We start from the raw sequence: 72,089 nt of genomic DNA on the forward strand, positions 1-72,089 counted from the left end.
TCGCTCAGCCGGCCAAAGTGAAAAATGTATTAGTAGGCGCCTATGACGGCACTACTAACCCAGAAGACCATCTGATGGCATTCACCAACTTGATGTACCTTCAAGGGTTGGATGATCCCACTTGGTGCAAGTGTTTCCCAGCGACTCTCAAAGGAATCGCACAACAATGGTTCGACAACCTGCCGACTGGTTGTGTAAATAACTTCAAGACGCTTGCTTACTTATTCACCTCTAACTTCGCCATGAACATCCCTGCAAAGAAGACGACCCTTGATTTAGGAACAATTCAGCAGGGCGAGAAGGAGGGGCTTCGTTCTTACATCAGGCGGTTTAACCTGATGAGAATACAGATTCAAGGGTTACCGGATGAAGTAGCCTATACTGACTTTTTCAGAGGTCTCAAAGACGGGTCGACCTTCAAATTTGATTTGGTTCGAAAGAGGGTGGCGACTCTTCAAGAGGCCTTGATTGAAGCGGAAGCCTATATACAGGCGACTGATCTTTGTAGTACGGTAAAACAGTCAGACGGGAAAAGGTCCGACAAAAGAGAAGGACGACAGAAGCAGTCGTCAAACAAAGACGAGAAGAGAAAAGAGGTCTGGGCAACTGATTCCTCTAAACAGCCGTCCCAGAAGAAGAAAAAAGAATTCAAACCATACTCCCCAAAGTATGTGTTTAACAAGGATAGCCAATTTATCCTAAAGGAAATCAAGGGACGGATCTCAATTGAGAAGCCGGTCCCCATGAAGGGTTCTGCAAACAATCGGAACCAAGAAAAATTCTGTGATTATCATGAAGATGTTGGTCATCACACCAATGAACGCATCAGTCTCATGCGGTATCTGGACCGCCTGGCTGAGCAAGGTGACCTTGACACTTATGTCAAGAAATCTACGGGGAACACTTCCTCGAAAAAGCAGTCGACCAAAAAGAATCAACAGGCCGACAGCTCCGATACAGATGATGCAGTCGTCTACACCATTGCAGGCGGCTTCTCAGGAGGCGGCCCCACTATTAGGGGCATTAAAGACAATATCAGATGGTTAGATGTAAATTTCGTTCACCAAGAAGGGCCCTCCAAATATTCATTTCCTGAGATTGTCATCACTGAAGAAGATCTAGGAGGGGTAAGAGGGCCGCATGACGACCCTATCGTTATTGAATGTAAAGTGGCCAACCAGAGAGTTGGCCGAATCCTCATAGATACCGGAAGCTCCTCAGATCTCATCAGTAGGAAATGTCTGTCGAAACTAAAATATCAGACTGATTGCATACATCCGGCATCCCACCCTTTAGTAGGGTTTGGAGGAGGAGTCGTCCACCCAGTGGGACGAGTGGATTTACCCATCCGCCTGGGCGAAAAAGGGGAAGGACGACACATGGTAGTACGGTTCCTGGTAGTAGAAGAACTCTTGGCCTACAACATGATTCTAGGACGACCAACCCTGAATAATTCCAAGGCTGTTATAATCCCATCTCTTATGTTGCTCAAGTTTGAGAGGGATAATGGAACAGTCGGGTCCCTAAGGGGAGATCAGAGGATGTCCCGAGAGTGCTATCTCTCGGATGTCAAGCCCACTGTTATGGCCACTATGTCGAGCGGTGGAAAAATAGACCTTGACAATGTCAAGGAGAGCGCGCCTGTTGAAGAAGCAGGCGACAAGAAGAGAAAGGCATCCTAGACAGGGGCCGCAAGAAAAGACAGATTATAGCAATCATTGGCAGAGGAGCGGTCGGATGAATTCCGCCCTCAGCCAGCTGGTGAGCAAACGGACCTGATGTTAGATGACTCGCGTCCTGACAGAACAATCAAGGTTGGGACGACTGCTCTAAGGGACCTGGGTGACGACTTTCACAAACTATTGAAAGAATACAAGGACATCTTTGCATTCGAAGTCCATGAAATGCCAGGCATTAGTCCTGATCTGGCGGTACATAAACTGGCCGTGGATCCGAAAAAGAAGCCGGTACGGCAGAAGAAGCGGAACCATGGCGAAGAAAGAAGTCAAGCGGCAGCCGCCGAAGTTAAAAAATTACTTGATGCAGGGTTCATTCGGCAATGTTACTTCCCAGACTGGGTTGCAAATGTGGTGCTTGTTAAAAAGCCGAATGGCACCTGGCGAATGTGTGTAGACTACACAGACTTAAACAAGGCGTGCCCCAAAGACAGTTACCCTCTGCCTAAAATTGATAACCTGGTCGACTCAACAGCCGGCCATGCTTTGATGAGCTTTATGGACCCCTACTTTGGTTTCCATCAAATTCCTTTATGGGAGAAAGATCAGGAGAAGACGGCCTTCGTCACTGATCAGGGGTTATACTGTTACACGGTCATGTCGTTTGGTCTTAAGAATGCCCCGGCCACTTTCCAGCGAATGATAAACACTGTGTTCTTTGATCAGATTGGGAGAAATGTCGAGGCATATATTGATGATATGATTTTCAAGTCTAAACTTCAGAAAGATCATCTGTCGGACCTCCGAGAAACTTTCGCCACACTCAGGCGGCACCATGTCATGCTCAATCCCAAGAAATGTGTCTTTGGAGTTAAGTCTGGGAAATTTCTCGGATTCCTTATCAATCAGAGAGGAATAGAGGCAAACCCTGAGAAGGTGCAGGCGGTCATCGACATGCAGTCGCCTCGTACCATCCGAGAGGTTCAGAAGTTAACAGGTTGTCTGGCGGCCTTGGGAAGATTTCTAAGCCGATCAGGCGACAAATGCCTATACTTTTTCCAGGCAAATTAAGAAAAAGGCAAGGTTTTAATGGGGGCCGGATGCTGAGGCGGCCTTCCAGAAATTGAAAGTTCACTTGCATTCCTTGCCGAGGCTGGTCAGCCCTTTGCCCAAAGAAGTACTCTACATGTACCTAACCGTCTCTGATCATGCGTTAAGCGTTGTTCTCCTTGCTGAAAGAGACGGCTGTCAGCTCCCGGTCTACTTTGTCAGTCATGTACTGAAAAATGCCGAGTTGAGGTATCCCTTAGTGGAGAAATTTGGTCTTGCACTCTTCATGGCTGTTAAAACATTGAAGCCCTACTTTTTGGCACATGCAGTCGTCGTGTATACAGACCAACCTATCAAGCGGCCACTGACCATCATGGAGTCGTCAGGCCGAATGATCAAATGGGCCATAGAAATACAGAGCCTCGAAGTTACTTTCGAGCCTAGAAAAGCAGTGAAGGGGCAAGCCTTTGCTAACTTTATTGTTGAGATGACTCGTCCTCCTGACTCTCAAGTTACAGACCAAGTCTGGAAGGTATATGTGGATGGAAGTTCTACTTCAAATGGTTGTGGAGCAGGAGTCATATGTCAGTCGCCAGAGGGCGACAGGTACGAGTATGCTTTACGCTTCAGTTTTCAGGCCTCAAACAATGAGGCAGAATATGAAGCTTTACTAGCCGGAATCCGCATGTGCAAGGCGGCAGGAGCAAGAAAAATAGAGGCCTGTTCCGATTCACAATTGATAGTGACTCAGTACAATGGCGAATATGAAGCAACCCATCCGGCCATGATCAAGTATTTACAGGCGGTCCGACAAGCAGTCGGCTCCCTTGAGGATTTCCATCTGACTCAAGTGCCGAGATCAGAAAACAACCAGGCGGATGCACTTTCAAAATTAGCATCATCCGCCTCCTGTGATACTCCTCGAACTGTTTTTTGGGAAGTAATGGAGAGGAGAAGCATTGAGGAAGAACCTATTGGAATCTTAGACAGAAGCTCAACCTGGATGGATCCAATCAGGGCATATCTGACAAATGGTACCCTGCCGGATGATCATCAACAGGCGGCAACACTGAAAAAACGAGCAACCAGTTTTGAAATAATAAAGGGAGAACTTCACAAAAGGGGGTACCTTCAACCCTTCTTAAAGCGTGTTACTCCAGAAAAGGGGCGAGAGATACTAGACGATCTTCACTCTGGTTACTGTGCTTCCCATATAGGCGGTAGGACGCTTGCTCAACGGGCAAGGCGGCAGGGCTACTTTTGGCCTACTTTAGAAGTAGATGCGATGGAGATGGTGAAAAAATGTGACAAGTGCCAAAGGTTTGGCAAACTAATTCACCGTCCGGCTACTGACCTCACTACCATTCATAGCCCACTACCATTTGCTAAGTGGGGCATGGATATTCTGGGTCCATATACGCCTGCTACAGGCGGAAGGAGGTACATACTTGTTGCCGTCGACTACTTCACTAAATGGGTAGAGGCGGAGGCTGTAAAGGGAATCAAGACGAAGGATGTAATTTCATTCATTTGGAAAAATGTCATCACTCGGTTCGGGGTTCCCATGTCTATGGTTTTTGATAATGGTCCCCAATTTGAGACGCCTGTTCTCAAAAGCTGGTTGGGTGACCAAGGAATTGCACACTACTTTGCATCTGTCGGTCGTCCACAAGCAAACGGCCAGGTAGAAGCCTTTAATAAAATCATCTCAGACGGTCTAAAGAAAAAGATTGAACGAGCAGGCGGCCTATGGGCGGATGAATTACCACATGTTCTCTGGGCCATTAGGACGACTGAAAAAGGGGCGACTGGAGAAACTCCATTCCTCCTAACTTATGGTGCGGAAGCTGTTCTTCCAATAGAACACTACGAGCCGACTCTTTGAGTAATGCTATATGACGAAGAGGCAAACTGGGAAGCCATGCGCCTGGCATTAGACTCACTTCCTGAAAGGAGGGGCAATGCTGTCTTGCGCCATGAAATTTACCGCTTGAGAATGACTAGATCATACAACAAAAAAGTACACAGGCGTCCACTCAAAGTGGGGGACTTTTTACTTAGAAAAATGGAAGCAGTTGGAAGGGCTAATGAGTCTGGCAAACTAACTCCCAACTGGGAAGGACCCTACCGAATCTGTGAAGAGGTCAGGGACGGTACCTACCGTCTGGAAACACCAGACGGCTAACCGTTGCCTCGAACTTGGAATGTAGATAATCTTAAGAAATATTTCTTTTGAATGATGTAAATAGTCAAGGGCTACTTAATAAAAGTTTGCATACTTAATATTAAATTTTGTACTAAGAGGGGCACGCCTACTAACAAACAGTCGGCTACTCTCCATACTCAGTTTTCATTTTTACTTAAGAGGGGCATGCCTACTGATAAACAGTCGGCTACTCTCCATGTTTAATTTTTATTCTTACTTAAGAGGGGCAGGCCACCTATACATTTACAATCGGCTACTCTCCATTGAGTTTTTTACTCTATCTTCAGAGGGGCATGCCGTCTGTACCTTTACAGTCGACTACTCTCCATTGAGTATTTTACTCTATCTTCAGAGGGGCATGCCGCCTGTACCTTTACAGTCGGCTACTCTCCATTGAATATTTTACTCTATCACCATAGGGGCATGCCGTCCGGATATATAGTCGACTACTCTCCATAGAAGAGGGCCGACTGGTTCCAAAGCACACAGCCACCCCCCTTATACTTAGCTAAAAATGATCAGGGCCTGGCCGACCCTGTGCCTAAACAGGCGGCTATCCTCCTCTTACTTAGCACCTACGTTCACCAACAACTAACCAATTCCACAAGCCGAATGATCAGTCCAGGCGCCAAGCCAACTGATCCAATCTTTAAACTAATTCGACATGTCCCAACATCATAGCAAGCGTCCGGCGGCATCCCTCCGGATGAAATTCGTCGCAGAGAGCAGCTCCCTTTTGGGTGGAACATTGCTCTATAAACTAATTACACGGCACCTATACGACTGTCCCCAAGGGCAACCACGTAGCCGTTTTTGAGACAAGGATAACTCTATCACTAACCAAACCAGTGGTAGCAGTTGGCATCTGAGTCAGATGACCACCTGTATTACTTGGGATAAATGCAGGGGGTACCTCTTGAGTTAATAGCCAACAAACATTGGCAAATCAAAAGGTTCAGCCGGCCTCCGCCGCCTGGTACCTTTACTACTCAAGCAGGAGTGACGGCGACTGAGTAACACCAAAGTTAACTCATAGTCACTCTCTCAAACTTAGTATGGAGCCTAAAAGGTATGAGTCGTCCGCCTGTTTTTAGCAAACAGGGGCTGTCAACCACTACTCCTGCTAGGTTAACAACCTATGAGTTAAAAGCCAACAAACATTGGCGAATAAAGGGGAACAACCGGTACCCACTGCTTGATACCTCTACTACTCAGTTACTTGGCGACTAGGTAACAATCATGTTTACTTGGTCACTCCTTAAGAATTTAGTATGAAACTAAAAAGGTGTTCATACAGCACCTGTTCACACTAGATTAAATATGGCGGGAACAGTCGGCCTAGACGGCCTAAAGTCTCTAGCCTAACAGCATGACAAGTAGGAAACAATTTTCCTACTTGGTTAATTTTACAAATGACAGGACCGCCTGCCTAAAGGGGATCCAGTCTTTAAAATGGTTCGATTACCGATTGGATAAATGGCCGACTGATCGTCTAGCCTGGAAACAGACAACCAGTCGTCTAGGGGCATAGGCGGCGTGACTAACTATCCGTACCCGTCTGCAACTATCGGCCATGAAACAGTCGGTATAGTGTACAATTGGATATCAGAATATTCAATACTTAAACAAATTTGAAGCAAAACAAAAATATTCATTAAAAAGAAGCCGGTCATTAAAGACCGGCAAAATATTCAGAGCCCCGGCCCCTTGGCCGGGTAAATACAAACAAACGGCACGCAGGCCGTGGAAAGAAGACATAAAGCTTAAGAAGGGGGCTGATCTTCAATATTAGCAGCTGCCGCCTGGTCAGCACTCTTCTTGCTGGACTCGGCTTCAGCTGCATCCTTCTTTGATGCATTACCCCCAAGCGGCACAAGCGCCACTACCGGCTGCTGCTCCTCCTCCAACGCCTCTTCCTCAGCAGCCGCCAGGATCTCTTGATTATATCTATCAGAACACTGGCGGTACGTTTTTTCCCATGAGGCAAAGTCGGCATTGGGGAAGAGGCGGCCCCAAGTCATGCGCTGGATTTGAGCAGAGTCTTCCATCATCTCCTGGACCAGCTCTTTCTTTTCTTGCTCGGCCTTTTCCGAGAGCTCCTGAGTAAGACTCTTCTCCTGGGTCACCAGGCGTTCCTTTACGCTCGCCAAGGATTTCTCCAAGGTTTCGTATGAGGACATCTTTTGGCGAAGTGGTCTCAGCTCGGCCTTGAGGTTGTTGATGGTCGCCTCCAGCTCGCTATTCCTCTTCTGGGCCGCCTCTAACTGAGCCCGGATAGCGGCGGTAGCCTGCGCCTGATAATAAAGAATATCAATGGTCAGAACTTCATTTTGGGCAATTTGAAACATTGCCTTAGCACAGTCAGAGGCGGCCATAGCTTTTGCAGCCTTTACCTCTTTGTTCTTCCGGTCAAGCGGCTTGCGAAGGCCGTTCACTCGGAGCAGGGCCTAAGTAAAAAGGGGAACAAGCGTCAGTTTCCAAACAAAAAAGAAAACAGGCGTCCTGGAATTCAAATACTCAAAAATATGCCAAGTATACCTCAGCAAGGACCCCTGCAATCCCGTCTAGGTCAAGGGTGCCGACACCCCTGACCGCCTCCCTTTCAGGTGGAGGAACGGCCTTGATCATAGACTTGGCCACTTCAACCAAGTCAGGCTCCTGAGGGCCGGCTGCATCAAGCATAAACAAACGGATTAGACCTAGTAAAGGAGGGAGCAAGTCTAAAATTTACAAGGACAATTTCATACTTCTAGGTGGCCCAGCTGGAGTTTTAGAAGAAGTGGTCGGCTGTTTCTCAGCCGCCGCATGTTTCCTGGCAGAACCAGGAGAGCTCGCAACAGCCGTCCTCCGGGCCTTGGGGTCCGGCTGTTGGGAAGAAGAAGCTCTTGGAGCGCCCGTCTAAAAAAGAAGAAAAGAGTCAGTATATGCATAAACACAACTCCAAAAAGAGGGTGAAAGGTTCGAAGCCCACCAAGGGTGCCCCCTTGTTGGGGGAGTCGGTTGAAGACTGTTGCATGATGGAGGCCCGCAACATGGCCGCCGCAGTCTTGGAGGCGGTAATTTTGCTCATGGCGTCCGCTGAAAAAACAAATAGCAAAGTTAATAAAAGTCATAACAAGAAATGCATGGAACAACAGAGTATTCGACAGGCCGGCTACCTCTTGAGCACCGACTGCTGAGGCCACAGGCGGCCAAAAAGTACTCGTCGTAGAGCCATTTGAAGCTCGGGACGCAGTGTAGGGGTACTTGCTCTCGTACCCCTGAAGTAGAGTTCACCTTCGACTCTACTTTGAAGAGTCCTTTATCTAGGATCTCTTTCTTAGCCTTGGGGGGAACAGGCGGCATGCTGCGGCCGCCTACAAGAAGGGGCGGATTCCTGTTCCACTTTTTGAAGCGCTTGTTCAGCTCTGTGTATGAACTCTCAATGATAAGGAAGGTGCTCTGCCAGTCCTTCCATTTGTTTGCTTTACCTCTTGTCATGAGGTAGCTCCTGTGGCTCGTCAATTGATACCAGCCGGTACCGCCTGCCTTAGGAGTCCGGCTGAGGTAGTTCATGTGGGCGAAAGCCTTGAAGTTCGGCTCCACCCCGTGCAGTTTGCACCCGGCCACATAGCCGAGTACGTTGACCCAGGAGTTCGGGGCTAACTGCCATAACCCCAACTCATACCCATCCAAGATCCGCTGAACAGCCGGATATAGTGTGAAGCGCAGCCCAGCCTTGATCGCCGCCTCGTAGCAGCCAAAGCAGGCGCCATCATAACTGGTACCAGCCGGCCAGACGACTGTGTCTTCTGGATCCGGCACGAACACTCAAAAGCCGGGGCCCATTATGTGGTTTGCGATAAAGCTCCCCACTGTCTCTTGCATGGCCGTGATCCGGCCTCGAGTTACCGTGCAGTAGTAGGGGGTATTTTGCTCTCGGTGGGAGGCGGATGGCTCCGCCCAATCGTCCCCCTTCTCAACTGCGTGAGAAAGCCTCGCCTCTTGTAGGCGACTGTTTTTCCCTTCTGTGTCCAGAGAAACATGGCCAGAAGAGCTAGACTCGGATTCGTCCTCTGACGAGTCCAAAGAGGACGACTCCTCCCCTCTCCCGGAGGGGCCCGCCTCCTCTCCTTTAAAAGGAGCAGGAGAGAATGTAGAATTGTCAACTGTAAAATGGGAAGGGGTCACTTTGACTCCTCCCTCAGAACTGCCGGCTTTCAAGCCGCTTTGTTTCACTTCCACATCTGGCGCCTGGTCAGATGTTTCACTAATCGGCACCCTGTGGGAGGAGCCGTCTGAGTTTGAGATCCTGGCAGTCTTTTTTGTTCTGGCCATCATGCTCTGCATAGACACAGATACAGTCGGACTTTGTATAAAGGGCAAAGATGGGTCCAGAAAAGGGCAGGCGGCACTCCTAGTCCTAGATTCAGCCGTCCCTGGTGACCGGCTGATCACTAACCTAGGTCGTGTCGTGTGCTTCCGTGGTGCCATTTCAAAAAAGAATAAAGTAAAGAGAAAATTAAGAGTAAGAGAACCGACGGTTACCTGAACGAGTGACGATTGATGAAGTTCTGAAAATCCTTTGCAGTCGGCTTGTCAGAGCAGGCGGTAGGCAGAAAGGGTCCAAAATGTCAGAGCAAGTTCAGGGGTCCGAATGTTCTCTCACAAAGTTTTCAAGTGTGAAAATGACCGAAGTCAACACTCCTTTATATAGGCGAAGTGAGAAGGCGAAGGGTCTCTTCCAGAATTCAAAATTTTGGCGGGAGAATCTCTCGGCCTCTCGCCGAGTGACACCTGTAGCAGGCCGTCGCCTGTTACAGGGCGATACCTGTCACAGGTAACACGTGACCAGTCACGTGCCACCTGTGAGGGGCAAATGATTAGGGGATTTTTCCCCACCAATCACCATCTGACAAGTGGACCAATCAGGTTCCGCCATGTGTCCGTCACATGGGCCAATAGGAGCCTGCCACGTGTCAAGCAATGATCCGTCCACTATGGACCAATTACGACACGACACGTGTCCTTCCCATGACACCTGGGATAACCGGTCACCTAGGCCCAACTTCCGAGGGAAGCCCAATCAGCCCAAGGTTAACCTAAACCTAGATTGGCACGTTTCCCGAGGTTATAAATACCTCCCTTAATCCTCATAAAGGGAGATTACGCAAATCACGCATATTACACACATTAAACTCTCTCACCTAGAGAGACCCAATCACTTTAATTTGCGCATTAATTACTCCTTAATCAAGTACTAACTTGACCGTCGGAGGCGGATCTCCAATCATCCGGAGCATCCGTTTGTTTTGCAGGTACAGGCGTCCGGTTCCAGTCTCGGAATTGTAACTCTCCCGCAGGACATCAGAAAACCCCGAAACAGGCGGCATATGTCTAGTTCAATAAAAGAGAGATTTGATTAACTTGGAAAATTTGATACCTTAAATGGTATGATATTTTCTATCATAATAATGATTGCCGCCTGAACTAGATAGATGACGAATTTTATTTCTTTTAGCTCCACTATGGTGGTCATATGACTTTTGGGTGACTTAGAATATTTTTGAGACGTTTGACATCCCATAAGGCAGGAGGCAAATGGCCGCCTGACTCTTCACAAGGCAGGAGGCAAATGGCAGCCTGGGGGCAGGAGGCAAATGGCCGCCTGGCTATTCACAGAGCAGGAGGCAAATGGCCGCCTGACTCTTCATAGGGCAAGAGGCAAATGGCCGCCTGAGGGCATGAAGCAAATTCCAGCCTGACTCATCATAGGCTAGGAGGCAAATGGCCACCTGACTCTTCACAGGGCAGGAGGCAAATGGCCGCCTGGGGGCAGGAGGCAAATGGACGCCTGACTATTCACAGGGCAGGAGGAAAATGGCCGCCTGGGGGCAGGAGGCAAATGGCCGCCTGGGGGCAGGAGGCAAATGGCCGCCTAGCTATTCACAGGGCAGGAGGCAAATGGCCGCCTGACTATTCATAGGGCAGGAGGCAAATGGTCGCCTTGGGGCAGGAGGCAAATGGCCGCCTGACTCTTCACAAGGAAGGAAGCAAATGGTCGCCTATCTATTCACAGGGCAGGAGGCAAATGGCCGCCTGGGGGCAGGAGGCAAATGGCCGCCTGACTATTCACAGGGTAGGAGGCAAATGGCCACCTGGGGGAAGGAGGCAAATGGCCGCCTGGGGTGTTTTTAATCCAATCATACTTTCAATGCCTTTCTACCCCATTGGGAGGACTTTTATAATTTCGATCACCGGCTGATGTCTTTTGGACATCCGGTGTTCCGAAAACTTAGGTTCTTTAGCCTATTCTGGTCAGACGGCTATGAGTTGACCAATTTGGTCGTTCAATCTTTGTCTTCTACATAGGTACGTAGAGCAAGCAAGTAGGCTGCTCTCTGCGACGATTGCACCCGGAGGGGTGTCATCGGAAGCCATTGTCCATGTTGGGACAGACGATTTTATGAAAAAAGCAACCATCCGGCCATTGGCTTCTGGTCTAGGTTAAGACCGACTGTATAGCCACTAAGCGGTTTTGTGCCTAGTTTAGTTATCTGGCCATTGGCCGCATGTCACTCAGACGTTGAAATCGCTACTAAGTTTCAAACTTAGTTTATTATCCGGCCATTGGCCTCACGTCACTTGGACGTTAGTTTAGCTACTAAGTTTCAAACTTAGTTTATTATCCGGCCATTGGCCTCACGTCACTTGGACGTTAATTTAGTAGCTACTAAGTTTTTAACTTAGTTTATTTTAATGCATCAACATTATTTAGAGGAGAGTAAGTCAATTGTTACCTCAAATATTCAATGCTTGATGCTTAACCCATGTAATTGGGTAGCTTAGCCCTTGAAGAACCTTGGAAGGCCGGCAGCCAAGCTTAACCGAATGCGAAGGGTGGTCGACACTTATGCCGCCTACATTACAGTTGAGTAGGACTATGGATGCGTGCAACTTGAGTGCACTTATGTAAAAGATGATAGTAGCCGGCTGTATGCACTTATGTACAAGATGATGGCAGCCGGCACAAGATCCGTCTCCATTGTTGCTTTCAACACCATCATTTTCTGACTCGGAGGAGCTTAAGCTTAATCATAAGATAGCATGGGCTTTGATATGATGCCGCCTGGCTGGTGACATGCAGCTTGAGGCCAAGAACTCAAGAACTCATCCGTCTCCATTGTTACATTCAAGAGTAAAAAGTTGATATGAAATATAATGGCAGAAAAGTGATTTTTTTTTTTTTTTTTTTTTTTTTTTTGATTTTTTTTTTGAGAATCATAATAATGATTTCCAAATTTGCAAGGTAGTGAGGCTCAAGGCTAAAGCAGCTCACATTATTGAAGATAATACAACCGGTATTTGAGGAACGACTCACTATCTTGGTCTTCTTCAAATTTTTGGATAAAAATATGACCATATACAGCTCTTCAGCCGGGAATGGTAGATGAGCAAAGCAGCCCCTACAGCACATACAGCCGGCCTTGATTGAAGAACAAAGAAGCCATTGCAGCCGGCTTTGAGCTTGACCAAAATAGTCATGGCAGCCGGCTTTGAGCTTGAACAAAGCAGCCATGGCAGCCGGCTTAATCAAGGCAAGAAACAGCCCCACAACCGGGCTTAATCAAGGCACTCAACAACCCTTATGGCTGGGTTAGTTCATAAACAAAGGTGCCCTGCCGCCGGACTGAATTGATGAGAAAAGATGCCCTGCAGCTGGACTTAATTGGAGAGCCAAGCTGCTCCTACAGCCGGGATTAGTCAAGGAGCATGGGTGCCTATACAACCGGGGTAAATTGTTGAGCGTGGATGCCCATACAGCCGACTTTTGTGACAAGCAAAGCTGCCATTGCAGCCGGGGTAAATTGTAGAGACAATGTTAGTAAATTTTTTGATCAAAATAGGGGGAAGTGTTGATGAACAAAGCATCCCCTGTCATCGACCTCGAAGAATCAAAGGTACAGCCGATCCAAATTGGTTACAATGCTACAGCCGGGTTGACTTAGAGATGAAGCTCGAACCGTCTGGCCCTTACTCAGCTTGGTTGCCGCTTGACCAAGCTTTCAATCGAGCTCTCTTGCTAGCTCACTTCACAGACGGCTTTGAGGTTGAACAAAGCAACCATGGCAGCCAGCTGTGAGGTCGCACAAAGCAACCCCTACAGCCGGGTTTAGTTACCAATCAATGCTGCCCCATGCCGCCTGCATTACAACTATGTTGAGTTGACTACGGCTGTGCTTGAGAATGAACGAAGAAGCCCAAAGACGGGCTTAATAGTGGCACAAAGCAGCACTGTAGGCGGGCTTGAATGATGAGTAAGGCTTCCCTTACAGCCAGGATAGATTGAAGCGCAATGCAGCTATGGTAGCCGTTTAATTGAGGCACCGTTCATGGCTCTGACTGGCTGCAACCGTTTATAGCAGTCACCGGCTGACAAAATTGGAGCAAAATTGCCCCAAGCCGCCTAAGTACACTAATGTAAAAGATGCTAGCAGCCGGTTATATGCACTTATGATTAAATGATGATGCTTAGCCGGCACAAAATCCATCTGTGTATGTTAACACAAGAACCGCTTGTGTATGCTAATACAAGCAAATGCTTGAATTGGCCGCTTGATCAAGCTTATAATCGAGCTCTCTTGCTTGCTCACATCACAGCCATTTTTGAGGTTGAACAAAGCAACCATGCCGCCTGACTAGTTAGACATTCCAACTTTTCGACGGATAATCGGCAATGAGTAATTGACTTATTAATGCAAGAATAAGTAGTGCCGCTTGAGTGCTCTTATGTAAAATATGATGGCAGCCGGCTGGGAATACTCAAGCTCATCATCATACTCTTGAGCTTTGCTGCCTATATAGATTTCTTTTTTGAGAATTCACGCAAGCTTTGCTGAATGTATATCAGTCACTTATGAGAGTAACAAAAGAGGCTCACTATAATAATAGTGGAGTACATACGGCTGCTATAAAAATTAGTGTATACAATCTTAAAAATGATGAATCCAACAACCATTACAGCCGGTATTGAGGTGGAACAACACAACCATGGCAGCCGGCTTTGTTAAGGCAGAAAACCTTCCCTACATCCGGGGTTAATTGAGGCTGGAAATAGCCCCTACAGCCATCTTAATTGCTGAATATAGCAGCCTCTTCAGCCGGAGTTAGTTGAGGCACAAAGCAGCCCCACAACCGGGCTTAATAGAGGCAGACAGCAGCCCCTACGACTGGTAGGTACGGCTGCTCTCCCAAGGTGAGCTAGCTTGCTAAATACATGGTCATCCGGGCATCGTTGCCGGCTGACATCATTGAAAATGGTGACCGGCTGCCACCATTGATTGTGATATCCGACTGATACATTTGATGATGATAATCGGCCGACTTTTTTTGCCAAAAATTTTGCCATGTCGCTTGTATAATAATGGTGGAGCAGCTCAATGGTGCCGCTTGTGTATGCTAACACAAGAGAAAGTCTGGCCGCTTGGGTTTCATTAAGATTTAGCCTTTAACTGCCGCTTCACGCTTGTGTTCACACACGAGCTCTGAAGTGTATGTAAGCCAAGTTTGAAGGCCGTCTCACTCATGCATGCAAGCTTATCGAAAAGCATATTTGATACTATCAATTATTCTCATGAGCCGCCTATATTATTCTCTTGAGTCAATGCAAGAGTAGAATATAGAGTTTAATAAATTAAAATTGATGGCTGTCAAAAATTTTGGAGTGTGGAAATGCATGAGTACACTTGCCGCATGCATATACCCCACTAATTAGTAGAGTTTTCTCTTGAAAATCAATTGTATAATATTATGTATATAATAATACAATTGGTTACATTCATGCACATATATATATATTTGTTAATGTATATGATGTTGATAGTATCAAACTATCAATCATGAATAACACGCGGTGGACTCATTAAATGAGTCGGTTTAAAATAGTGGAGTTGGCCATTTTAGCCGTTTCTCCCCTAATAAAACTTAGATTAAACGGCATTGCCCTTTAACCTTCAAAAGTGCATGACTTAGTTTGACAGGCCTTTTTGGCCGCCTGACTCTCAATATTCAGCCTCATGACGCCTGCTGCCTCCCGAAGGAGGCCTTCCTCTAGAGTCGGTGATCCACTACCGTTGTGCCATTACAGATGTGTCTCCCCACAGACGGCGCCAAATGTTTTGGGTGTTTTTGTCCCTCGGGAGAGTTACAACACGAAAACTGATCCGGGGTGAGCTGTACCTGCAAAACAAACGGAGACACCAGATGGGTGGTGCTCCGCCTCCGACGGTCAAGTTAGTAACTTGAAACGGAATAAATAGAACGAAAATTTAGGGGGGAATCTGCTCGGATTCCAAGCTCAGGATGTCTCTATCAAAGAGTATGTGTAATAAATGATCAAAACGTGTCCCCAAAAAGAGGGTCATCTCCCTATTATAGGGTCTTTGGGATTTGTGCCCCTGATTAGGTCACTGTACCCTAATCAGTTGTGGGTTGAAGGCCGCTCTTTTTTTCCCTTATTTTCTGGAGCGACACGTGTCAAGCAGAGATTGGTCCACTTTGGGCCATCCTGAGGCTGACACATGTCGTCCTCTGATTGGACCACGTGGCGGGGTAAAATTACCCTAAACAAATGTAATTGGTGCTTTTCCTTATTTCTTGACTTCCTATTTCACCATTCATATGGACGGTGGTGCTTTCTTTCTCCATTAATCTCACTTCATTCATCTTTCCTCTTCCATACCACCATTTTCTTTCTTCTTTCTACTTTTAACATTTTTTAATGCAAAGCTCATTGCTCAAAAATGGAGTTTATTGCTTGTGCTGTCTGTTTTTTGACAAGTATTCTATTAATTATTTTTTTAAAATTCAGCAATGCATAAATTAGTACTTTTAATTTAAATCTCATTGACTGGTTCTTGAGCGAAAATTAAATGTATAAAAGTTGCATGGGTTATTTTGATCACATAGACTTAATTTGAGATTGATATTATTTTATGTGTAAAGCACTTAATTTAACATACTGATAATTTTGATTTAAACATTTAAATTGATGATTTCATATAGAAATATAGAATCTAATCTCTATAATCTTATTGCAATGTAATTATATAAATTAAAAGTTTAAAACTAACCTCAAAAAAATCGAATTTGGGGAGCCACTGCACGAGCACGACGCTAACAAACTCACAGACGGATTGACGATTTGACGGACGCCTCACTCATACCTGACGGAGAAGCACGAAAAGGCTGTCGGGCTGCCGGCGAGGCGGCGATACGGTGAACGGCGACGGGGCTTGGGTAATTGGGTGACTTTGAGACTTAGGGTTTCAATTTGGGGGAATTGGGGATTTGGGGATATTTCTGCCTTCTGACTTTTCTTAAATCGTGAAATTGTGAAAATGAGGTTGTAAAGCCCAAAAAAAAAAAAAAAGTTTGAGAGTAATGGGAGTCGAACCCGTATCTCATATGTGGTAGGATGGGGAACAAACCACCAGACTACAAGCTAAAACTCTTGATACTTAGTTGTTTTTTTTTTTATAGAAAATAATAGGTTGTCCGCGGACCCACTATGACTACACGTGGGTCCGCCACTGAATGCACTAAATTGCATATGTGTGAACTTGCTTTGATACTTCTACAATTCTATTACGTATACTTTAACCTCATTCTAAACTCAAAGGTCAAAAGTGATATATAAATTTTTTACAATTTATTTTTGACATGAAATCAACAACCTTTATTTTAGTATAGATGGCATTTATTTTTTTAGACATATCAGTATCGATTTAGCCCTTAATTTATGCTTTTTTTTTTTTTTTTTTCTGAAAATCCGTATGGAAATTGATTTGGCGACTTTGTATTTAAATCTATGGAGTCCGTATAATGACCTGATGATATTATGTGCTTTACACATAAAATGAGTCCTCACAGACTTTGTATTTATGCTTATTTTTTTTCTTCTGAAGATCCCATTTTTTTTTATATGGAGTTGTTAGCTTAGAAACACCAATCAGTGTTTTCTCTCTCCTTCAACCTTCTCTTTGCTCTCGTCTTTTAATCTCATTTGTTCTTTCATGTGTATTCTAATAATTACTTTTAAAAGTTTAGTAGTGTAGAGATTAATACTTTTAACTTAAATCTAATTTTATTGTTTCTTTAGTGAAAATTAAATGTATTAAAGTTGTGTGGGTCACCTTAACCACATGGACTTATTTAGGGATTGGTATTCTTTTATATTTAAAGCACTTTAAATGCACCATATTGCATATGTATGAATCTTGCTTAGATACTTGTAAAGTTCTATTAAATATGCCTTGATCTCATATTAAAGATAAAGGTTGAAAGTGACATATTAATTTTTTACAATCTATTTTTGACATGAAATCAACAACCTTTATTTAAGAAAAATTGACATTTTTTTTTTACACATACAAAAAAATATTATTTTAAATGCACTTAAAAAAATATTGAAAGTAAACTCAAAAAGCAAAAGTGATGTCCAATTCCCTTAGAATGACTAATTTGTAAGAAATTAATGTTTTCATGTTGCTTTGTTAATCCTGATCAATAATAGTAATTTTGTAAGGAAATTAGATTAACAAAAAAATAAAGAATAATAATGACTTTTGATGTAGTATACAATGCTATAATAATTACACTATTTAGATATAATTACTTAACGAATTTCAATCTATAAGCTACTTTGAACGAATAATATTATAGGTACCTATAATAATTGATAAGCATGTGAAAACCTTACCTAACCCAAAAGGATTATTTCAAAATAAATTGTTTTCAAATAAATTGAACCTGAAAAGATTTCATTTATATTCGGTGTAGAATCAATGTGAAGCTAATCTAATACGGATTTTATTTAAAAATTAACTATTCAATCTCAATTTAATATAGACCAATTATATATTTGAAATCAATTCAACATGACTATTGAAGACTGTGATTCAATTTAACCCAAAAATTAAATGTTTCAAAACCATTTATACCCGAAAATACTTGATCTTACTTAATGGATTTTATGTGATTCAAAAATTTTTATAGTCCTACTAACCAAATCCAAAATTTACGAGTTAATTAGTTCATAATTTTTTTTTAATATTTTAGTAAAGATGGTGGATTTAACCAAGTTCGAAATTACATGATTAGCTTAATATAAGATCTAACTAAGTTCGAAATAACTTGATTAAAATTCTTTGATCAAACCTTGAAAAAACTAAATAATAAGGAGAAGATACAAGATTAAGTTTGTGGAAGAAATTAAGTTATTATAGGATAGTAGTAAACTATTACCTTATTGTGTAATACCAATAGCAAAACAAATATAATTACTATTTCGTTATTTATAATTAATATCTCGTATTTTATCTGTTTTATTACATGGTAATTTTTCAAGTACGTTCAAATTCATATGTAGCATTTATACAAAACATCAATTAAAACATAAAATTATTTGTACAAATTTTTTTTTGTTTTAAAAAAAAAAAAATACTCAAGTACATCCTCGATCAACGTGAAATGAGTCAAGCAATGCATATCTTCATATTCTGCATGTTATTAGTGACATTGAAAAGACATTAATACAAAGTGACGGTTTGCTTTGCATAAAAATATGAAGTTTCTTTCAATTGAGAAAATATAAAAATCATTCTCTAAAAATCTATTCTGCTCCGTATTTTGATATCCTTTCTTCTTCCATTAAAATCCTATCTTCAACAATTAACTATGGCTAACAACGGTGATAAGCCTTCATTTTCTACTTGGTGCAAGAACATCTGGGTGAAAATGAAGGAAAATCTTCAAGGTCAATTTGCAGCATATGCGAATGTCCATCTAGATGCTACGCAGAAAATGGAAATGCTACAGAAAAAGATGGATGAAGCTGATAAACATGTGCAAAAGTGTGAGGAAGTTGAGCAATTAAAAAAGAACAGAAAAAGGCCTTGAGTTGGTAGCAATTCTGATACTGCTATACAAGTTGATAGCGACAGTGATGCTGATGAACCAGTTAGAATGAGAAGATTTGTGGGGTTGAGAGGCGAGTCATCTAAATGCAAGGGCGAATCAAGTAAAGGGAAAGAATTTATGGGTGTTGCGTCGCGGAAGGTGAGGCTGATATGGAAATCAGCGATGAAGATGATCATGTAAAGCACGTTATTGACGCAACAATTGTTCTTCAGGCTAAGCAGGTGTAGCAGCAAGCAGTCGTTCCTGAACAAGATGCTGGTCTGGTGCAGCAGGAGCCACATCAACCCGTGCCTAATGAAGAAAGAGAGTCGGAGGAGGAGGAAGAAGAAAGCGAGCAGGAGCAGAACGAAGAAGAAGAAGATTCATGGTACAATGATAACTCAGAGGATTTTGGTTATCCATACCACTATCACTCCCATGAAGTTTCTCACTCTGATAGTGGTGCTTATGCTTTTGATTCCGATTAATTAATGTGTTGAAGTTTTATAACATTTAAGTAGAATATATATAAATTTAAAGGCCATTTAGTTGTTAACTATTTTGGAAGATTTGGTCTTTATCTATTTGGATTGCAATTTCTGTAAGCTAACAATTAAAATTTATGGGTCAGTAGGTTTTAATTAGTATATCTTGTTTAAACTTAATTATCTCTATAACTATTGTGTATGAAATTTTACAATTTCAATTTTATATATTATATGGTGTCGATTATTGAATTACTTTATATTATGTTTTTATGCAATTGTGAATGAGTTTAATTGGCAGGGATTGTTTACAATGTTAAATGATATAAATACTCTATATGAGTAATGATGCAAAATAATAGCAATTTCATAAGGATTGAAAAATGATAATGAGAAAGTATAAATTATGAGTTACATAATTAAATCTTAGGAATTAAAGCTATGTACAGATCATGAGTAATTCTTCATGATTTCTTTTGTATCTTTATAATGGCTATATTCTTCTAATGCTTAGATTAGTCTCATGATCTCCTATATGTTGGTAGTAACTATTTGATACATATTAAGTGTAAAATGATGTTATTAAAGTATGATTAATTACATTTTATTATTGCATGTATCTTTAGTAGATTATATTATCAATATGACCTTCTTGATTATCATGTAGTGTTCTGTTGTTATATAATTAACTGCTAATGTACTATATGAATTTAAAAAAAATACAAATTGAACTAAGATAGATATGAATTTTCATATGGATGAAAAGGAAGTATCTAAACAAAGATATTGTTGTTATATACATATTAGATACATATTATGTTCTATATATTGATATTCAAAATATAAGTTTGTTTGAATATTCTTTATGGTTTGAATTGTTTCATTCACTATATGATTTAGCATCAATTTATTACATATTAAGTGATTTTTTGGGTTTAAAAGAAATAAGTTCAATGTGTAGCTTATAAAACTACCAAGGCTATAATATTGCCTTGGGTCCCTGGTTTAATAAGTTAATATGGTTTTGATTCTATGTATTCTGAAAAATGATGTGAATTTTACCTTTACCTAAATTACATCTTAGTTAGATACAAAGCAATGTGTATATACTACATTAGCTATGATTCTACATGTGGGAATTTGTGTTTTATCTCATGGATAATAAGTTGATTTCTTCAAACATACAATTAATCTATTGCAACAAGGTATACAATGGCAGAAAATCATGAATTTTTAAAGTTATATTAGTAGCATTTTTTAGTGCATTAGAATAGCATGTAAGATTAGTTTTTAGGACATCTGTTAAGAGAAGCTTATCTACAAGATTTTTATAATGCATTTCTAATTTAATTGCTCTTTAGGGGAAAAAATTCAACTAAAATATGCACCTATTAAAATTGAAAGGTAAAATATATCAAAAAAAGAGTTTTACATAAGCCAAAAGAAAATCAATTTTTTTTAAAGAGTAATCCACTACTCTGATTATTTGTGTAGGCTTAGTCAACTTTTTTTTTAGAGCCCTGTGTATCAATATTGATATCTGTTATTACTTGAGTGAGTGATGGTTTTCTTAAATATCCAATAGATAATGTAATGCTTTTTTTACATAACAAAGAGCTATTGTGTGACACAACAAATGCTTTTTTCACTTACAATCAGCTTGATTGAAGTTGTAGTGTATAAAGCTGGTGTAGTATAAATGATATTGTTTATCTTCCAGATAATAAATTGATGCACTCCTTAGATTTGAATGGCTTCAAATATAAATGCTATTATATATGCATCTAAAAATAACTTGTACTATACATATAATGCTATTTAGTCTAGAGAAACTTGTTTTTTTATCTCAACCTTATCCCTTAACATGGCAGAAAAGCATGTGTCTTCAATACACATGCAAACTTCTATTTTCCAGAAACGCAATTTAGAACCTAAACTACAAGAACTTTTATATAGAGAAGCTCATTTACAGGGTCAATTATCAGATGCAAGGATCATCTGCTTAGATGTTGGGAAAAGAATAGACAATATAGAAATGCAATTGCATGAAATTGAAAATGAGATTGCTGAAATCAGAGTGCTTAAAAAAGAGAAAAAGATTAAAGCTGAAGCAAAGGAAACTCTAATATGCAGAGCAGATGGTACTGAAGAGACTATGTTAGCCAAAGATGATGCAGCTCAGGCAACAGAAGAACCTAATGAAAAATTACCAATCAACCAGGATTAGGATAAAAATTCAAAAAACAATGAAGGAGGTAGTGTTGATTACTGGTTTTGGTAAAGCTTTTAGATTAATATTAATAATGGTATGAAAAGCTCACATGTAAGTTAATTATGATAAGTGTTGGTAGATTATGTGGAACATTGTGTTGTAATGAATGCTTATATAAGAATCCATGTAGTAAAGTATGAGATTTCTATCTTTAAATTAATGTTATTCAGCTGGTATTTATAAGATGTGCATTTGAATTCTAGCAATTTGCAAATAAATTGTTTCAAAAGCTTATAGTAAACTAATCTTTCAAGGGTGCATAATAGCAAATCATGATCCATTGAAAAATTAATACATCAGCAGAAATCATGATGAACATTCCTACAGCAGAAAATTTATAAGATAGCAAATACATCAAGAAGAAGTCAATGTCCATATGAACATAAAAGTAACCTTGCAGAATCCAAAAGACAACCAAATAGGATGATTAGAGTAGTTCTAAATCAGCAAAAGTTAGGGAATAGATAAGGACATGGAATAAATGCTGAAAATATAACATTGTTGCAAAAGGTGTCAAGTAGAACACATCCAAAATGACCAATCAGTAGATCCCAAAGAAGCATGTTCCTACCAGAAGCCCAATGTCTACCCAGCTTCAACTTCACTACAACTGAAACAGATTTCGCAACCCACTTTAGATAGCCAACCCTCTTAATTGCACCAGTTGGACCTACTTCAAGCTTAATTGGTTTTTCTCTCAAATTAGCAGCAATAGGTTCAAACTCAGGCCATTATGTCATCTGCATGTAACATCACAGTTGTTAATTAACATAAAAATATCATACATTGATATTAGGAACAACACTGCAATATAGTGATGATAATTGCAAGAACTGAATTAAAATTATGTACCTTTTTCTGTACAAGTTCTGCATCTTTAAGGCCAAACAATGCCTCGCATTGTTTTCCATATGCAGTTAAGCGAATACTACCGGTATCATCCATTGCAGTGAAGCTAACACTAACCTTGAAAAAGAACCATATTCAGTTAGTGATTTCAAGTACTTACAGCAAGTGCTTTATATATGATATTTTTACCTCTTTTCTGCAATGCATTGAACACTGCATACATCACAATAGAATTTAACAGTATCCACATTATCGCAGCGTTTTCTGCATCCACTTCATCCAATAAAGGCACTCACATCTTCCTGCTTAGCGTCTGGAATTGTAACATGGATCCAGTGGCGCTCATATGCAGTAGCTGTAGCAGAATACAAGCAATACCAATTATAGGAATGTTTGTAAACATAATTAAATTATATATATATTAAAGCAGAGAATAATTACTGTGTTTTTTATTCAAGTCCTTAACACTCATAATAACATCAGAGCTGCTTTCCTCCCCAATTGATAGGTGATGCCCCATATGATCAGAAACCCGGTCCTGGTTTTCTAATATCCTATATCACATTAAACAGAAACTAAGCAGTCATCATTTAAATCAATACTTGTTTAATCTACACATTATATGAACTCACCAAGCCTTTAACGCATTAACTTCTGGACCAGTGGGATTAATGTCAATATTAGTTGACATAAATGATGACAATGAGAACCCCGAATCACAAAATATCAATTAAGGCATATATATAGTTTATCAAACATATGCAAGATGCCGGAAGCTCACTATCATGAAAGATTCACACCAAGCTGATAGTTGAGCACAGTCTTTAGTAGCAAGTTCTCCGTACAATGAAATCACAAGCCCATCACCAACCCTACAGATGCAATAACTTATCACTGTTACAAATAATTAAACAAAAGATATATAATACATATAATTACATATAATGTTGAAAAGTAACTTTTGCACACTATCATCAACAACAATAACATCGCGCACATCAAATTCATAACCACCAGCAACTTTCTTCTTTTTTGTCTCTTCCAAGTAGACAACAACTCCAAGGATGTCTATAATAAAAATCACCAAGTTAATAAACATTTAACAATATAGATGCATTAGATAAAGCAAAGCAAAAGGCAAAGTATACCAAAGCGATCATCAGGACTACTTGTGGGTGGAACTTCAGCAATAGGAATGTAGTTTGGCAACACAGGACCAGTGTTAGGATTCAGTGATTGAATTGCAGCTGACCCTCCAAATGACAAGTAGTAGTCACCTTCTTTGTGACGATACATTGGATTAGTGTTCCTCACAGGTGCATCTGCTATGATATACTCTTTTTCATGCTCCAATATATTCTGGAAATTCTTTATTTCATCATCAAACAAAGTACCCCTGATTTTGTTGTCCTGTACAGATAGCAAAAATGAATTTAGATTGAATGCAATTTTATTTACTAACATTAAAGATGTATCATCACAGCGTTATTCCTCATCATCTTCAAATACAAGTATTTGAAAAGCTTTTTTGTTTTCAGGGTATTTTGCAGGAGACTTTTCCTTGACTTTAACTTTGATCTTGTATTTCTTAGATTTGGGAGTTAGCTTGTCCAAAGGAACATGCTGAGGCTTCATCTAGCATAAGAGCATGTTTTAAAAATAATGATAAGCTCACTATTACAATAAATCAGTAATCAAAACATTAATATTCTGATCATAAATCTAAACAATATCATTGTAGCCTAGGTAAAGTTGATGCTCAAGTCAATTGCAAATGCCAAAGTCCATAACATATTCAGCATAACCTAAACAATCACAAACGCACACCCTGTACTGTAAGAAACAACCTAATGAGCACTTAAATTTACATACACTAGTAGAAAAAATGCTATTTGTAACGCCCTATTAGTAACTGGCGTATATTATGCTAGTTACGAAAGCATCAATAGTAACCGACTAATATAATGTTAGTTACTAATTTCATGACATTCGTAACCTGCGTAGTGAATGTCAGTTACTAATATGTAGTTTATCATTGTTTGAAGTTTTATTAGTAACTGACTAAATAAATGTTAGTTACAAATATTAAGTAAGTCTGTAACTAGCTTACAAACGTCAGTTACAAATATTAAGTCAAATAAACTTTGACGAAAAAGTTTGTAACTAGCTTACAAACGCTATTTACAAATATGAAGTCAAGAAACTTTGACCAAAACGTTTGTAACTAGCTTACAAACGCCAGTTACAAATATTAAGTCAAAGAAACTTTGACGTTTGTAACTAGCTTACAAACGCCAATTACAAATATTAAGTAAAAGAAACTTTGGCGTTTGTAACTAGCTTACAAATGCCATTTACAAATATTAAGGAAACTATTTATTTTATTTTTTTTTAAGAAAGGAAACAATTCTCATTGAAATACAAACAAAAGACTGAAATTTTTTTTGTTTGTATTTTCAGTTTCACTCCAAGTTCTCACGCTTAGCTTTCAATTTTGCTCCTCCTTCCTCCTAGAGTTTCATGATTTCACTCCAACAAACTCCATTCAATTTGCATAATTTTTTGATTTGGGTTCACTTTTATTGGTTTTATATCAAGGTTTACAGGTATGTAATTTTTCAATTAGGGTTCTTGTAATTTTTCCTTACTTAAATTCGAAAATAGCCCCAAAAATCGAATTAAACTTTATTGTTGATCAGTTAGCGAAGTAATTTCGATTCTGATTGTGTTCATACTCCTCCATCAACGGAGAGCATCTTCCTCCTCATCTTCGATCTCCAACGAACGTTTTACTATCATTTTTTTTTGTTGGTTTTCGAATTTGGATTCAGCAATAGTGCTTCTATTGAGGTTTAAAGGTATGTAATTAAGGTTCTTGTAATTATCTCTTTTCTTAATTCAATAAGAGCCCTAAAATTCGAATTGAATTTCATGATTTTGACCTTGTGGTGTTGTTATGGTTGATTAATTTTGATTTGATTAGGAGATGTGGTATTTGCTTGTGTGCTGCCGATTTTAGGTTTAATTTGCTTATTCTTTTTAATGGAATTAATTTGCATTATATGAGTATGATTACATTGTAATTTTTTTTGTTTGTTTTTGTTTTGAAACTTAATATGCAATATTAGTTTGCATAATGTCAGTCTGTGTGATTACCTAGTTAAACTTAATATGGTTTGTTTATAGATATTTTGATTTGCACTATAGAAATTTTTTAAAGCATAATTTCCCTCTTGTACCTGTATTTTGAAACTATTCAATAATTGTAGTTACATATTTAGTTATTGGTTAATTTTCTTGATAAAAGACTGCATTAGAAACTAGGGTGTAGTTTGTGCGATACATTGTTAAAGGTCTGCAAACATTTATCTGTGTTTCGTCTGCTTCGTAATATACATGTCATTACCTCCAGGTTTAAGAGTTGTTCCTGAGTATATTGCAGTCAAGTCTTAATATAGGATTGTGAATTGAGATAGAGAGCACGATGAGGGTTGAGATTGTGCCAGAGTTGTGTCAATTAAACAAATTTTGTTTGTGGGAAAATGGTCATTTGATGAAAGGATGTCGTGTATATCTGAATTGGCTATACTTTTTGTTCTTATCGTACTTGCCTTCTTTAGTAAATTTCCTGAGGGGTTTTTTCCTTCCTAGGAAGTAGTTAGGTGCCCTTTTTTTTTTTGTATCAAAAGTATTTGAGCATTATTTGTTCAATCTAATACATAAATTTTTCTTGAAAAAATAATTTAGATGAGTTTTGGTTGGGCACAAGAAGCTTGAGTTGATATTCTGATCATTATCAGAGAGGCAAAAACACATTATATACTAGCATATTTGATCAAGAATATTAGATTAAGTAAAGCCCCAAAAAGGTTAATAAAGGGGAGAAGGAATGAGAGTTAAAATTCAGAACTGAAATCATGGCTGAAATTCAAAACTGAAATCAGAACTGAAATCAGAGCTGAATTTCACAACTGAAATCAGAGCTGAATTTCAGATCTGAAGTCCAGAGCTGAAATTCAGAACTGAAAATCAGAACTGAAATCAGAGTTAAAATTCAGAGTTGAAATTCTACTGTAATTGTATTTTGGCCGGTAGTTGATATATCTAGATTTGAAATTCAGAATTGTCTTCATGTGAATCTCTGAGTTTCTATGAAAATAACAGGTTGTTCAATCTAAATTCCACCATTGAAACATCACAAATTGTTTCTACTTGGACAAAGTAATTAAATATTAATGTAATAAATGTAATACCCTGTATTTTTGTTGAATTTAATGAACCAAATGTAATACGGTGAACATATTGGAACATACACCTTGTCCAAATTAATTTAGATGAGCTTTGGTTGGGTTAATTATGATATCTTAATCTCAGAGTTAGATGAGCTTCAATGGTAGAAACAATAAAAAAATTCTTGTTTCGTGTATTTCTGTGGGTTTCCATTTTGTTTGTTACTTGAATATTAAAAAAAGGGTAGCAGACAAAAATCTTAGGTAAGTATGCTTTTGGTTATAATTCATAAATATGGACAGGAAGGCTACCTTTTATATCTTACTTTTCTATATATAAGTGGACTTTGATCAACATTATCACTAGCGCTTGAGGACATACAATCATTTTCAATTCTTTCTAGAACTGTGACCGAAGATGAATATTTCTGTCATACGTCACTAGAGAGTGGCCTCCATATACAATACAATATCACATTATCATACATTACTTATATTGAAATTTAAATCATGAAACACCTTAGCTTGTTCAAATAAAGATTGACATGTTTTATAATTATATTTCTTTAATCTGAGACCATACATGAATGATGAATGGTCTAATACTTCAGGAATATTGTGATGCTTTATTTATATTACTAGATATGTTGTTCTGCTAATTTATTCAGCTTCAATCTTCTGATTTTTTTTTTTTTGGTTCCTGTGTTATTACAGACATGTTAGACATGATGGATAGTATCATTGAACTGGGAGGAAACTTGGCAATTTGAGGATCACATAGATACTATTATCTTTGGACTTGAAGGAGACTTGGCATATTAAGGACCAGTTTTATGTCTCAACCTTTTGTAGTAGCGAAATTATAGGCACACTCAGGTTATTTCAACCATAATCTCATATACTTAGCTCCCAATTTTGAATTTATAGCAATCTGAATCATTAAATTCCACTATGTGCTTTAACTTTTACTAATATATACATGTATGGTTAGAATTCTTACGATAAGGGTGACAATTTTTGTTTTCAACTTTTTTTTACGAACGTTCAAAACTAGAGTTGTCCAAAATAATGAAGCTTTTAGTACACAACATTCCTAATTAAATAGACTACGTACTCATATGCATGTAATTAAAAGTTATTTTTCATTCATCTAATCTAATGCTAGCTTTTTATGACTTTTTTTAGACCTTATAATGTATATAGGTCACATCTCAAAGGCAATGCTTTCAAAATGAGTAAGCCACAATTACTACACATAAGAATGGATGTAAACGTATTATTATTGCCTTTTCGTTCTATTAGTACGTAATAAAAGTACTATTTAATTTATTAAATAATTGTACTATATTTATTTGAATTAGTGTGCTCGCTCAACATTCAACAATGTGGTAGTACCGAATGTGCTTATTATGTAATGAGATATATGTATGAGATAGTATCTTTCGGTCTTTCCATAGTGATTGCAAGGGTAATTTGAAAGAGAGTTAATGATGAATTTACCTTTTCTTTGCAAGCTAAAATGCTTTATACGAGTTTTGGTTGATGTTTTATTTTTATAAAGTATTGTAGACACGTATTTTTTTTGTTTTATATATTTGCAGGGAGTATTTGGCAAGATTTGCAGCCTACAGCGATGTAGAATTGGATGAGATTCGGGAACAATGGGCTAAGTTTTTTAGGCTTAATTTTTTTGTTGAAAGACTAATTGTCTTATTAATCGACGTTATGATTAATCGCATTTAGTTTAATAAAACAATATAACACTTTTCTATATATGCACTTTTATTTAATTAGCCTATTGGTTATTGTTGTTACAGTTCTAAATTATAAATCAATGATTTATTTTATTCAAGTTTTAATTGATTTCTTGGAAAGTATAAGTAATTTTATTGCATTATTTGTATTGTTGTGGATGAATAATTCTAGTTGTGTGGAATTATTTGGAGTGTTTGTGTTGTATGTTGTGGGTGAATTATTTAAGTTATATGGAAGTATTCGGAGTATGTGTTTTGTTGGTTGAATTATAACAGGTTGTAACTCATTTGACGATGGGTGGTTTGGTAGGATATACTACCATTTTTGTATTCGAAACAAATATTTATATAAAAAAATTATTTATTTATTAGTAACTGGCGTAATCTAATGCTAGTTACTAATAACATTTTTTTAAAAAAAAATATATTCGTAACCGGCGTTAAGATTTGCCAGTTACTAATAATACCCTAATTGTAACCGGCGTAACTGATAGGCTTATCGCGTACCTAACAAAAATAACCTAACTATTCCTTCTAACTGTGTAGTAGGGCAAGTAAGGATCGAATCCCAAGAGACTATGGTTCATTCAATTAATCAGACTCAATTAATCACTAAGCACGTCACCAATCAATAATGGATGATAATAATCAACTAATATATTAAATAACACAATTAACTAGAGGAAATATTAATCAATAAACTAAAGCATCCAAGATCAAGCATTACCACGATTATGATTGATAAACTAATAAATCTACCCCCAATATATAAATCAATTGACAAGAAGAAAAGCAATCCCTAATAATAATACCAAAGGTCTCTTCCAAGTTATCAATGGCTTCCCAAATTAACTATCAAGCCTACTTCCGTGGAATCAAGCGAATAAGGGACATTAAACACCATGCCTAGATTCCTAATTATTCAATCATCTACTTCCGTGATGATCTTCAAACCCTTAATTGGAATAACCTAATCCCGTTAATACCCAACTTCCGTTGCAATAAGAACAAAGGGATGATAACAATACTAATTATTCCTAATCTAGTATTGGCATAAACACAATCAATTAAGCATGTCAATTGGGATTATTATTGGGGAATTTAAAGATCTACTTTATACATCAATCATAATCGAGCTTAGCAAGATCCCGGATTAAGGAAACTACTCACACATCATAATAAAATCAAAATCAAGTTCAAAAACAAGAAACAGTAAAGAAAACATATTTAGAGAACAGTGAATATCAGAAAAGAGTGAAGTAAGATAAATACCAATTACTCCAATTGAAAGAACTCAAATTGTTGATGAACAATTGATTAATCTGGGATTAAAAGATTGAAATTGCTTAAAGGAAATAAAACTAGGGTTCTTGAGAGTTTTCTAGGGCTTAAGGAGAAAAACTAATGAAAAAACTCTCTTTAAAAGTTAATTACAAAAGGGTATTTATACCCTCAAAAGATAGAAATTCGGAAATAGCTGAAATCGCGCAATCTTGAACATCGCCCGGTCAGACCGGGCAAACCTCGCCCGATCGGGCGGAGGAAAGCTGCGTAAAATACGACAGTTTTCCTTCTTTGCCCGGTCAGACCGGGCGAGCCTCGCCCGGTCGGGCGCGCGTAACACGTTTCCAGAATTGCATCTTCATAACTTGACTTCTTCATCGCCCGGTCTGACCGGGCGAAGCCTGCCCGATCGGGCGCGCGTTGCACCGTTCAGAATTGGGCTTCTTCCTGTGAACTCTTCATTGCCCGGTCTGCCCGGGCAAGCCATGCCCGGTCGGGCACTCCACATAAATTGCAGTTCTTGGCTATCAACTCTTCCGAATCTACTAAAAACACGTCCAATTGCCTAGAAACGCTTCATATTCCTGAAAAGCTTACTAAAACAATCGAATACACTAAAGAAGAGATTGTTAGCAAGAAATGGCTCCGTAGAGCTCAAAACCATATAAAATTACTAAGTAAAACCGGGGAAAACCATTGTATAAAACACGTATATCAAATTCCCCCAAGCTAAACCTTTGCTTGTCCCTAAGCAAAGCAATGAATAAATAAATCAATACTTCACCCCAAAAGCAATTCAAATCAATAAATACGATTAAAGGTAAACTCGACAGTTATGCATCAAAGTCAACCAATCAAATCCATCTGACTACTCATCCTGTCTGACAATAGTCAAATAGAGCAAACCACAAGAGCATATAGAATTCAAGACTAGTGTTCACACACTCAACTCTCATTTATGTGGCGAGTAAAAGATATACTCGATCGCTCTCCATCCAACTCCTTTAAATGTGAACAATGCCCTCCCAAACTCACGCACTCGTGTGTTTAAAGAAAACAAGCACTCAACCTAGCAGTCGACTCGAAATATATCAAATCATTCTTTGCATTGGAAAACAACTAATTTCACATTCACACAACTCTATGCACAAAGGTCAGAAGGTCTTCAAAGCTTGTAATGTAAGGCTAGGATAAAAGGTAGGAAATATTTGGGAAAATGTAAGAGTAAAGCTATGCTTAAGGGAGCCAAAATCCTAATAAATAAAACCAAGGTCAAAATGAATTAATGACCAAATCATCTCCAACACAACTCAACTCTACCAAAAATTCACCAAACATCCAATTATATTAAAAATTTCCAACACTTAAAATTTCACTCATATATACAAAATATAAAATTATAGAACTTGAGTGAACAAACAAACTTTGAACTCTCCTTTTTTTTCTTGAGCAGCCTTCAATTAGAACACTTGAACATTGAAACAATTTTTTTCTTTTGCTCTTTCTTTTCCCTTTTTTTCATCTCACATTGGAATTTTTTCTTTGCACAATAAATTTTCAATTTTTTCAATCCACAACAATAAGAACAAATAAAAACTTCTCAAATCCACCCAAAATTGTGCAGATTACATGCACACTACAACTCCCTCACCTCACTCACTATTAGCTCCCCCAAGCCAAGCTTGGGACTAGTAACCAATGGGGCTTAAATAGGCTTGTAATGTGGCAAAATAAACAATAAAAGGGCACAAGCAACAACATGGGTAGCAAGAAGGGAACAAATGTATCTAATATCGTCTGAAAGCCACCTAGAGGAACAAATGCCTTCGTCCTCCTCAATGTGCATATTAATGAGTCATGCAAACATTACTCAAAGTTATAAACCAATACTCAACTTCATTGACATACCAGGAACTAACACACATTCCTAACCAAATCAACTAGTCAAGCACTATATTCACAAGTAGTTGGGCAAAATTGACTCATGTTAAGACATCCAAGTAATCAAACATCAAATCATGGCTAACCTATCCACAATACTCGTCATCATATACCAAGAATTAAAACAATTTTCATGAATGGGGCACAGGGAAGCATGATTTATTATTCATTGGATCGTATTTTTTGTATGTTTTTTTTTTTTTTTTTTTTTTTTTTTTTTTTTAAAAAAAAACAACTAAAATAACTACACTAAAATAAAACAAGAAAGATAAGAGAGATAAGGAGAGAGAGAGTACCACATGTACGAAGCAACTCCCCCAAGCTAAATGCGGCAATGGCCTCATTGCAGCGTAAGGAGAGCATAGGAATCTCGACGGCTCCTCAAAAAGAATCGGGTTGCCTCCCGCAAGCGCTTGTTTAGAAGGTCATTAGCTTGACCGTATTCATCCTCATTGAGTTTGTGGTGAGGAAGAGAATGTGATATCTGACTTTTCTTCAATAGGATCTCCCGCTCGATAGTGCTTCACCCTTTGTCCATTGACTTTGAAGGTGCCCCCGGTGTTGTTCCATAATTCAATGGTGCCATAAGGATATGCTTTGTAGACCGTGAAAGGGCCCGACCATCTTGACCTGAGTTTCCCTGGAAATAGTTTCAACCTTGAATTGAATAGAAGGACTTGCTCTCCTTCTTTCACAGAATTTGGAGGGGGAAGTTTCTCTATTACCTCTACTTTGGCTTTGTCCACCTCAATCCCTTTGTTTGAAACTACATGGCCTAAAACGATTCCCTGTTGTACCATAAAATGGCACTTCTCCCAGTTCAATATCAGATTGACATCCTGGCATCTATGGAGCACCTTTGTTAGATTATCAAGGCAAATATCGAAAGATGAACCATAAACAGAAAAATCATCCATAAAAACTTCCATAGAATTTTCTATGAGACCTGAGAAAATAGCCATCATACACCGTTGGAACGTGGCTGGGGCATTACACAGTCCGAATGGCATTCTGCGATATGCGAAGGTGCCATATGGACATGTGAATGTAGTCTTTTCCTGATCACAAGGGCGGATGGGGATTTGAAAAAAACCGGAATATCCATCCAAGTAACAGAAAAAGGAATGGTTAGCCAATCGTTCGAGCATTTGATCAATGAAAGGCAAGGGGAAATGATCTTTACGGGTGGCTTTATTTAATTTTCTGTAATCAATGCACATCCGCCACCCTGTAACAGTTCTTGTGGCAACAGGCTCGCCTTTGTCATTCTTGACAACTGTCATACCTCCTTTCTTTGGTACTACTTGTACAGGACTAACCCACTTACTATCTGAGATAGGGTAGATTATTCCTGCAGCAAGCAATTTGAGAACCTCTTTCTTGACTACCTCCATCATAGTTGGATTTAGCCTTCTTTGAGGTTCTCTAGAGGAGGCATGATCGTCCTCAAGAATGATCTTATGCATACAAAAAGAGGGATTAATACCCTTGATATCATCAATGGTATACCCAATAACATTTCTATATTTTCTTAAAACAGCGAGAAGTTTCTCTAATTCAATGTTATTAAGCTCAGCATTAACAATAACAGGGTATGTATTTTTAGGACCAAGATATGCATATTTAAGATTAGATGGAAGGGGTTTCAACTCTACCTCGGGAGGCGTCGAACTCTCCCCAACACTCGATGTACTAAGGACTTCCTTGACTGGAGCGATGATTGGATTAGCTTTTGCGTCTTCTAGTAGCCTCGTGTACTCCCTTACTTCCCAATCTTCATCATGGATACTCCCTATCAACACCGTTTCAAGAGCATCTTCCTTTTTGATCAGGGGAAGTTGTTCTTGTTGTAGATCATCGAGGACATCCACTTGACAAATAGTCTCACCCATAGACGGATTTCCCATAGCATTCAGTAATGAATACTCCATTTTCTCATCCCCTACTTCAAATGTTATTTTCCCATTCTTCATGTCAATAATTGCACCTGCAGTAGCTAAGAATGGTCTACCAAGAATAATAGGGACATGGGCATCTTCTTCCATTTCCATAACAACAAAATCACATGGAATAAAGAATTTACCAACTCGCAATGGAACATCTTCAAGTATACCGAGGGGAAATTTAACTGACCTGTCTGCAAGTTGCAGAGATATCCTTGTAGGCTTTAGCTCACCCATTTGAAGCTTTTCGCAGATGGAGAGCGGCATAAGGCTTACACTTGCACCAAGATCGCATAGCGCTCTATTGATCTCTATATCTCCGAGCTTCACTGGGATTGAATAGCTGCCTGGATCACCTAGTTTCTTAGGAAGAGTGTTTTGCAGAATGGCACTACATTCTGCAGTTAGAGAAACAGTAGCATTCTCTGCAAGCTTCTTCTTGTTAGATAGCATGTCTTTCAAAAACTTTGCATAAGAAGGCATTTCAGAAATTGCATCCAAGAACGGTATATTAATGTGAAGTTTCTTAAGGATGTCTAGAAATTTACCGTACTTTTTCTCTAACTTAGCCTGGGCTAACCTCTGTGGGAAAGGGACTCTTGGCATGTATGGGGCGAGAGGTGGGATCGGTTCCCGTGGCTTTTCTTGAACATCATTCCTTGGAATTAGGCTGTCTGGATCTCCCGCCCGGTCGGGCAGTGATTGCCCGGTCTGACCGGGCGAAGAAGAGCTGCTTATGTTCTTCTGTTTGTCTGGAATTTCTTCATGCGCCCGATCGGGCGGACCTTGCCCGGTCTGACCGGGCGAAGAAGAAATTCGCACAGTCCCCTGTTTTTCGTCGACTGCTTCTCGCGCCCGATCGGGCGGACATTGCCCGGTCTGACCGGGCGAAGAAGAATTTTGCAAAATCCCCTGTTTTTCACTCATTCCCTCAATATCTATCGTTGATGGTTCCCTTACGGGAAGGTCTTCCAACTGTTTTCCACTCCTTAAAATTACAGCATTCATGTGCCCCTTTTGTGGTTGCTCTGTTTGGCCAGGAAACGTACCTGGTGTTTTTGAAGATTGGCCGACTTGATGAGCAAGTTGGCTTATTTGATTTTCCATGAGCTTATTCTGGGCTTGTAACTGTTGGATGGAATTATTTGTGGTGTTGATGAAGTTCTCCATCATTAGTTCGAGATTGGATTTTTGAGGGAGTGGTTGCATAGGTTGCATGGGTTGTTGTACTAGGGGTGGTCTTGGTTGAAAACCAGGTGGATTATAATTGTTGTTTCGAGGTGGGGGCGGAGGTGGATTTTGCTGAGCCTGGGTGTTTTTGTATGAGAAATTTGGGTGATTCTTCCAACCTTCATTATAAGTATTAGAATGGGGATCGTATGGTCTTTTAGGGTTGGAATTGTAGAAGGCATTGGCTTCCTCAATTGATACCTCATTCGAATTTCGTGGGCAATTAGGTGCGATGTGACCTTGAGTATTACACATTTGACAAGTTTCTAGCACATTATTAGAAGATCCAGTTTGTAATCTATCGAACTTGCTTGAAAGTGCCTGCACAGAACTAGTTAAAAGAGTTAGAGCATCAACATCTAATTTACCTCCTTTCTTGACACTATTTCGGCCGCCTGGGTGATAGTTGTCATTGGCTGACATCTTCTCAACCAGCTCCTTTGCTTCGGTTGGATTTTTAGTTAAAAGGGAGCCTCCAGATGCGGCGTCGATATAGATCCGGAATTCATGGGTTAGACCGTTATAAAAGGTTTGGATTAACATCCATTCAGGTATGCCATGATGAGGGCACTGTCTCTGTAATCTCTTGAATCTCCTCCATGCGTCATATAAGGATTCTTCATCTGATTGCCTGAAAGTGGATAGCTCGTTCCTTAATCTTGCAGTCTTTTCTTGTCCCAAGAACTTGACCAGAAAAGCTTTTACTAGTTTATCCCATGTATCAAAGGAACCAGAACCCTCATCTCTTAACCATTCCTTCGCCCTATCCCGTAATGAGAATGGAAAAAGGCGAAGTCTAAGAGCATCATCTGTAACACCATTCAGCTTCATAGTGTCACACTTTTCCAAGAAACCATCTATATGATTCACTGGGCAATCAAGAGGTGTGCCAGCAAATGAATCATTGGATATGAATTGAATAAACTGCGGTTTCAATTCAAAATTCTGAGCGGTGATAGGTGGTCTAACAATGCTAGAAAGGAGTCCGGTTGTTGTGTCAGGGATACCGTACTCCAAAAGAGACTTTGTTGCTTGGTCTTCCATATTTCTGTTACCTGCTCTTCTTCTACTTCTTCGTCTTCTTGCAGTCGCTTCAATTTCTGAATCGAGAGGCACTAAGTCGTCTGACCCTGAGCGACGTGTTTGCATACAACAAAGAACTAGGCAAAGAACATCAAAAACACAGGAGGCAATAGCCGAAGCAACAAACAACGCTTAGTAAAAACGAATCACGGAAAATCAATATGAAACCGTTAGTCCCCGGCAACGGCGCCAAAATTTGATAGGCTTATCGCGTACCTAACAAAAATAACCTAACTATTCCTTCTAACTGTGTAGTAGGGCAAGTAAGGATCGAATCCCAAGAGACTATGGTTCATTCAATTAATCAGACTCAATTAATCACTAAGCACGTCACCAATCAATAATGGATGATAATAATCAACTAATATATTAAATAACACAATTAACTAGAGGAAATATTAATCAATAAACTAAAGCATCCAAGATCAAGCATTACCACGATTATGATTGATAAACTAATAAATCTACCCCCAATATATAAATCAATTGACAAGAAGAAAAGCAATCCCTAATAATAATACCAAAGGTCTCTTCCAAGTTATCAATGGCTTCCCAAATTAACTATCAAGCCTACTTCCGTGGAATCAAGCGAATAAGGGACATTAAACACCATGCCTAGATTCCTAATTATTCAATCATCTACTTCCGTGATGATCTTCAAACCCTTAATTGGAATAACCTAATCCCGTTAATACCCAACTTCCGTTGCAATAAGAACAAAGGGATGATAACAATACTAATTATTCCTAATCTAGTATTGGCATAAACACAATCAATTAAGCATGTCAATTGGGATTATTATTGGGGAATTTAAAGATCTACTTTATACATCAATCATAATCGAGCTTAGCAAGATCCCGGATTAAGGAAACTACTCACACATCATAATAAAATCAAAATCAAGTTCAAAAACAAGAAACAGTAAAGAAAACATATTTAGAGAACAGTGAATATCAGAAAAGAGTGAAGTAAGATAAATACCAATTACTCCAATTGAAAGAACTCAAATTGTTGATGAACAATTGATTAATCTGGGATTAAAAGATTGAAATTGCTTAAAGGAAATAAAACTAGGGTTCTTGAGAGTTTTCTAGGGCTTAAGGAGAAAAACTAATGAAAAAACTCTCTTTAAAAGTTAATTACAAAAGGGTATTTATACCCTCAAAAGATAGAAATTCGGAAATAGCTGAAATCGCGCAATCTTGAACATCGCCCGGTCAGACCGGGCAAACCTCGCCCGATCGGGCGGAGGAAAGCTGCGTAAAATACGACAGTTTTCCTTCTTTGCCCGGTCAGACCGGGCGAGCCTCGCCCGGTCGGGCGCGCGTAACACGTTTCCAGAATTGCATCTTCATAACTTGACTTCTTCATCGCCCGGTCTGACCGGGCGAAGCCTGCCCGATCGGGCGCGCGTTGCACCGTTCAGAATTGGGCTTCTTCCTGTGAACTCTTCATTGCCCGGTCTGCCCGGGCAAGCCATGCCCGGTCGGGCACTCCACATAAATTGCAGTTCTTGGCTATCAACTCTTCCGAATCTACTAAAAACACGTCCAATTGCCTAGAAACGCTTCATATTCCTGAAAAGCTTACTAAAACAATCGAATACACTAAAGAAGAGATTGTTAGCAAGAAATGGCTCCGTAGAGCTCAAAACCATATAAAATTACTAAGTAAAACCGGGGAAAACCATTGTATAAAACACGTATATCAGTAACTTAATACCAGTTACGAATACTATGACTTTTAACTTGGAAAATAGACCTTTTGTAACTTGCGTTAGATTAAGCCAGTTACGAATAGTACATTATTTGTAACTAACATTAGCCGGTTACAAATAATTTTCACTAGTTGTAACGGTGGCATTCGCAACCAACAATGCCAGTTACAAAAAGTCAATTTCGCCAGTTACAAATAGCACCTTTTCTACTAGTGATACTATACTAAAGCATATTTAACATATCATGTTATTAACTGAAAGGCTGTATAGAAAGTACTGGTAAGGAATTTTTTAGTTGATAGAATTAGATAATCCTAACCATAAAATAAAAATGGAAACTTCATTTAATGTAAAAAGATGTCTGAAAAAGCATTTAAAGCTAACTATTATAGTTAATTAGCAGAGATTTTAAAAAGCATTGTTGAAGTCAGTGTTAATAAACAAGATGTACAAGACACCCAATACAATAAATATAGACAACAATAACTGCATATACTGTAAAGTAGACAATAACATGGCAAAGACTCAAATGCACCCACTGTACTAAAGCACATTAAATATGACATGCTATTCTTGCCTAATTCAATTAACATTATTGACTTTGAACTTCTTCTTGTTCACTTAAAATCCGTTGCACATTATAAAGATCAACAACAATCATACATAATAAGACATGACAACAAAGTAAATTTAACACAACATACCAATAAATGCAACTCAACTTAAAATTAGCAACTATAGAACATCAGAATTCATCCATTAATGCACTGACCTTTGTTCCTGGATATTAGAAGAATAATCTGCAAACAAACTTAGCTCCTAAAGAGAACCTAGAAATACATTTTAACTAAGAAGAGGGATCTTTAAATAGAGGGAAAAAAACCTTAAAACTTGCTTAATTGTATAGCTGTAAGATATTGATTGGTCAGAAGAAGAAACTGTTCAATATCCACTGGATATAAACATGTATTCACTTGACCTAGATAATAGAAAGTTTCTTATACCTCACGCTGTACAATGACACAAGTAACATAGCTGTAAACTACTTAATTCAAATATACATAACCAATGTGGCTTTGACTTCTATATTGACATATGAAGCTACAATTCTCATTTAAAAAGTGTTCCTTTCTTTTTCTTTTTCTGATTTCATTTTTTTTTGTAAAGAATAACATAGAAACGTACTACATACTCAAATATATTATTTATGATAACTGTGTATATTAAGTTGCCATGCATACACAATAATAATATATATAAAGAAACTGACAAAATATAATAGTGAGATTTTAATTAGAATTTAAATACAATGAGCACTTTTACAAAAACACATGTATCAACATTTTACCTTCTCATGTCTACAAAAAAAGACTTAATTCTTCTACTAATTGAAGAAATATGTATAACTTGTGACGCCTCTTTCAAAAAACCATTAAACACAGTAACTATAATTTGCATAAGCCAAATTTCTAGAAAAACAGGACACCTGTACAATCCGACCTTCACAAAGGCTGCAAAACAACACAGTAAGATTAAGTGAATGTAAAAAACAAAATGACACTTGATAAAGTAAGCTACATGAATTTCAAATATTCAAAGCAATTTTAAAACACCTCACCATACCTAGGAAATTACCCTTAAATAATATTTTCTAATCGTAAAACATCATATGACACGATATTCTTAACACTTGATTTAGGAATAGCAACTGGTGGCTGAGGTGTAAAGACAGTAACCATATCAGACCGTTTAGCATGTGAAAGAGCAACATATAGTTGTCCATGTGAGAAGCATGGATGTGGAAGATACACTAACACTCGATTTAATGTTTGACCTTGAGACTTGTTTAATGTCATTGCAAAGCTTAATTTCAATTGAAATCGAACACGTTCAAACTGAAATGGATACTTAGAAGAAACTGAAGGCCTTAAATTCACACGAGGTACAAAGTAAAACGTGCCTTCATAATGACCTGATGATATTTCACATATAATAGAATTAGGAAGGATTCGTCTACAAATAAGACGGGTTCCATTGCACATGCCTTTAGAGGGCGCCAAGTTGCGCAATAGAATAACAAGACCGCCTATTTTCAACTCAAGTCTGTGAGGACTCATTCCCCCCGGGCAAAGTGAATTGAGGAATTCAGTAGGATAGAGTGTGCAACTATCACCAACAACTAAATCATAGCTTTTATATATAGCAGATATACCAAGAAACATACTAATCAGATGTTCATTTATGATATCAACATCTTCATTCATAGGTGTGATAATTTCTCTTTCATTAAATATGTTGCTATCAAATCCTGGGACATTTATTTAAGGAAATATTGTTGCAGCCAGTATAGAAATAGAATCTTCATCAGGAGCATAGTATCTAATTATGTGCTGTAGAAGCTGAACATAAGAATTTTCACTTGACTGTAATTGTCCATTGCCAAGAGACAATAGGAATGATGAATACACAGGATCTTCTCTAGCTCTGATATTTCCTGTTAATCAAAATTTGATCAGAAGAGGCCAAATATGAGAACTAACCACACTTACACAACACAACCTCTTTTTGGGTTCGACGAGGAAAATTAGGCAGGACCTACCTAAAATCTCCTCCAAAAACAACCACTTTCCCACCAAAAGGCATATCAGGGTTATAAAGATCCCACAGCAATAGATCTAAAGATTTAATGTTTTCTCTACGTGCCATGGAAGCTTCATCCCAAATGATAAGAGCAGTTTCTTTTATTAAAGCAGCCAAACTCCCTTGTTTAGGAACATCACACGCAAAGAGATGTTTCAGAATCCAGAGGTATTTTAAACCTAGAATGTGCTGTTGACGAGAGAAAAATGTATGTCGTTATCTACCCATCCCCCATGTCAACTAAATTTGTAAACACCTAACCAACCTTATATGAATATAGGGCAAGTTAAGGGTCGATCCCTAGGGAATGTAATTATGAAAACTAGAGTCTAAGTCAAGCTACCTCGAAGATGGAGTTGAGATTATGGTTGGCACTATGGTAAACTAAAACAAGTATAATCAAGTAAAACAAAGGTCTAAACACTAGGGATATGGGTTCCACATGCATGCAAGTTCAATGATAATGCTAGTTTAGAGCTCAATCAATTAATTCAAGTATTTCAATGGACAAACAATAGTAGCAATCAAGAGAGTTCAAATGCTATCTCCTAGTCTAATCAATCACATGCAAAACTATGTCAACCAATTTAATTTCAACAAATCAATCAATCAAAGAGCATCAACTAGCAATTTCATTAATCAAACATGCTTCCCCCTTTCCCTAGAAACTAATCTACTCACTAATCATGGTGATATTCAAGAACAAATAACTAGAAATTGCATTAATCATCATTCTATATCAAAATCTAAGAGAAATCAAAATATTCAACAATATCAAACTCAAATCCAAAGGAAAACAAGCAACAAGCATAAATCAAATAGCAAGTAAGTAAGAGATGAAAGAAGGAACAGATTCTCACTAATATTGATGATTGAAAATGAAGAAATCCAAACTTGATTGATCAAATGTTGAGTTACAAATCCAAAACCAAGAACTTCTCTCTAAATTCTCTCTCTAAAACTAAGCTAATGAAATATTATCAAAAAGTTGGTTTCAAAAAGGAATTACAATTCTATTTATAAGTAAAGAAGAAACCGGCAAATCCCGCGGCCTCTCTCGATGAATCCGCGGCCGTGGAGAAATGGGTACGGAACCCTCCGCGGGCTTTCTGGGCAACACCCGCACCCGCGACAAGATAAACCCGCGCCCGCGGCTAATCCCCTGCTCCCAAAACTCAATCAGGGGGCAGCGGTCTCTCTGAGATGGAGCGCCCTCTCCAGATTTCCCGCGCCCGCGGAGAGCCCGCGGGGCAACCGCGGGAAGCTCCTGCCAAAATCTTGCAATTTGCTCTTCTTGAGCCCGTGCCCGCGGCTCCACTGACCCGCGCCCGCGGCCTGCTGGAAATACCTTGGAGAGCTCTCTGAGGCCTCTCCAAGGCTTCTCTAAGCCCTCTCTAGCAAAATGCTTCTTCCTTACTTGGTCATTAAGGTCCCAACTTGATTCCTTTGCAAAGGTGATTCTCCAAATACCTACACAAGCAAACAAAGAAAGGAAATAAAAGGGAAAAAGAGCCAAATAAAAGGAAAACACGAGAAAAACACGAGAACCATAAAGAAAAGAGGAGAAAGAGAAACTAAAGGAAAAAGGACCAAAAATGAGAGAAGAAAGCATGAAAAAGGGAAAGAAATAACCCTAAAAGACTACCCTATGAGTGCCATAAATGACACTCATCAGCTGCCCTCCCAGATGGAATGTTAGAAGCAGCTATTCCTGATGTTGATGTTGGCAACACAATTTCCCTGATGAGCGTACCTCAGCATACAAGGCATTATACAAGAAAGTTTTCCCAGTTCTACTTGGTCCATCCACAAAAAAACATCCAGGCTTTCCATCTTGAACATGACACATAATGTTATTAAATGCATCTGCTTGAGTTGCATTTAACCTGTCTCGACAATCAAGGCACTCTGGAGGGATGGGTGCTTGCAAAGCATCTACAATATCTTTTGTAACGCGAATCCCATCATCTGATTCCTCTATTAAGTGACCCAACCCAAAATTTTCCAATGACTTACTTATGGCTTCTAAACTGCTTTTAACTTCCCTAACAGTTAATCTCACAACTTTAGCCTGACAATTTGGATACTTATGCTTAAAATCTTCAGACAAAGAACTTTAAAAGCGTTCAAAAGTGCACCTAGATTACTTGGCTGGCAAAATATTAGCAGTGTTGCAAATAACTGACGCATTGCTGAAGGCATTTGTGCCTCTACTGCCTCTTCCAAACAAGTAGTAGTGGCATTGTCTTCCTGAAATAAACCATGTTTGATTGAAGCCCCTTGAAAAGTAGGGTACAAAACTCCATTAACAGTTCTCAGATGTTCAAATGACACATGACTAATAATTTTACTAAGCAACAAACGCAAGAAAAAACGTTCTCCTTCCGCAGGAACCACAAAGACCATCCGGCCAACATTTTTTTATAGCTCCTTTTAATCCTCACCTTCTTGCTTTCATCCCACCTATATTCTGAAATCACTTCAGTATATCGTAAACCTGTGCCCCCAGCAATGCGTGCATTCAGGCTAAAGAATTCTGTTAAAGGAGTTTGGCTTCTTTTTTCATTTTGAATTACTGAATCAAGATTTTCATGAGACCTTAGATAAATAGTTTGCATATTGGGCAAGTGCACTGGTAACACTATAACAGATGGAGTCATTTAAAATAAGTCAAAACCAAATATCCTCCAAGCTGCTTCACATGGAGGAACCCATCTACTAGCTTGAAAATTCTCAATCTCATCAACACCCTGATTATTTTCCCCACCAATATTGAAAGACACCCTATCATGGCCCTTGTAAACATATTTATAAAGGTACTTCACTGCCTGAATAGTCGAACATACTTCAACATTTAAATGACAATCAAACAACATTGATAAATACGGATTATAAGGAATAACCCATCGATTATCAAGAGTAGCACCATGTATCCTTACATGTTCTCCTATATTCCATGTTTTATACGATGGGAAACCATCTTCTTTAGTAGTGGTCTCTTCTAAATAAGACTTAGGATAGTTATATTTACAGACAATTTGATCTCCAATTTTCTTTTTCATGCATCCACAGTTAGGATGTAAACTACCACAAGGTCCATGCATCATATGCCTGAGAAAGATTTTACGCAATTTTGGAGAATCAGTTGAAGGGATTTGTGCTCTTACAAACCTGTCATAATCTGAAGGACCAGAAAGTTTATAACCATTTTTTAAAATGATAAGAAAATGAGCATGTGGTAAACCTCTTTTCTGAAACTCAACAACATATACCATGGCTGCCACCTTTCCAAAAACTTTATCTTCTATTATCTTATTTTTCAAAGCAATTAACTTGGCTCTAAAAACACGAGCAATGAGATCTGGACGATCAGCTGCAACATCTCCTTCAGAAAGCTCAGCTGTTATTTCTGGCCATCTAGCATTACATGTCATAGTAACAAAGAGATCAGGCTTACCAAATCGCTACACAAGAGCGATAACATTTAAGTATCGCTTCTTCATATCACGAGGTCCACCAATAAAAGTTGGTGGTAAAATAACACGCCGACCAACATTGCTGGCACTTTTCTCCCCATCCTCAACAGTATCAAAAATCCACTAATACAAATTTGCTCGTATTGTTTATTGATTTCTCCTAAAAAAATCAAGCCTTGTGTTTTCAATCTTGATATACATATCAACAATGTATTGTTGAAAGCATTGTCCTCCACGAAGAAGCATATTCACTAGCCTAATCTGCAACTTGTAAACATAATATTCTCTGGCAGAAATATGTCTCTTAGAGCTCCCCGACGAGTCTGCTGCACCTGTATGTTAAAATAAGATACTAAATTAGATCTAAAATGCAACTATACAACCTTAAAGCACTTATTTCATAAATCAATTTTCCCATAACTAACCACTCACGTTTCACTTCTTCTTCTATAAAGCTCTCCTTTGAATGCACAACACATGAAGCAATAGGATCGAAATCCTGTAAAGCCTCCTTTCGCGAATTCTTATAAATCTTCCGTATACCTTGAGTCCACCCACAGTCACCATATGGGAATAGAAGAGGATACCGTAAAGGATCATAACATCCATAATAATGATATATCCGATGAGGATCATTGGACTTGCCTATTACAACAATATGAGGACTGTTGTAATCACTGTAAGACATGTTGTCTGGCATATAGCTGCTACTTCATCAGTAAATGGTGCATTATACACTCGCTGATCTAATATTGTGCTCTGATTAATAGCTATTTGTGTACTATGAGTTATGGTTAACTCACTCAATGATCTGAAAAACCGAGCATATGGATTTGCACTTGTGACACGCATTAGAATGTCAACTATCTCTTTTCTAACCTCAGGAAAAGCTTCTGTTCTATGCTTGGCTTCAAAATGTGCATCATAAAAATACAGCTGCAAGTACTTAGGCTTTTCATTTTCTGGTAACAAATCAGGCAAGTTGTGATAAATCTAACCATGCAATAAGAAAACATAGATTCCTTTGTATGTCTTAGGATTATAATCGCCACCAAGAGAGCAGAATGCAAATAAATTATTGTACATGCGAATATACTATCTGAAATGCAATGCATCATCATCTTGAGATGTTAAGATGGGATGAAGTTCAGCAGGCAAGGCATTTGTAGCAATCTGAATACTTCCATTCCCACAACAAAAATGAAGCCATTCAGACTGAAACTTCTTAGCCCCGCATTTAACACAATCATGTGCAGGCTCTAACTATAAAGGAGCATGTGGAAGAGGCTGACCAATAACATCAGCTAGCTCTTATATACAACACAACTTTTAAAATCACACACTATACAACACATATGTATCTACAATAAAAATAACTAATGAAAACAAGCTTACTCTTCTTTCTTGGAGCTGTAGTTTTTGGCAATTTTTGCTTTGGCTGTGATTTCTTCTTACTGTTCCTTCGCGCACCCAGTGCACTACTTTCACCAACTTCACTAAACACACCAAAATGGACAGATTAAATAACTAAGCATTATCATATCCGAAAAACAAATGTAACAGAAAGTATGACTATTCCAACCTGATTGAATTGATTTTTTAAAGTCCATCTATCCGCTCTAAATAAGTAACAGCAACTATCACTCCTTTTGTTTTGAAAATGCACATTAAACACCACAAACAAATCATAAAATATTCAAAATCATTATAAGAGCAACGTGCTTACTATTTTTTGTTGGAGGAAGCTGTTTACGCATTGTAATTTGCATTGTCTTAGTTTGACCACTGATTATTTGTCCTTGCCTAGCATCATTGTCAATAACAAAACTTAATTCAAAACCATAAACTATTAACAATTTTAGAACCAACAAACAAAATCACACTATAAAGAACCTATTCCAACGTTATATCTACATTTGAAAGTGCCTCAATTGCACGTGAACGCTTGGTAGCACGCTGTCTGACATAATTTCCACCATTTCCAAACATATCTGTAATTAACCATAACAAAGCACTAAGATCAGCAATCCACATCATAGTGATATGTTTTTTTGCAATACACATTTTTTTATTATGATAGAAAAACCATGTTTATTGCCTCATAATCTAACTATATCCTCAACAATTGACTTAGGTATTCTAAACACTATTTCATTACAAAAATATAATAATATTAAACCAAGGAACAAAATAAGAAAGACATGCTTACCATCTCTCTCTAAAGCATCATGTTCAGATTTTGCCCTTGACAATGTTTCAGCCTTGTTACTACTCTTACACAATTTTTTGCATCATTGCCAGGAACTAACCTACTTTCACCACTGCTCTTACTTGCCTTTCTTGCACTACTATAAATCACCTTCCTAAATTCACAGCCACAGCCTATTAACATACAAAAAACTAACAATTAAAAAAAACATTCATATTAACCTAACACAACCTGTGTTTATCTGACTCCAAAAGTGCACTAATAGCACGTGAGCGCTTGCTAGCACGCTGCTTCACATTACTCCCATAATCTGTAACCTTATTTGTAATGGAACCATACATTACATAAGAATCATCAATATATACTGCATAGCTACTTCCAAACAAATGTTTCACTTTCTAATCAAAATTACATCCTTTTAACAAATAATTTTGAAAAAGGTGCCCACCTCACAACTGACTCAATACATATCCATTTCAAAAGTCACAAATCCAATAACTTGAAATGCTACAAACTAACATAAACTGTATGCTGCAACACATTATAGAATGAAAGTCATTAAGTAAGAAATTAAATATGAAACAACAAAAAAATTTAGACTAATAATAAGCAATCACGAAAACATAATCAAACAAAAGAAATGTTCCATAATTCATTTCATTCAAACCAACACAGTACATAGCATAAAATTCTAAGCATTACATATCATGGCACAACATTACAAAAAAGTCAAATTCAACTTGAACCCAAATCAGCCACATCTAGCTGAAAGTCAAAATAACGCTAACTAAGCTTGAACTGATAAACTGAAATATCAATAGACTCCTACTAAGCTAGTTAGAGCTAACTGAATCAAGCTACCTCTTCCTACGCTTAAACACCACCTCTAAGTTATCAGGAACTCGAAAAAATAACTCATTAGGAAATAGCACAGAACGCTGAACAACATGTTCACCAAACGAAGATGAAGCCTTAGGCTTACGAGGAGCTGCTGGAGGCAATGCCGGAGATGGAATCCTGTGATAACCAGATCTAGGTGTCAAGCAATAATCCCCACCAATATAAGGAGCCATATGCAAATCTCCCTACTTCCCTATAACACGCTCCCTAACAGACATGTAGCTCTCCCTAGATAATGCACACTTAATACCAGAATAGACATTTTTCTCATAGTTCAAATCAATTATGTCTACATTGTAGCAAACACGTAAGAACTAAATAGCCCGCTTCGTAGCATCCAGCTTTTCACCCTTACAAGTACTGACAACTTGGCTATAAATACACTCCATTCCATTGCTACCAGGGGGATACACTGTCAACCAAGCAACCCACTTTGCTGCAGCAAGTTTAGCCACCTCAATTGCAGAAACCCTGGCCTTAGTTGCAACAACAACAACATGCAACACATCAACATAATCAATGCATATGTATTTATCACCATGTAGCCTAACTGATGAACATTCCACTTGCTCTTTTTTAGAGGAGAAGGCTTGTTCAACGACTCAACAGCTATACGCTTCATCTCATACAAAAAACTACAAAGATCAAGCCTGTACATAACCTCTGAACTAAGATCAAATATCTGCAGTCCATATTCTACGCGCAGGAAGCAAGTAGCTTGTTCAGCAGCACTCTCACGAGAAGCATCAAGGGTAACAACTGGCCCACCCTCAAAAATGTAAGGAGAAAGAACACAATCAGTAACCAAAGTAAGGTTAACAACATTCCCAGTAACACCAGCCAAACTGTAAGTAGGGGCTGTCAGCTTCAAGAACCCAATAACCTGATTCAGCAAGCACTGAAATGAAATGGTAACTTTCAACGATTCTGGCCTCATAACCTGTGTGTATAACCAATATATACCATAAGAACCTAAGTAACTACAACGCACCATGATAACAAGTTACGGAACCCGCCTATTACCCCTTATACCCTATCAGGCCTTACAAGTATATTAAACCAATAACAAAAGCTATTGCTATTGTGACCCAATACCAACTTGAAAGTCAATAATTTAAACTACACTAACCACAGTGACCATACACCCTCCTAACACCCCCACAACACCAACAACTACAACTCTATACAAACATACAACAAACAAACTGCAAAACACACAACAATAATATAAAAAAGTAACCACACCCAACCACAACAACAACACATGCACAAACTAAACAATAATATTTCAAACAAACATCTCCCAACAATTTAAACAAATAAAAAAAGAAATGATCATGAACACTCACAACAGATTCTCCAACAATAGCAAGAATCAACACCTGTATAAAACCTACACAAGAAATCAAAATAGATTCAAAATTAAATAATTAATCACCCTACAAATTTCAAAATTATTCTTTAACATCCACAAAAATTCATAACAAGACATTTGATACCAACAATCACATATCCTAGGTAGTCGCAATAATAATATTAATTAACTCAAGCCTCTAATCAACACATCTAATAAGATATAAAACATTCAAACCAAACACAAACATTAAATTTTGTTAATTCATAACACCATATAATTTAATTTTTGTCTGTCCCTTTTCTGCATTACACAATCTAATTTCTAGCTATCCCAAACAGCATGAAGACCATTACAACCAGAATCTTGTAATTTTAAAGAATTCATTATCATCATTTTCACTGTATTCAAAATCATAACAGTTTTGACACTAATTAAAATCCAAATGACAATTTTCTCAAAATTACTCCAATATGTCCTGATCTTTACAATTCTTAAATACAATCCATGGGCTATTTAATAAATCTGGTCTGATCTTTGCATACAATGTCCAAGTTTTTTTTGTCAAGATTTAATACAATATTTTGGATATACAATCCATTGCAATTAGCAGAAAAATCTTACGACTGTATATTAATCTCCGCATATTTTAACCAAAAATAAATTCATCTAATTAAGCTGATAAGCTTCTTACCTATCTCTAAACCTCTCCCTCTACATTTCTAGTAAAATTGCTTTTGTTTTGATGATGTAAAATCAGTCCCACGGCACCCTTTATATGATTGTAAACTTGCTAATCAACATTAAGAGAAACTCATGTAATCAATTTCCCTCTACACACTAAAAACCACTACTCCAATCTAATAAATGAAGCAGCAACTAATATTAAAAATTATTCACAAATTCCTAGTACAATGTATGACAGTAATCCGACAATAATACCCACAATAACTAATTTTTAAAAACTACATTACATTAACTAAGAATTCACACACTCTCATTACAATGCATGTAACTAACTAATTACAACCCAACTATTATTATGATAAAAAAACCCAAAACTAATCTATCTAATTACAACTGCCACTTAACAATCTCCTTTGCCTAAATATTTACAAAATCCCTCTCTCATCTGCACAATCTAATAGCTCATCAAATACATCAACCAACAACTACATGTACAACCTGCATTTAATAAAAAAACCAAAAAAAAAAGAAAATAAAAATTAGAAAATCAAGAAGAAGTTAAAAAAAAAGCCCAAAAGAAAATATAAAAAGAAGAAGGGCAGGAATGCCAAATCACTGTTCATAAGGATTTTGAGCAAAAAAAAAAAAGGCATGAATTAAGGGCATAACCAGTACTTTACTATTCATAAGAAAAAGTAAGAAAAGTGCAACCTTAAACCTTGAATTTGGATTTTAAGGGTTGTGGATTTAATTTATTTTTTGCTAATTTTTAAATTTTTTGAAGTATTAAATCGAACATTACCACCAACATTATTATTAGTCATTACATGTCTATTAGATAGCAAATCGTCACAAGAGCACAACAATTCCTAACTAATTTTGTTATTAATAGAGTTTGTGAATCGCAGGAATGGTGGCTGGGTTGCGTTGTCGGTGCGGGCTGGCTAGCCTGGGTCGTCGGCGCGATTCTTCAGGGACGGTCGCCGCCACGGTGGGGACTGGCTGGAGGCGGGGATATGGTTGTGGCAGTGACTGACGGTGGTTGGGGTTGGGTCATGGTGGGTGGGTTTTTATTTATTTTTTTTAAAGTCTTTTATTAAGTAATTAATTTACTAATTTAATAAGCAACCAATCATAAGCCACCACGTGGCATAATTAGCCTTAATATGACTAACGACCGTTAGTCATTAATGGCACTCGGTGAATTTTTTAAAAACTCAGTGGCATTTGTGAATTCTGAAAAGTCCGATGGCATTTGGTGAATTTTTAAAGTGCTCAGTGGCATTTGGTGAAATAGCCGTATTTTAAAATTTGATAAATAGATTAAAAATTAATCTTAAAACTCAATAAACAACTCGGGTATCGCACGAGGTACATAACTAGTCTTTAACTAATGGTGTATGAGTTATTACTGCTCCTTATGTCTCATAGTATTTGGGACGTTGGGATGGACACGTAGTTTAAGATAACGAATTACAAGTGAATCAATTTTAAATATTTGTTTATTATACGAAAATTCTCTTTTATATTTTAATATTACAAGAAAACAAAAAATAAGATGAGAGTGGGGTAGGTGAGAAGATAAAAAATGTGAAAAAATTTATTTATTTTTTTCAATTATTGGTCTACTCATTCTATATTAAGTAACATGTCAAGTATTTTAGAACAGACAAAAATGGAAATTGGATACAATATTATGGGACGAAGAAGCAGATTGTTTTTACTATTAAAAACAAAAATTCAATGTTCGTTAGAAGCATGAAATACATTTAGTACACACCATCTACAATCTATTTTCATACTTCATCCACCTTGAATGTACATAGTAATCACTTTTCAAAAAAAAAAAATGTATAAAGTAATCACAGTATAGGACACTTGGCATAATGTTTTGGGTCTTTTTGTCCCTCAGGAGAATTACGTCACAAAGATTGGTCCGGCTCGAGCTGCACCTGCAAAATAACGGAGACTCCGGTTGTAGGAGCTCCACCTCCGATGATCAAGTTAGTAACTTGAAAGAGAATAAAGAGTGCGGAAATTTAGGTGCGTATCTGATTAGATTCCCAGCTCAGGAGTTTCTCTGATGTGAGAGAAAGTAAGTGTAATAAATGATAGATTGTGTCCGCAAAATGGGGAAATATCTCCCTATTTACAAGGTCGTTGGAAGGTGTGCCCCTATGTAGGTCACTTGACCTAGATTTTAGTAGGCTGCGCGTTTTAAGGCATTTCTTGGGAATTGGGCCCTTGAAGGCCGCAATTTCTGAAGATATCTAAAGGGGACACGTGTTAGATGACTAATCGGCCACTTGGACCAGCCTGGGTTTGATGCGTGGCCTTCTCTTATTGGTCCACATGTCTAGGGTATTTTTACCCTAAACATTTGCCCCTCACAGGAATCACGTGGCTGCCACGTGACTCCTGTGACACGTGTCCACCTATGAGAGGTGAACAGTTAAAACGACTAGTAAAATCTGGGGTATGACGGGGATGCCCCCATTTCACCACTCTATAAATAGGAGTTTACCACCCCTCCCCTTCTCTCACTATTTTCTTTTTCTTTGACTTTGTACAGAGAGAAAGAGAGATTCTTAGAGAGAGATACTCTAATCCCGTCTGCGCCAGGTTCTCATGATTTCCGTGTTCTCACTTTTACCACACCCGGTCACCCGTCTGTAGCAGTTTTTAGAGTTTTCAAAGCTAAAGTAAGGTAACCGCCTGCACATTTTTTTTAGCTTTTCCTTCATTTCTAGTTGTATACATTATTTTTTCCGTCTTTATACATAATCTTTAAACATAAAATGAGCTCTCAATCCACACACTCGGCACTGCCTAGGACATTCAGCCAATCTTCCGGAACGACTAAATTTAGAATAGGGGGTGCCTTTTCGGGACTATCGGAACTGCTGTGCTCATCCCCGAATTCCTCCCTCTCTTTTTCTATGTAGGACACAATGGCTAGAGTAGAACCGACGGCTACTAAGCCTAAAATCTGGTGCGCTATGGAAGTGCCTGTCGACGAGGTTGTTCCGTATGAGGAAAAAGAGGATTCGGAGGAGAGAAGTAGTTCTGACAATGAGGCTCCCTCATCCTTCGGGAGCTCAAGCGTGAGAGAGGTAGACGGTGAAGAGGCCGCCTCCTTTAATGGTTTCGAGGAAGAGAAACGCGTTAATGATGCCGCCGAAAGATCGGGAGCCGAGGCATCTGGCTCCGATCAAGATAATTTTGCGGTTAACTTTCAACAACCAGCTAAAGCTTCAGCCAACCCTGACTAAAAGAAGATTAGAATTCTTCCGGGTTATATAGCTCTGCTGAAGAGCGGCTTTAGGGATTTCAAAGAGAAACACCCCTTTGGAAAGGGGTGGGATATTATAGTTCCGCCTGGGGACGCGGTTATGGCCTGGGAGGACAACATTGAAAATGTAGACAACTACTTTGTCTACTATGAGGCGGTAATAGAAGCTGGCCTCCAGTTCCCTCTCCATATTGGGATTAGGAAAATCCAGAAGGGGTATGATCTGGGTGTCTGGCAGCTCACCCCAAACTTGTGGGTGAATATTATGAGTTATATTGCCGCCTACGAGCTCTAGAATATTGCCCCCAGCTTTTCCGCCTTTGCTCATATGCACTATCAAAGCAAGGCCCAGGCGGTCATGGGGCTTGGTATACTCTTACAACTTTTCCCCAATATCTAATGACCTTGGACAAAAAATGGTTCGGGTGGAAGGAGAAGTTTTATTTTGTCTCCTCCCCTACTCTTAGACACAACTAGGCGCTGTGCCGGTACAATAAGGAAACGACTCTCCTAAGCAGGAAATGTCCTCTCCCAGCACTCTCTTCTAGAGCCCAGGAGCAAATAATGGACCCGGGTTTCTTCGAAACCACAACTGAGCCCTTGGGGGATGGGACTCATGTTATTGTGCCTAAGAACTGGATCCCCCATCCGGACTTCTTCAAGGATGAAAGATTCCCGTCCTCCTGCGGGTTAAGCACCACGTTTCCCAAGGGTAGATCCACTTGGCATCCGGCAATTCTTTTGTTTTTTTGTTTTTGTACTTCAACTTTTTATTATTTTTCACTAACTCCTTATTTACTCCTTGCAGCCAACGCCTTGAAGATGGTGGATCTGGAGAAGACCCCGTCTAAGTCTGCTGCGTAGCTGCGCAAAGAGAGCGCGCTCTCCAAGAGAACAAAAGGTCGAGGCCAAAGAGGCCAAGAAAGGTGGGGTAAGTCCGCCTGACTCGCTATGTTTCCTTTAAATTTCTTCCAAGTGTTTTTGCTAGCTAGTAACTTTTAGTTCTTTATTTGCAGGATGCCAGCAAACGCATTCCACGCTCCATCTCCAAGCTTTTCAAAAGACAAGGAGAGGAGCTGGACAAAACTCCGGCTGCCAAGGCCGCAAGGAAGAATCCTTCCAAGTCAACTTTCACTGCCATTCCGGATCGTCCTGCGACCGGAGATAAATCACCATCTGTAATAAAGGTTCTGAGTGAAAGCTCAGAAAGTTCTTAGAAGAAAGCGTCGGATACCTCTACGGCATCGAAGGGAGGCTAGCCAACCAATGTTGCAGCCGGTGCGTCAACGACTGGGAGGAGGATGCCTCAAAGCCCCATCCTCAAACCCAAGGTAAGAACAAGATTGAACTTCTTTGGCCGCTTGACTTTATGCGAGTTAAGACTAAGGTTGACCTTCGGGGGGTTCAGTCAGCATCCGACAACGAATGAATGCCAACTACGCTGCATCCCTCTTATCAAGTAATTCTTATGGTGTAGATCTTACATCTCACGAGCCGGATCTTCCTGGGTTTGAAAAACGGATGGTGAGGACCCTCACCCGGTCTGAGAAGAACTCTATACCTGATCTGCAGGTTGTGGACTTCGATCGAATAATGGGCTAACTGGCTGAGGTAAACTATTCTCCAACTTGATTCTGATATTTTTCTTCTATTTTTACCAAGTATTTGATTTTTCGGCTGCCCTTTTTTAGGTTATGCTGAGGGTGGATGGACTCCGGGGCCCCTTCAGGCGGAAACAAGAACAGGGAAATGACGCCAAACGGAGGGCCACTCAAAACCTCAACTCTGCTGAATATGCTAATTATATGTGTGAATTAAAGATTAAAGTAGTAGCGTTGAAACAGGAGGAGCTGATTTGGAGACTAATGGCTGCTAACGATGAAGCCAACAACCGAGCTAATGACCTTGAGCAAAACATGACAGATGCTAAAGCTGATCCCAAGGCATTAGAGGACGCTTATACGGAGAACACGAAGCTCTGGGCAGACGTTGCCCGGTTGGGTGTGGATATTGACAACTTGTGGAACCAGCAGGAGGATGGAATTGCAAAGGAGCAGACCCGACTTATGGAGGAGAATGAGGAGGACAATGCGGCCCGCCTGAAGATAGCCTGGGGGCTCCTCTATCCGGATGTTAACTTTGAAGTCTACAAGCTTAGGTATGATTACGCCACTTTGGTGTATGATGCCCTTGGGAGAGGCATCTCCGCCTCGGTTCAAAGACTAGGCTGCTGAGCTGGGATATGAAGTCTCATACAATGAAGAGGAGCCGGCGGAGGGCCAGCATGACCAAGACAGCCAGCCTCAGGCGGCTTAAAATCAATCAGAAGCCCTCCCTACCGGTCAAGACCAGCTAGGTCAGCAGCCTCCTCCTAAGCCTTGAACCAGCCTCCCCAAATTCTGCGGCAGTATGCCAATTATTTTCTTTTCTGGCTTGTTAGCCGAGTATGCTTTACTTTTACTAACTAAGGAGTTGGGTTAACAATTTTTTCTTTTGTTTCTTCACCGGATGTGATTCCGATCAACAATCAGTATAGCCTTTGTGCTAGTTTTAATTTAATGAATGAATTATTCTGACTCAGTCGGTTTTTTATACATGTTTGCATTTGTGTTTAAATTTTTTGAATTGAATTTTGCGTATATACTGCAATTCTTTGATATTTTTCCTAACTTATAAAAAGCATGCGGCAGATTGTAATATGGCTGTTCTTGCCCCTGGACGGCTGTGTGGTTGGTTTCATTTGAAATTTATTGATTTGCTTGAAAACATTTGATACTTTGAGAAATATGAGAAGTTTTAGGCCAATCAATCACAATGGCGATTCCCCCAAACCAAGTGCACAGCCGGCCATTAAAACGGGTGCTCCAAGCCTCTTACCCAGGAGGTAAAATTTCGTCTGGGGTTGTTGCATAGCCATTACACAAAACTCTTTTGCCCCAATGGGAGAGTCTTTTGCCCCAATGGAATAAATAATATAAGTAAGAACTTCGGTTGTGAACCAGCTGATGCCTTAGGGCATCCGGTATTTCGAAAACTTAATCGTTCTGTAGACTATTCTAGTCAGACGGCTATAAGTTGACCAATTTGGTCGTTCAATATTTGTCGTCTGCATAGATACGTAGAGCTGACAAATAGTCTGCTCTTTGCGACGATTGCACCCGGAGGGGTGTCGCCATACGCCGTTGTCCATATTGGACTGACGATTTTGTAAAATAAGCAACCATCCGGCCATTGGCCTTTGGTCTTTTTCGAGACCGGTTGTATAGCTACTAAGCGTTTTAGTGTCTAGTTTATCAATCTGGCCATTGGCCGCATGTTATTTGGGCGTTGAGTTCTCCACTAAGTTTTGAACTTAGTTGGTTTAGAAAACAATCCGTCTGAGCATTGCCCAGACGAAATAGTAATTATAAAGATAACAACACAATTGAAAACAAAGCCTGATTTCTCATTAATAGACTTTTTGTTAATAAAAATTTTAAAATTCTTAGAAGCAGTACTTATTCAAGTTATCTGCATTCCAAGTTATAGGCAGGCGTCTCCCGTCTGGGGTTTCCAGGCGGTCGGTGGCATCCCTAACTTCTTCATAGATCCGATAGGTTCCTTCCCAATTCGGGGTTAGCTTTCCAAGCTCATTTGCCCTACCGTTTTCCTCTATTTTTCGTAACACAAATTCGCCAACTTTCAAAGGGCGCTTGTGTACTTTCTTGTTGTAGGATCTCGTCATTCTCAGACGGTATATCTCATGATGTAGGGCAGCATTGCCCCAGCGTTCCTGGAGGGAGTCTAATGCTAGCTGCATGGCCTCCCAATTTGCCTCTTCATCGTAAAGCATGACTCTAAGAGTCGCGTCGTAACGTTCGATGGGCAAGACAACTTCAACACCGTATACCATGAGAAATGGTGTTTCACCGATTTCCCCTTTGGAGGTTATCCGGATGGCCCATAAGAAATGAATCAATTCTTCTGCCTATAAGCCACCAGCTCTTTCAATTTTCTATTTGATGCCGTCTGAGATAAGTTTGTTGAAGGCTTCGACTTGGCCGTTTTCTTCGGGTCGGCCGACTGATGCAAAACAATGTGAGATCCCTTGATCTCCCAACCATGTCTTATGGTGAGGCGTTTCAAACTGAAGGCCATTAGCAAACACCATGGACATAGGTACCCCAAACCGGGTGATGATGTTCTTCCAAATGAAAGAGATGACATCCTTTGTTTTGATGTTCTTGACTTCCTCCGCCTCCACCCACTTGGTGAAGTAATCCACAGCCACCAGAATATAACGCTTTCCGCCTGGTGCAAGCGTATAAGGACCCAAGATGTCCATGCCCCACTTAGCAAACAGGACTGGTTGTGGATTGCCGTCAAATCAGTAGCCGGGCGGTGAATAAGCTTGCCAAACCTCTGGCATTTGTCACATTTCATCACCAACTCTTTGGCATCTGCCTTAAGAGTAGGCCAAAAATAATGTGGCCTGGCTCTAACGGCTAGGGACCTGCCACCTATATGGGAGGTGTAGTATCCCGCATGTAATTCTTCAAGAACTTCTTTCCCTTTTTCTAGGGTAACACACTTCAATAAAGGTTTAAGGAAACCCGCCTTGAAGAGCTCTCCGTTTCTCATCTCGAAGTTTGCTGCTCATTTATTTATGACGGCTGCCTCCTGTGGTGAATCAGGCAGCATGCCGCCTGTTAAATATGCCCGGATGCCATCCATCCAGGTAGAGCTTCGGTCCAGGATTCCAATGGGCTCTTCATATATACTTCTTTTTTCCAGAACTTCCCAAAAGACTGACCAAGGCGTATCACGACAGGCGGAAGATGCCAGTTTGGACAATGCATCCGCCTGTTTGTTATTTGACCTGGGCACTTAACTCATTTGGAATTTTTCAAGTGCCCCAGCCTCCTCTTTGACTGCCTGAAGATATTTAATCATAGCTGGGTGAGTTGCCACATATTTTCCCTCATACTAGCTTACGACCAACTGCGAATCAGAGTAGGCGTCAATTTTTGTTGCCCCTGTCGCCTTACACATGCGGATTCTGGCTAGCATGGCATCGTATTCTGCCTCATTATTTGAGGCTTGAAACTTAAACCGCAGTGCATATTCAAATCTGTCCCCCTCAGTGAGATAACACTCTCGGGCCGTCTTCTGATCCCCATTCAAGGAACAAACAGAACCATCATCCTTCTCATACTTGATCAGCATGAGGGAGGGAATGATTACCGCCTTGGCCTCGTTGAGGGTTGGTCGGCCTAAAATAATGTTATAGCTGGTCAACTGCTCAACTACCAAGAATTTGACGACCAGGTGTCGTCCTCCTCCTTTCTCTCCTAGCCGGATGGGTAGATCAATCCTACCAACTGGGTACACCATTTCCCCTCCAAAGCTAACCAAGGGGTGGTTTACCGGGTGCATGCTGCTGGGCTTATACTTCAGCTTTTGCAAGCACCTGTGGCTGATGATGTCCGACGAGCTGCCAGTGTTAATTAGGATCCGCCCAACCACCTGATTGGCTACCTTACATTCAATGACGACCGGGTCCTCACGAGAGCGGCGGACGCTGCCCCTGTCCTTCTCAGAGATCAAAACATCTGGGAAGGTGGAGCTGGCTGACGTCTGATCATCATCATCATTGTCCATCTTTCGAAGATGGCTCCTGGTGCCCCAGATGGTAGGGCCACCGCATAAGAACCTGCCTGCTATAGTGTAGACCGGCTCTTTGTCAGTTTCCGAGCTACTAGCAGGCTGGTTGTCTTAGAAGACTGCCTTGGGTTCTTCTTATTAGTCCCTTTGGACTTAGAAATATAGGACTTTAATATCCCTTTTTCAGCTAGGCGGTCCAACGCTCGCTGAAGGCTGGAGCAGTAGTTGGTGTCATTGCCAGCTTCCTTATGGTATTGGCAAAATTTATTTTAGTTCCTTAATTGAATGGAACTTTTCATTGGATTCGGCTTCTATAGAGACAACATGTCCTAGATCTCCATAAGGATGGAGTTGCAGTCCTTATTAAACTAGTATTTTGGGTCATACGGTTTTAATTCTTTGTTTTTCTACTAGGACGGCTGATCAGAATCACTCATCGCCCAGACTTCTTTTCTACTCTTGCTCTCATCATTTTTCTGTGCCGGCTGAGCAGGGCGGCTATCTTTTTTGAAAGGAATGGAGTCCTTCGAACAAGTGTATTATTCTGATAGCAGGTTCAGAATTATTAGAAAGCTAATATATTTCGTAAGGTCAAGTGATCAGAATGTCTGGGTGGAGGCCGCTTTTGATCAGTAATATTAATATATTATTTAATATTACAGCTTAATCTTGACTGAACCCTTCAGTTCACACCCAAGCAAAATATATGAACCGACTCGACGAAATAATTCAGAAGAAATTAATTCGTCGCCCGAGTGTTAAATATTTAGACGTCGGTAATTCGAGCTTGGAGCGTCGAAACCGATCGTCGGAAGTCGAGTCAAAAATAATAACAAGGCGAGACGTGCAAAATAATAATAAATCGACCATATTCCCAAAATACGCCTAGCATTGGAGTGCCCCGATCATCTGAATGCTATGGGCAAAAATGTCCAAGCATAGGTGGCTAGCAAGCGCACCAAGCCGATCCTAGCATGGCTGGCTAGGTGCGTGCTAGCAGCCACGCACAGCAGCAGCTAACAGCCGCGTGCACGTGGTGCGTGCAGCAGCTAGCTGCCACAAGCTAGGCGTGCTAGCAGCCACGCACAGCAGCAAGCCCGTACCAAGTGCGTGGCTTGCGCGCACAGTAGCAGCCCGAATCTTGGTGCGGGGCTGGGCTCAGGCTGGGCTCGTGGCTGGGCCATAGGGCCGGTCACTATGGGGAAGCTTGAGGAATATGGGAGCAAGTTGGTAAGGACATGTGACACTAGGAAAGTATTGAGTGGGGAGCAAGTATGGTCCCCTACTCTCCATGTGGTCCTCACCAACCCATTTCACATGGTAATGCCACTTGTAGATTTATTATTAGTTTGCAATTTTAATTTAATTTAGCTTTAAATTAATTTGTGGAATTTCATGATCCCACATTGATGGGATAGAAATTCCCACTCATACTTTCCTCTATAAATACCAACCTTGGGATTTGGAGTAAAGTGCTTGAGTGGGAGTTAGAAAGAGCATTCCATATTTTGGAAAAACTCTTAAACTCCATTAACACTTGGGTTTTGGTCGGACCTTGCTAACTCTAAGGTAGCGGACCTAAAAAGTCGTGTTCGTCCTTTGTGGGTGGATACCGTTGGACGCACGACATTTGCGGTGCTCAAGGCTTTCAAGTAAGAGCCCGTTTTGAGAGGGCGAAGCTCGCTTCAAGGGTATGATTTGTTTTTCCTTTTCTTGTGTTTATTTATTTATGCTTTATGGTTTTATTAATTACGAGTGGTTCCTAGGGTCAGGGTTGTTTCCGCGGTGAGTCGGACTTACCAAACCCCAACATTTTTATCTGTCAGACTTCTTGAAGTCCAACAGACTACTAGGCGAGCAGAGGTCGGTTGCTTGAATATGGGTCGTAGACCATAGGCGGTACGTACGGTGCAATCCCAATCATCTAAGGGCCATAATGGACGGTATTATCGCCTGTATGGTGACGAGGGGTTGGAACTAGGTCGTTGAAACTAAATCTCCTTCGGTCAAACTAAATTTATAAACACTTAACAAACCTACATACTAGTATAGAGGCAAGTCAAGGGTTGAACCCAAATGAACGGTAATGTTCAAGCGCTCTCAATTATGTTCCTAAGCTAGGTCGAAGTCTAAGGATAAAAGGTAAACACTATAACCAACTAAAAAATGAAGAATCAAACAAATAAAGCACTAGAAACATGATTAAAAAGCAACTACACTAATCAACAATCAAACATCAAAATCAAATTAAACAAATATGAAATCAAACAAAGCAATAAATGAGATAGAGTTTAGAAATGCTCATTGATAATAGAGAAGATCTCCAACACAATTGTCACCATTTAATCTTCAATCTCTCAATCACCATTGAAATTCCTCACTTTCTCTCTCTAAAATCTACTCCTAAACTAACCCTAAAACTAGAGAGAGAAGCTCTCAACTAAGCTAAAATTATGATAAAAAACTAGAATAATACTTCTTCTAAACTTACTCAAAAAATCGGGTTTACAAAGGTATTTAAAGAAGCGCGAAAACAAAAACCGAGCAAACAAATACCTAGGAAGGCGCGCCCGTGCTGCAAGGGTGGCGCGCCCACGCCCGTGCCTTGCGCTCCCGCGCATCTCTAGGTTCCTCCAACTTTCTCGCGGCTTTGTTCGTTCGCTAAGGTCACACGACTATGATGATGATGATGAACACTAAGAGAGGCAGTCCTAAAAGCACTTGATTGTGGGTTTAACACCCCATCTTCATGAGAGCACGGCTTGAGAGCGAAAGAGCTAGAACTTGGAGAATCCACTTGCTTGCATCTTGAGCTTTTCAATTTCCATGACCTTGCTCCAAAAGCATCTCCCACCTTAGTGATTCACCAATATCAAGACCCAAACCTCGTACAATACCTACAACCACGAAAATAGAGCAAATAAAGGAGAAAAGCGTAGAAAAGCTAATAAAATGCATAAAAGCTATAAAAAAAAGAGGAAAGGTAAAACCAATACCTAATGCATAAAACTAGGCATTTATTGAGCATGAAAGCTAAGAAAAGAGGAAGAAAATAACCTAAATTCTCATCAAATGGGAGCCATTTATGACACCCATCAAATACCCCCAAGCTTACCTTTTGCTCGTCCTCAAGAAAAACAAAACCAAAGGAGAAATGATGAGCTTATTTAAACAAACAATAAGAAGAGAAGAGACAAGAATAAACACTAACTCATTTTCTAGGAATCACGGTCAATTTTAGCCACTAGAGACAAGCCATTTAAACCCCTAGATCGCACTAGAGGACGAGTGATACTCTCGTAATGGTTTCCTATTAGATTAACCTATAACTCTCATAATAATACAAACAAGGAAAAGCACGAAAAAGAAACCAAAATACTAGAAAAGCAAACAAATGTTCATGAAAGGACTTTTCCAAATGTACACGCATAAATGAATGCAAATATTTCTAAACATGTAAGGGAGTGCACGTTCCAAGATACTCGAGGTTGATTGAAACATAAATATGCTAAGCATAGGAACTAGAAAAACGCAATCCACTTTCATCCCAAACGGTCTTACCGCGTTCTCCCTACTAGTCTCATATCTTCCTTTAGTGAGCATCTCAAAAGTTCCACGAAGGAACCGGAAAAAGAGATAATTTTGGGCTACTCGACGTCTTGACAATGCATCCCCTTTCCTTTTGCTTTAACTCATAATTCCCTCCCCCGAAAGTTGACTCAACCTCTAGGTCGAAAGGTTTTTCCCAATGGTTGTAACGTAAGGGAAAAAAGGGTTAGGGGTAGTGTAGGGAATATTTCAAGCATTACCCAAAACTTGAACCCCACTGTGATCATACACTTAAGCATGGTGGCGTCCAAAGGGAAGGAAGCTAGAGCAAAAGAGTCACCGACAAGTTTCAGGAACTTGTAAACCGTTCACAGGGTAAAGGTTACACCCCTTAACGATCCATGAGATCGTTAAATCCAATAGTTATGGAACCATGAGTGGAAGTTCGGGGATGAAGGTACAAATCCAACTAAAGAGATTGAACCTGCCCTAATAATAGGCCTCTATTTTATTCTTCTCGTATTCATGTGCGCTTTCTGACTAATATGCAATCAATAGGTTAACCCTAAACCTTTTTATCTATGTTGGTTGAATATTAATGCACAAATAAATCTATTATTGGAGATCACTTGAATTATAATCATATTATCCTAAACAAGATTATTTATTATCTTATTAAGCGTAATTACAAGTACCAATTCCCTTTAAACATGCATAAAAGGCGTGATCAAGCAATAACATTAATAAGCATCAAGCAACATAATAAGATAATAACCATTATAATCCAAATAACAATCATGTTAAAGCATAATAATAGCAAGATCCTAGGCATGTTACTAACACTATTAATAACAAACCCTAGCATGTCACTAAACAATAAAAATCAAATATATAGCCCTGACATGATACTAAAATGAATATTAAGAAAGAGAATAGGAAGCATCGCAGGAATCACAGTTGTCATATTTGATATTAGTAATCATAGTTGTTACCCTAATCATGATACTAGGAAAATCAAAACACCCTAACATGACACTAGGAATCATAATAACAACCTAGACATGATTTCTATATCATAATATCAATAAATAATTAAAGCACTTACTTGGATGCCTCGTACCTCTTTCTAATAACAAAATACACACGTTAGTAACTTCAAGGAAAATAATAAAATCAAACAGTTAAATTAAATAATTGAAATACAGATTTGGGACCAAACCCTCAGAAATTAAAACCTTCCACGTCTAGGGCGAAGACAACTTCGAACTTGTCTAGGTGTGTCTAGATTTTGTGAGTGCGAAATTTTGTATTTGAGAGAAGGCTAGTTTAGAAGAGAGAGAGAGAATATTAAGAATTTCATGATAAGAATTGGTGATAAGAATTGATTGTTGATGATTGAAAATAAAGATTTTAGGAGGCTATTTATAGAGAAAATCAGCCGGATATGATAGAAAACAAATCAAAGTTTTGAAAAGAATAAAAGTTCGACCGCAGCGCCAAATACCTGCCTGTCGCCAAACACTGGAGTGCAGCGCCAAACGCCAGGTCTAGTACCAGACGCCATACCTGTCGTCCGGCGGTGCAAGACAGTTTATGCGGATTTTGTTTTTATCATATCTTTTGATCCATAAGTTTAAATAAGTCATATAATATGTCGTTGGAAAGATATTGACGTCTACTTTCTAAAACAATTAGAATAGAATTACAATATTTTGTAGATAAAAATATATGGCCGAAATAGTGGAAGGGTGTCAGTTTTGGATAGAATTTCATATTCCATTGATATCTTTTTCGTTATAACTCGGATTTAATATTATAATATATCATTGGAAAGATAATTTCAAGATCGATCCAAAAATATAAGATTTGGATAAAGATTATGAGGCACAAAAATAAAATCTGAATATATTCCACTTCGTACAAAAAAAAAGGATTCTAAAAAGGAGTAGTTTTATTCAATTTCAAACTCTTTGGAACATAATTATTAATCCTAACTCCATTAGGTTTTAAGAGAACCTTCTAAAATTTCTAGAAGACTATAATCAATCCTAATAGCTTAAGGAATGATAATTAATAATAGGCTTATAAAAACCAAACCGGGCCAAGTTTAGTATTTTGGCCATAACTTCCTTATTATTCATCAAAACTGGGCTTATAATATATCGTTGGAAAGGTCTTTTCAAGCCCTATAAAAATACACTATTATTGGAATTCATGTTTTTCATAAATAAGGTAGAAAAGAAATATTATTTAAAATAGAAAGAAGAGATATTTTAATAAAAACATCCTCATCAAGAGACTTTTCACACTTTCTCTTTATTCAATAAATAAATGACATAAAAGGTATTCATCACTAGGTTTGGCTTTGGGGAGACACATTTGGGTGTCCACAGAAGCCCCCACTTTGACTGAGTTTGGAGAAACGCAAGTTTCAAAAACAAAAGTCAAAGTAGCGATAGGGACGTAGAATGATTCAGAAAGTTCTGCGATCCTAATTCTTTTAACGCCGATACCTGCAAACTAGTGTTAGTTAAAACAGATAAGAGAGTTAAGAAACGCGTATCTTGCACCGTGGAGCAAACGTCTCTGTAGGTAACCGATTTGTGTTGCATTGCTGTTGTTGACAACCTTCCACAATTTAGGGAGCGCCGTCGATCAATATTGCTACATCTCGAGCCTTTTTCTTGAATAATAGTGACAACCTTCCCAATCATAGCAAAAGTCGTCAAAGACCTCTACATCACAAACCGCTCTTCTCAAAATTTGGTGACAACCTCCACAATCTTAGCGAATGCCGTCGAAGACCGCCTATCTCGTGCTATCTTCTCAAATCTTGGTGACAACCTCCACACTCGTATCAAATGTCGTCGAAGACCGCCCATCTTGTGCTATCTTCTCAAATCTTGGTGACAACCTCCATAATCTTAGAAAATGCTGTCGAAGACCGCCCATCTCGTTCTCAAATCTTGGGTGACAACCTCCAGAATCTTAGAGAATGCTGTCGAAGACCACCCATCTCGTGCTATCTTCTCAAATCTTGGTGACAACCTACACAATCTTAGTGAATGCTGTCGAAAATAACTTTACTTGAAGTCATCCTCAGTTGTTGCGATAATAACTTTACTTGAAGTCATCCTCAGTTGTTGATCTTTAAAGCTCGCTTGAACTTTGTTTTAGCCAGTGCGTCGGCGCTTCTGCTGCTTGTAAACCAGTACGTCGATGCTTTGAATTGTGAACCTGTATGTCGGTGCTTCTGAAACAGTATGTCGGTGCCTTTGTGTTGTGAACCTTTATGTCGGTGCTTTTTGTAGTGAGCCAATAATTAGGCGCTTTAAGCTAAGTGAGACATTAATTTATCTGGTCGATCACATAATGCGAAAGTAACCGATTCAATTACTAAATCATGTCAAATTGCTTATAGGGGCTAACAGGCGTACCAAGGAACCCGAAATTGTTGTACGAGGTCGAAATAACCGTGCTGAATGGCTTAGAGTTTTGTCGCCGCTGCAAAGCCTCTAGCGTTGCGATTTTGCTCTGTCGCTAGGCGACAGATGTTGGCGCCAGGAGACAGCCTTGTCATCTGGTGCTGGAGTTAGGTTTTCCCTATTTTGCTCCTGCTGCTGTTGTTCGTTGCTCATTTTCGCTTCGAACTTTGAACTTGGTCGTTTCCTTTCAACCAAATCCGCTCAAATCTTTTGTAAATTAAAGCTCTTCATCTCTAATTTACTGATCCATTTAATTTTGCTCAAATTCTTATCATCTTGAAAGAATCTCTAGTGTCATATTCGCGGTTTTTTTTAAAAAAAATCCAGGAATGTTCTTGCTTGCTGGGATGCACCTACATTTATTTTTTCGACTATAGGACTTTGCTTATATCTTTAATTATCTTAGGGTTGACTTAAGGATTAGTGTTGCTTGACTCATTAACTTTCCCGTAACAGACTGCTATAGGAACAAGAAGAGGCGGCGTTAGCGTAGTGGTTAGCTCCTACTCTGATTGATAGTGGGGCACAACTCAACGTATAAACATGACTTAATGATGATTCACTTTGTGTTACTCATGTGTGCATAGTGTTGACTCAATGTGATAACACGACATGAATTAATGTGTACATGACTCGTGTGTGCATTGTAATGTGATCGTGCGACTAAAAAATGCCAAAAAGCAAAAAATTTCCGTCATTTTTGTGGAGGGTACTGACTTTCTCCCAAAAAAGAAAGACGTGAAAAAGAATCGATGTTTTTGAAGGTGCATGTTGAATAAGCTTATTCAAATTTTTTGTAATGGATTAATTCATCCTAGGCTATCTCAATTGTTGACTCCATGATGAAAGTATTTGGGTAACTTAGGCGCGGAGGCTAAGTACTTCATACTTTGTGATGTAATGACGATTGATGTTGATATGACAAGGCATGCTTCAGCGTTGTGTTTTTCATGACAAAGGTTTCCTAAGGGAAGTATATTTATTCATGTATCTGTGATGTGTGTGAAAGTGACATTAAAGTTAGGCCGCAAGGGCTAAGTGTGTGGAAAATATATATATTGAAAAGAGTCAAATGGTGGTGACTCTTAGGATGGATAGGCTAATGATGTGGGGATCAAGCCCCCAAGTCTAGCTCTACATGAATAGGGATGAGAATTGGAGATCCTTTGACATGATCTTGGTGTGAGTGTGTAAATGTGAATATGAATGCATGTTTATTACGGCCACACCTTGATGTGAGGTTGCCTAAGTATCCGTTAGAAATCAGGCCGAACGTAGCTCTAGCCGAACCTCGCACAAGTATGTGTATGCCTCAAAAAGGTCTTTTGAAGGGTTGTAATGTGGTTAGGATAAAGGTTGAAAAAGAAGGGGATAAAAGGCTCAAGACCATAGATAAGCCCCCAAGGTGTGCAACCTTGCTTTTGAATCTTTGTATTATTATGCTTGAGGCTTTTAACTCTTTTTTAGCTATCTTTTCTCTCTTTTTTTTTGTTAATATTTTTCTCTCTTTTTTTCTTTAGCCTTTATTTTATTTTTATAAGTGTGGGCGATCCCGATCATGCGGTCTATCACTCATTTGGCATTCATACCAAAGATATTTTCATATCAAGGACATTGAAACACTTGCCCTTTTGTACAAGTTTAATTTTTTTATTGCTTTTTTATTTTTTGAAATCACTAAAGCTTTTGAAATTGCATAAGTTACACGCCATCTAATCCCAAGGTTAGGTAGATGTAAGTTGAAGAAATAAAGTTCTATCGTTAAACGAGGCATAAAATTGTGTATCAAGAAAGGATTGTATATTTGAAAGGGTGAAAGGTATGATATAGCTAAAAGAGGTACCTCAAATCATTGGTATACCTTGTGGTTAGTTTGACATGGATTTTTTTTTGTTTTGTTTTTTTGCAATGCAATGCAATGATCATATGCAAGGAAATAAATGCTCATTTTATTTAAAAAGTGAAGGGTAAAAATCAAACTCTAAAAAATAAATTCAAGAACGATGAAGGGTGCCTATGCTAGACTTATTGGGATTAAGGTTTGAAAAAAAAGAAGAAAAAAAGCATGAAATCTTAGTGAGAAGCTTGTTTTGTGCATTTGTTTCATCATCACCCTCATTTTTTTTGTTTGTCAATCACATGACTCAAACTCGATTCAACATGCATAGATGGAAGAAGGTAGGAAGAATTAAGGTTGTGATATGGAGAAAGCATGTAGAGAATGGAAAGATGATGTAAATGTAGAGAATGGAAAGATGATGGCAAGCCTGGATGTTTTTTTGTGGATGGACCAGGTAGAATTGGGAAAACTTTCTTGTATAATGCCTTGTATGCTGAGGTACGCTCATCAGGGAAAATTGTGTTGCCAACATCAACATCAGGAATAGCTGCTTCTAACATTCCATCTGGGAGGGCAGCTGATGGGAAACCATCTTCTTTAGTAGTGGTCTCTTCTAAATAAGACTTAGGATAGTTATATTTACAGACAATTTGATCTCCAATTTTCTTTTTCATGCATCCACAGTTAGGATGTAAACTACCTCAAGGTCCATGCATCATATGCCTGAAATTGATTTTACGCAATTCTGGAGAATCAGTTGAAGGGATTTGTGCACTTACAAACCTGTCATAATCTGAAGGACCAGAAAGTTTATAACCATTTTTTAGAATGATAAGAAAATGAACATGTGGTAAACCTCTTTTCTGAAACTCAACAACATATACCATGGTTGCCACCTTTCCAAAAACTTTATCTTCTATTATCTTATTTTTCAAAGCAATTAACTTGGCTCTAAAAACACGAGCAATGAGATCTGGACAATCAGCTGCAACATCTCCTTCAGAAAGCTCAGCTTTTATTTCTGGCCGTCTAGCATTACATGTCATAGTAACAAAGAGATCAAGCTTACCAAATCGCTGCACAAGAGCGATAACATTTAAGTATCGCTTCTTCATATCACGAGGTCCACCAATGAAAGTTGGTGGTAAAATAACACGCCGACCAACATTGTTGGCACTTTTCTCCCCAACCTCAACAGTATCAAAAATCCCCTGATACAAATTTGCTCGTATTGTTTATTGATTTCTCCTAAAAAAATCAAGCCTTGTGTTTTCAATCTTGACATACATATCAACAATGTAGTGTTGAAAGCATTGTCCTCCACGAAGAAGCATATTCACTAGCCTAATCTGCAACTTGTAAGCATAATATTCCCTGGCAGAAATATGTCTCTTAGAGCTCCCCGACGAGTCTGCTGCACCTGTATGTTAAAATAAGATACTAAATTAGATCTAAAATGCAACTATATAACCTTAAGGCACTTATTTAATAAATCAATTTGCCCATAACTAACCACTCACGTTTCAATTCTTCTTCTATAAAGCTCTCCTTTGAATGCACAACACATGAAGCAATAGGATCGAAATCCTTTAAAGCCTCCTTTCGCGAATTCTTAAAAATCTTCCGTATACCTTGAGTCCACCCACACTCACCATATGGGAATAGAAGAGGATACCGTAAAGGATCATAACATCCATAATAATGATATATCCGATGAGGATCATTGGACTTGCCTGTTACAACAATATGAGGACGGTTGTAATCACTGGAAGACATGTTGTCTGGCATATAGCTGCTACTTCATCAGTAAATGGTGCGTTATACACTCGCTGATCTAATATTGTGCTCTGATTAATAGCTATTTGTGTACTATGAGTTATGGTTAACTCACTCAATGATCTGAAAAACCGAGCATATGGATTTGCACTTGTGACACGCATTAGAATGTCAACTATCTCTTTTCTAACCTCAGGAAAAGCTTCTGTTCTATGCTTGGCTTCAAAATGTGCATCATAAAAATATAGCTACAAGTACTTAGGCTTTTCATTTTCTAGTAACAAATCAGGCAAGTTGTGATAAATCTAACCATGCAATAAGAAAACATAGATTCCTTTGTATGTCTTAGCATTATAATCGCCACCAAGAGAGCAGAATGCAAATAAATTATTGTACATGCGAATATACTATCTGAAATGGAATGCATCATCATCTTGAGATGTAAAGATGGGATGAAGTTCAGCAGGCAAGGAATTTGTAGCAATCTGAATACTTCCATTCCCACAACAAAAATGAAGCCATTCAGACTAAAACTTCTTAGCCCCGCATTTAACACAATCATGTGCAGGCTCTAACTATAAAGGAGCATGTGGAAGAGACTGACCAATAACATCAGCTAGCTCTTTTATATAACACAACTTTTAAAATCACACACTATACAACACATATGTATCTACAATAAAAATAACTAATGAAAACAAGCTTACTCTTCTTTCTTGGAGCTGTAGTTTTTGGCAATTTTTGCTTTGGCTGTGATTTCTTCTTATTGTTCCTTCCCGCACCCGGTGCACTACTTTCACCAACTTCACTAAACACACCAAAATGGACGGATTAAATAACTAAGCATTATCATATCCGAAAAACAAATGTAACAGAAAGTATGACTATCCCAACCTGATTGAATTGATTTTTGAAAGTCCATCTATCCGTTCTAAATAAGTAACAACAACTATCACTCCTTTTGTTTTGAAAATGCACATTAAACACCACAAACAAATCATAGAATATTCAAAATCATTATAAGAGTAACGTGCTTACTATTTTTTGTTGGAGGAAGCTGTTTACGCATTGTAAATTGCATTGTCTTAGTTTGACCACTGATTATTTGTCCTTGCCTAGCATCATTGTCAATAACAAAACTTAATTCAAAACCATAAACTATTAACAATTTTAGAACCAACAAACAAAATCACACTATAAAGAACCTATTCCAACGTTATATCTACATTTGAAAGTGCCTCAATTGCACGTGAACGCTTGGTAGCACGCTGTCTGACATAATTTCCACCATTTCCAAACATATCTGTAATTAACCATAACAAAGCACTAAGATCAGCAATCCACATCATAGTGATATGTTTTTTTTGCAATAAACATTTTTTTATTATGATAGACTAACCATGTTTATTGCCTCATAATCTAACTATATCTTCAACAATTGACTTAGGTATTCTAAACACTATTTCATTACAAAAATATAATAATATTAAACCAAGGAACAAAATAAGAAAGACATGCTTACCATCTCTCTCTAAAGCATCATGTTCAGATTTTGCCCTTGACAATGTTTCAGCCTTGTTACTATTCTTACACAATTTTTTGCTTCATTGCAAGGAACTGACCTACTTTCACCACTGCTCTTACTTGCCTTTCTTGCACTACTATAAATCATTCCTAAATTCACAACCACAGCCTATTAACATACAAAAAACTAACAATTAAAAAAAACATTCATATTAACCTAACACAACCTGTGTTTATCTGACTCCAAAAGTGCACTAATAGCACGTGAGCGTTTGCTAGCACGCTGCTTCACATTACTCCCATAATCTGTAACCTTATTTGTAATGGAACCATACATTACATAAGAATCAGCAATATATACTGCATAGCTACTTCCAAACAAATGTTTCACTTTCTAATCAAAATTACATCCTTTTAAAAATTTTTTTTGAAAGAGGTGCCCACCTCACAACTGACTCAATACATATCCATTTCAAAAGTCACAAATCCAATAACTTGAAATGCTACAAACTAACATAAACTGTATGCTGCAACACATTATAGAATGAAAGTCATTAAGTAAGAAATTAAATATGAAACAACAAAAAAATTTAGACTAATAATAAGCAATCACGAAAACATAATCAAACAAAAGAAATGTTCCATAATTCATTTCATTCAAACCAACACAGTACATAGCATAAAATTCTAAGCATTACATATCATGGCACAACATTACAAAAAAGTCAAATTCAACTTGAACCCAAATCAGCCACATCTAGCTGAAAGTCAAAATAACGCTAACTAAGCTTGAACTGATAAACTGAAATATCAATAGACTCCTACTAAGCTAGTTAGAGCTAACTGAATAAAGCTACCTCTTCCTACGCTTAAACACCGCCTCTAAGTTATCAAGAACTAGAACAAATAACTCATTAGGAAATAGCACAGAACGCTGAACAACATGTTCACCAAGCGAAGATGAAGCCTTAGGCTTACGAGGAGCTGCTGGAGGCAATGCCGGAGATGGAATCCTGTGATTACCAGATCTAGGTGTCAAGCAATAATCCCCACCAATATAAGGAGCCATATGCAAATCTCCCTACTTCCCTATAACACGCTCCCTAACAGACATGTAGCTCTCCCTAGATAATGCACACTTAATACCATAATAGACATTTTTCTCATAGTTCAAATCAATTATGTCTACATTGTAGCAAACACGTAAGAACTAAATAGCCCGCTTCGCAGCATCCAGCTTTTCACCCTTACAAGTACTGACAACTTGGCTATAAATACACTCCATTCCATTGCTACCAGGGGGATACACTTTCAACCAAGCAACCCACTTTGCTGCAGCAAGTTTAGCCACCTCAATTGCAGAAACCCTGGCCTTAGTTGCAACAACAACAACATGCAACACATCAACATAATCAATTAATATGTATTTATCACCATGTAGCCTAACTGATGGAACATTCCGCATGCTCTTTTTTAGAGGAGAAGGCTTGTTCAACGACTCAACAACTATACGCTTCATCTCATAAAAAAAACTACAAAGATCAAGCCTGTACATAACCTCTGAACTAAGATCAAATATCTGCAGTCCATATTCTACGCGCAGGAAGCAAGTAGCTTGTTCAGCAGCACTCTCACGAAAAGCATCAAGGGTAACAAATGGCCCACCCTCAAAAATGTAAGGAGAAAGAACACAATCAGTAACCAAAGTAAGGTTAACAACATTCCTAGTAACACCAGCCAAACTGTAAGTAGGGGCTGTCAACTTCAAGAACCCAATAACCTGATTCAGCAAGCACTGAAACGAAATGGTAATTTTCAACGATTCTGGCCTCATAACCTGTGTGCATAACCAATATATAACATCAGAACCTAAGTAACTACAACGCACCATGACAATAAGTTACGGAACCCGCCTATTACCCCTTATACCCTATCAGGCCTTACAAGTATATTAAACCAATAACAAAAGCTATTGCTACTGTGACCCAATACCAACTTGAAAGTCAATAATTTAAACTACACTAACCACAGTGACCATACACCCTCCTAACACCCCC

General features: G+C 38.9%; 1 protein-coding gene and 1 long non-coding RNA gene across 2 annotated transcripts; one reads left to right on the plus strand and one right to left on the minus strand.

Annotated features, from left to right (window-relative positions):
• The first annotated feature begins 24,908 nt into the window (after positions 1 to 24,908).
• On the plus strand, positions 24,909 to 28,519 carry LOC110681669. The gene is made up of 3 exons (XR_002503319.1): positions 24,909 to 25,334; positions 27,420 to 27,581; positions 28,307 to 28,519. It is a non-coding gene; the product is annotated as an uncharacterized LOC110681669 (long non-coding RNA).
• Positions 28,520 to 39,294: 10,775 nt separating this feature from the next.
• LOC110681649 (ATP-dependent DNA helicase PIF1-like) lies at positions 39,295 to 39,921 on the minus strand. The gene has a single exon (XM_021857798.1). It carries the CDS (start codon positions 39,919 to 39,921, stop codon positions 39,295 to 39,297), a length of 627 nt encoding a protein of 208 aa, XP_021713490.1.
• Positions 39,922 to 72,089: the final 32,168 nt, after the last annotated feature.

This window comes from Chenopodium quinoa, unplaced genomic scaffold (genome assembly GCF_001683475.1).
Source record: "Chenopodium quinoa cultivar QQ74 unplaced genomic scaffold, ASM168347v1, whole genome shotgun sequence".
Taxonomy (NCBI): Eukaryota; Viridiplantae; Streptophyta; class Magnoliopsida; order Caryophyllales; family Amaranthaceae; genus Chenopodium; species Chenopodium quinoa.

Coding starts and splice junctions, on each gene's coding strand:
- LOC110681649 (XM_021857798.1), bottom strand. CDS start 39,921: ATGAATGAAGATGTTGATATCATAAATGAACATCTGATTAGTATGTTT.